This window comes from Manis pentadactyla, chromosome 6 (assembly GCF_030020395.1).
Source record: "Manis pentadactyla isolate mManPen7 chromosome 6, mManPen7.hap1, whole genome shotgun sequence".
NCBI lineage: Eukaryota > Metazoa > Chordata > Mammalia > Pholidota > Manidae > Manis > Manis pentadactyla.
The window spans coordinates 90,061,684-90,133,772 of NC_080024.1; the positions used below are offsets into that span (position 1 = coordinate 90,061,684).

Here is a 72,089-nt window from a genome sequence, read left to right on the forward strand (position 1 = left end):
CAGAAGGGCCACCCCAAAAGCAGAACAGACAGGAGACCATTCAACAGTAGAGGTAATAGAAAAAGACGTTGTTACTTCAGTTCTGAAAAGAGAGTTAACTTGGAGAGCCTTCAGTCACAGTATACGTCATAAAAATGACTTCAGACTTGACTTTAAATGTTGTCATTTCTGGAATAGTTCTGGGAACCATCATGTGAAAAATGTAGCCTCTCATTCCTACTCCTACTCAGGTCAGCAGCACTCAGTAACTTGACCCTCAGGCCTGGTGCCACCCTGCTCTGCACTAGAAGAACTTCCCCAAGGCAGGACACAAAATAGAAAACCCTAAAGGAGAGCGGTAGGAAACAAAATTGGCATTTTCAGGGAAAAGTTCCAACTGTGGTTTAATGAAGGCTTGTCCTTCTCAGTGACAGTTAGTCAGTTGCAGCAACAGGACGCTGATTTATGCCAAAGAATTGTATCAGAAAGTAGATTCTATCCAGTTTCATTGCTAGTACCAATATGTTCTACCAGTAATTTTAGGATTATCGTGGGGCAAGCCGGGAGGTTTCTGTGATTTGAATTGTTTTTTTCTTTCTTAAATTTGTCTTCCTCCATGTATCTGCAATTTATATGTCATTTATATAAATTATGCAACTTTCTGATTTCACTTTGATTAATTCCACTTTATTAATTAGCCATTTTTTGGCACATGCATATGTGTTTTAGAATTCTGAAGCCAATTATAAGATGAAATCCACTGTTAAGAATTTAAAACAAAAGAAACTGTGGAGAAAGCAAAAATAAAATGTTTGGAAAAAACATGATTGTGATAAAGTGTATTTTAGTAAATGTTTATTGCTCCATGATAATGACTTTACTGTTTCCTCTTCACGGGATTTCTGCTCTTATTCCAGTGTTTTTTAGTACAGAATAAACTTGTTTAAAGGGGAGAAAAAACTCTGAGAAACTCTAGTCATGGGGCAAATCCTTGTGGAGAAACAAAAAAGGAAAAAAGCCCTATAGGTCAGGATTAGAGTAGCTGATATCCTTCTCTCTGCTACACATTTCATTTACTTGCTAAAACCTCTCATTGTTCTATGATCTCCTATGCTACAGGTTTTTACTCTTTGCAATATAAAATGCTCCAAGATTTGAATCTTTATTATTCAAACAGTATCTGGCTCTTGTCAGCTGTTTTAGGCAAAATAGGTACTGGTTAGCTGTCCCTTTTTCTTGTCTTGTTTCTAAAATTAGTTATATGACTTTGTCATTTGGTATCCTGTTTATAGTTTGAGCTATATAAAAACCCAGTTATGAGTTATTTAAAATGAAAGGTGAATTCTTTCATATGTGCTATGTATAATCAGCATAAAAGAACTTTTTAACACATAGTTTTAAAGCTCTGAGACAGGCATCTCAAGTAGCTTTTAAATCAGTTATCCACACCTAAATGTAAGTGAGAATTGTACATTTTTCTGCTTGTCATCAACTGCCTCTTCTCCTTGGTCTTAACCATGTTTCACTAACCATGTCCGTCTGTTGTGTCTTATTAAGAATTTGTACACCCATCAGCTTCACACTTTTACAGGAGTACAGTACAAAAGCTTCACGGTGAATATGACTTCATGTTTTCTGAGATGAAGTTTTCCTCTCCGGGTAAGCACTGGTTTTATTTTTTACTATAGATGTAGACCCTTTAGAAGATGACTATGAGTATGAAATATGATTTCGGAATACACATTCCTTTGAGAAAAGTTTTAATGAGAATATTTAAAGCATTCTGCAATGTAGCCAACAATTTATTAGACTTCTCAGTGGCTCCTTGAATTTGAGTATACATATATATGATATTTGAGGGACAGGTACATATATATGATATTTGAGGGACAGGTTTTGCTTAAGTTAAATGAAAAATTTTTTTCTTCTTCCTTTCATCACCTGACCTACCAGTACAATCTGATCTTAAACGTATTTCTTTAGGCCAAGAGATATCAGCAATTTTTCATTTCTGTGTTTTATATTAACAATTGCTTACAATCTGCCTGGGGACTATGCTGCTTGCTTTTTGCTGTATTTACAGAGGCTTCTGATGATGATAGTGACAGTGGTGATAGACATTACTGAGAGAACAGTAGCCTGAAAAGCCTCCTCCCTCTTTGAGGTAGAGTAGGCAGAGGTCCCTTCTCTGTGGTCCCAAATGGCCTCTGCGTACTTTTTTTTTTAAATAATTATTTTTTATTGAAGGGTAGTTGACACACAGTATTACATTACTTTCAGATGTACAACACAGTGATTCAACATTTATATACATGATAATTCTAGGTACCAGCTATCACCATACCAAGTTGTTTCAATATTTTGACTATATTCCTTATGCTATACATTACATCCCAGTTACTTATTTATTTTACAATTGGAAGTGTGTGTGTGTATATATATATATATATATATATATATATATATATATATATATATATATATATATTTGTGTTTGTGAGGGCATCTCTCATATTTATTGATCAAATTGTTGTTAACAACAATAAAATTCTCTATAGGGGGGTCAATGCTCAATGCACAATCATTAATCCACCCCAAGCCTAATTTTCGTCAGTCTCCAATCTTCTGAACTCTGCGTACTTTCGAATGCTCTACTTGCCATTTTATAATTCTGTGCTTCTAGATCTATCTCCCTGAATAGAATGAACTCCTTGGGGGCAGAAAATATTTATTAATGTTTTTATTTCCAGTACCTGGCAGGATGCTTAGCCTACAGCATATTGTAGATACTATGTAAATGTTTATGAGGAAATTGAGAGAATTGACTCTCTCTCATTGGTTATTACTATTTTAAACTAAAGTTGTGCTTCTATGGACCGAGATAGTCAGCCAAAAACATATTTATATTGCTTTTAACAATTTCTCTGTTATTAATAGTTCTATTTGTTCATTTTCCAGAAAATATTGTATTTCAGTTTACCAAGGAGGCTTAATGTTTGAAATGTATTCATATGCAGATAATTTTGTTCAGTATAGTCAAATGCTGATAGGCCTTAACATAAAGGTACTTTGACCTGATTATTACATGGCTTCAAGCCACTTTGTTACCCATTCTCCATACATACAACTCACGTGTGTCTATTTTATTACTCTATGAAGATAAATGACATGGTAGTTGTTACCATTTTTTCTCTTTTTTAGAGAAACTCATTAATGGAAACAGATGGGTACAAGTTATTCATAATGCAAAATAACCCATCCAGTTATTTATAAATGCATATTTGAAATGTCTGAGCTGCAATTTTAATTTCCATTATGCCTTATGCATATGATATTTACTGTTAGTGATTTTAGCATTCTTAATAAAATAAAATAACAATCCTATGTAAGCTAGTTTCCCAATTCAATTCCCATTCAATTTTCTTATGTAACTTTTTTCATTAACTTCTATTTCCTCCCTCAAAGTAATATCATCTTACATTTCAATTACGTTTTGCCCTCTAAACTGCATGTTTAGCTAACTTAAATTCCCCTTGAGAGACAAGTAGAAATCTTTAAAAGGCCTGTCCTTTTACTTTACATTAATGGTATAAAAGCAAACCTCAGTGTCCCTTTTGTTCTCCAATAGCCTGAGAATAAATTTATGCAAATCTCATTGAACATCTGTTATTTATAAGTCACTGTTCTTAGTGCACTGTTCTTGTGATGCTTCGCATCAGATTGCATAAGACATGCTTTCAAGTCAATTGGAATAAATAAGACCTATTTGTATAAAAGTGCAAGAGCAAGGCAGGATTTTTGAAGGAGACGGTATTTGAGTTGGAACTTGAAGAACTGTTGAAAGGATCTGGTCCCTCTGACTGATACCTTTGGGTGGGTACATTTGGATTGCTGCTGCCCTTGCTGATTAACTCCCATTTTGGCTGCTTCCTATCTTTCTATTTTGCTAAAGTATTACTGACTTTGAAGTCCTTAAAGTGGTTTTACATCTATCTACTGTGATCCATCCATATGCTGATTGTATTAATTAGAATATTCTTCTTTTTCTAAAAATCTGTTACTAGTTTGTGCTTTCCTACAATGGTGGAAGCAAATTTAGAGTGGGGGGAGGTAAGTTTCAGGTGACAGTAACAGTGTGAGCTAAAGTACCGAATTCAAAAAGTATGAGGACTGTATGGGGAGCAAAGTGGTCCAGGTTGACTGGAGCAAATAAGGGGGGAAAGGTGAATGGTAATAGGAAGTATTAGTTAGGGCATGAAAGATGGGTTAAAACTGTATTTACAGAGGTTCTGTACACTAACTGGGCTAAAGAGTATTATGGGTTTAATTAATGCCATAAATATGTAAAAGCTAAGGGGAATTTTTAAATAGAGAAATGGCATTTTCAGAGTTTTGCTTTAGGAAAGTTAATTTGTATTGGAATTGGGAAATCCTGGAGCCATGGTGATTACCTTGACAAATATTACAGTAACCCAGGGGAAATGTAATCAGGATAATATGGGCTAATGTGGCAGAACTCAGTTTGGCTGGGGGGGAAAGGAAGGTGTGGAGGAAACAAGCTCCAGATGTAAGAGAGGTTACAGAACAAAAATGTCAAGTCCTGGCATTCTTTGACACGCAACATGATTTTTTTGTTTAGTGGCCAGTTTGCTGACACTGATTATGTGATCATTTTCAGTTTTTATTTACTTTTGTAATCTTACTTGTTAAGTTTTACTGTCTTTGGAACCTTTCTTTCATCCTACATCCATTATTTTTGACCCCTTTTTATTTGCAGTTTTAGTCTAATTGACTTTCCCCTTTTCCCATCTACACCCTAACGTGTCGTAGGACAGGGCTCATTAAGTAGCAGAGAACACACTCAAATTAACTCTTGTCAAGGGAGGACTGTGTAAGGCTCAGAGATGTCTCAGAAATTCATGGATAAGAAAAGCTTAGCTAGGCATCATAGGAACTAGAAAGCTAAAAGAAAATCTTTTTCTTAAAGAAGCAGTTTTGTTCTTTCTAATGACTTCTCTGTTTCTTGATACACATCTAACCCTCTTTTATCTCTTCTAGCTGGCTTCTGACTGCTTATTCCTTTTATAATGCCTCCTAAAATTCCCTGTTTTCACATGCTCTTTCAGTTCAGTTCCTCACAAGTAACTGGCAGCATCCCTCTTTGTTTCTCAGTCCTTTCCCTCAGTATTTCCCAAGAGAGGAAATTTAATTTATCCAACTCCCTCAGTCCAAGTCATAGTATCCTTTATGATCCAGCAATCTTTTGGCTACAAGTAATAAAAGCCTGACTCAAATTGGTATAAAAATGAAGAAATATATTATCTCCTATAACAGGAAGTCTGGATGAAGGGCAGCCTTTAATGTTGATTGATTAGAGGTTCAACATTGTCATCAGAAATTTCAAGTTCTGTGCATCCCTTCACTCTACCATACTTGGGATTGGCTTTATCCTTTGTAAAGTGGCTACAGCCATTCCAGGCATCACATCCAGAAAAAAACAACATTCAGAGAAAAAGTGGCCATTTCTTCCTGTGGTTTATTCTTAGAAGTGAAAGAAAAATTCCTAAAATATGGAGATGAGCAGATGCCCCTTCATGTTTTATTGGCCAGATTTGCAGGTAGAGATTTCTTTTGGTTAATAAACTCTATTGGTAAGAAAGAGAAGCCATCAGAATATACCATTGCTAAACCCATCACTGCTAAGCTGAATGAGATTATCAGACCCACATCTGGAGTTGGGATTTCACTCTGGTCATTTTGTTCTGGTAAATTAAGCCTGATATCTGGAGAGTAGAAATGAATGGCAGTATATTAATAGGAACCCAGAAAAGTCCTTCTGTTCAAAGGTATATGAATGTACACATTGGTTCTTCTTTTAAAATGAAAATTAGTCCTGGAAAATTACCTGAAGAAGTCAGAGTTCTATCAAGATCAGAGTTTACTGCAATTACCTCTGGAACAGGTACGTACCCTTTTCCAGGTTAGCTATGGCCTGGAGAGGGAGGTTTGTTATAAAATATATACATAATACAAAATAATGCTACTTTCTATTATGAGGGTCTAGTCTCCCTAAAGGGCATGGCAGACAGGTACCCTGAAATATATCTGGCATATACTGCTTTGGGTCCACTCTCTGAATCCTTATAGACACAGGTCTTCCACAGAGATTTTCAGTACCAACACACTTGCAATGAAATAGTGCTTCTTACTATTATCAGAAAAAACATTGAGTATTCAGTCATAAAACTTCCACAAACTTTGAAATATAATTTAGAGAAAGTACTTTGTTCACAATGAGCATACCATACAAGATTATAGTGCCAGTCACTGAACAACATATTAGAACAGATGGACCTAACAGACAGACATCTACAGAACACTCCATCCAAAAGCAGCAGGATACACATTCTTCTCAAGTGCCCATGGAACATTTTCAAGAATAGATCATATACTAGGCCACAAGAAGAGCCTCAGTAAATTCAAAAAGACTGACATTGTACCAAACAGCTTCTCAGACCTCAAAGGTATGAAACTAGAAGTAAATTACGCAAAGAAAATGAAAAAGCCCACAAACATGGAGGCTTCAAAACATGCTCCTAAATAGTCAATGGATCAATGACCAAATAAAAACAGAGATCAAGCAATATATGGAGACAAGTGACAACAATAATTCAACACCATAAAATCTGTGGTATGCAGCAAAGGCCGTGCTAAGAGGGAAGTATATTACAATACAGGCCTACCTCAGGAAAGAAGAACAATCCCATATGAACAGTCTAAACTCACAATTAACAAAACTAGACAAAGAAGAACAAATGAGGCCCAAAGTCAGTAGAAGGAAGGATGTAATAAAGATTAGAGCAGAAATAAATAATATCGAGAAAAATAAAACAAAAGAAAGAATCAATGAAAGCAGGAGCTGGTTCTTCAAGAAAATAAACAAAATAGATAAACTGCTAGCCAGACTTATCAAGAAAAAAATAGAGTCTACACACGTAAACAGAATCAAAAATGAGAAAGGAAATATCACTACAGAAATACAAATAATTATGAGAGAATACTATGAAAAATTATATGGTAACAAACTGGATAACCTAGAAGAAATGGACAACTTCCTAGAAAAATACAACCTTCCAAGGCTGACCCAATAAGAAACAAAAAATCTGAACAGACCAATCACTAGTAATGAGGTTGAACTGGTAATCAAAAAACTACCTAAGAACAAAATTCCTGAACCAGATGGCTTCACTGCTGAATTTTATCAAACATTTAGTGAAGATCTAATACCCATTCTCTTTTAAGTTTTCCAAAATGTAGAAGAGGAGGGAATACTCCCAAATTCATTCTACGAGGCCAGCATCACCCTAATACCAAAACCAGGCAAAGACACCACAAAAAAGAAAATTACAGACCAGTATCCTTGATGAACACAGATGCAAAAATACTCAACAAAATATTAGCAAACAGAATTCAAAAATACATCAAAAAGATCATCCATCATGATCAAGTGGGATTTATTCCGGGGATGCAAAGATGGTACAACATTCGAAAATCTGTCAACATCATTCACCACATCAACAAAAAAGACAAAAAAAACATGATTATCTCCATGGATGCTGAAAAAGCATTCAACAAAATTCAACATCCATTCATGATAAAAACTCTCAACAAAATGGGTATAGAGGGCAAGTGCCTCAAAATAATAAAGACCATATATGACAGACCCATAGCCACCATCATACTTAAGAGTGAGAAGCTGAAAGATTTTCCTTTAAGATCTGGAACAAACAAGGATGTCCACTCTCCTTACTTTTATTCAACATAGTTCTGGAGGTAGTAGCCACAGCAATGAGACAACACAAAGAAATAAAAGGCATCTAGATTGGCAAGGAAAACATTAAACTGTCCCTGTTTGCAGATGACATGATATTGTACATAAAAAACCCTAAAGAATCCACCCCAAAACTACTAGAACCAGTATCTGAATTCAGCAAAGTTGCAGGATACAAAATTAATATACAGAAATCTGTTGCATTCCTACACACTAACGAGGAACTGGCAGAAATTGAAGTCAGGAAAATAATTCTATTCACAATTTCATCAAAAAGAATAGAATACCTAGGAATAAAGCTAACCAAGGAAGTGAAAGACCTATACTCTGAAAAGTACAAGACACTCATAAGATAAATTAAAGAAGATACCAATAAATAGAAACACATCCCTTGCTCATGGATGGGAAGAACTAATATTGTCAAAATGGCCATCCTGCCTAAAGCAATCTGCAGATTCAAGGAAATCCCTATCAAAATACCAATGGAATTCCTCAACAAACTAAAGCAAATCGTTCTATAATTCATTTGGAACCACAAAAGACCCTGAAGAGCCAAAGCAATCCTGATAAGGAAGAATAAAGTGGGAGGGATTATGCTCCCTGACCTCAAGCTCTACTACAAAGCCACAGTAATCAATACAACTTGGTAGTGGCACAAGGACAGACCCATAGACCAATGGAACAGACTAGAGAGCCTGATATAAGCCCAAGCATATATGGTCAATTAATATATGGCAAAGGAGCCATATATATATACAATGAGGAAATGACAGTGCATCAACAACTAGTGTTGGAAAAACTGGACAGCTACATGCAAGAAAATGAAGCTGGACTATTGTCTAGCCCCATGCCAAAAAGTAAACTCAAAATGGATCCAAGACCTGAATGTAAGTCATGAAACCATAAAACTCTTAAAAGAAAACATAGGCAAAAATCTCCTGAATGTAAACATGAGCAACAACTTTTTCCTGAACACATCTCTTCGGGTAAGGGAAACAAAGTAAAAAAAATGAACAAATGGGACTGCATCAAGCTAAAAAGCTTCTGTACAGGAAAGGACACCATCAGCAGCACAAAAAGGCATCCTACTTTATGGGAGAATATATTTGTAAATAACATATCCGACGGGTTAACATCCAAAATATATAAAGAACTCAAGCGTCTCAACCCCCAACAAGCAAACAACCCAATAAAAAATGGGCAGAGGATGTGAACAGACATTTATCCAAAGAAGTAATTCAGATGGCCAACAGGCACATGAAAAGATGCTTCTTAGCATCACTAATTATCAGGGAAATGCAAATTAAAACCACAATGGGATATCACCTCACACCAGTTAGGATGGCCAACATAGAAAAAACTAGGAACAAAAATGCTGGCGAAGATGTGGAGAAAGGGGAACCCTCCTACACTGCTGGTGGAGATGTAACCTACTTCAACCATTGTGGAAAGCAGTATGGAGGTTCCTCAAAATGCTCAAAATAGACTTACCATTTGACCCAGGAATTCCACGTCTAGGAATTTACCCTAAGAATGCAGCACTCCAGTTTGAAAAAGACAGATTCACCCCTATGTTATCACTGCACTATTTACAATAGCCAAGAAATGGAAGTGTGTCCTTCCTTTTCTAAGTGTCCATCAGTAGATGAATGGATAAAGAAGATGTGGTACATATACACAATGGAATATTATTCAGCCATAAGAAGAAAACAAATCCTACAATTTGCAACAACATGGATGGAGCTAGAGGGTATTATGCTCAGTAAAATAAGCCAAGTGGAGAAAGACAAATACCAAATAATTTCACTCATCTGTGGAGTATAAGAACAAAGGAAAAGCTGAAGGAACAAAACAGCAGCAGAATCACAGAACCCGAGAATGCACTAACAGTTACCAAAGGTAAAGAGACTGGGGAGGATGGGAGGGTAGGGAGGGATAAGGGTGGGGAAGAAGAAAGGGGGTATTATGATTAGTATGTATAATGTGGGGGGTGGGGGAAAGGGGAGAGCTGTGCAACACAGAGAAGACAAGTAGTGATTCTACAACGTCATACTATGCTGATGGATAGTGACTGTAATGGGGTTTCTGGGGGGGAATTGGGGTAGGGGAGAGCCTAGTAAACAATGTTCTTCATGTAATTGTAGATTAATGACAACAAAATTAAAATATAAATTAAAAATTTAAAAAGTTAGATTTAGTTGTGGATAGAAATTACAGCTATTCAGAATATATAATATTGTACTAGATATTTGTGCCTTCAGGGGGCATCTTTTAAAATACTCATTGAAGGCTCTTGTTAGTAATTTTAATAGAGAAGTATTTTTTTTAATGATGAGATAGACCCAGGTTATGGTTGTGAGCTGGGTAAATAAGAAGGGAAATGTATAAAATGAAGTTTGGAAGAGAGTAAGAACTGCAGTTAACTCCTTTATTATCACTCACATACATGGTCCTTTTCTCTCCACTTCCACATGGGTCTCATTTTGACTGGAATAGAACTCAACTGGCAAGAGTCTGGAAAGGTGTGCTCATACAGAAGACATGACAGTCCACAGAAAAATAGTTGCTATTCATAATCTGAACAGATATTCCAGCTTTATGGAATTGCAATGTTTTATCAAAATGATTATAAATAAAATGTCTTTTCATTTTGACCTTCATATAATATTAGAAATCTTTTCCCACACATACACAAAAAAATTTATGACAAACTGAGTTGGAAAACTTCTTAGTAAACTAGCAGTGCAGATGTTAATCACTTGGTGGTGTTCAGGCTATGGTGATTTTCCTAGCTGTAATGACTTTATGGTCCTTATACTTTAATTTTGGTTTGCCTTTGAATGCATCATTCTTTGGCCCCGTAGCATCACCTATGATCTTGGCTGTCCCTTTTTCACTAACCATAAACTACAGTTCCAAATCTTGTTCCACAATGTCAGTTCCTAAGTGTTTCTCTGCTTTTTATCTGTGTGTTGTAAAGATGCCCACATTTGATAAAGCTCCTTTCATTCATGGCACAAGCCACAACCTAATTATAAAATTTTAAGTGCTGTGAATTAAGTCTTTGTCATTCATCTTCATGATGGAATTTTCTTCAGAAAACATAAACCCAGAAACTCTGTGCATGTGAGTGATAAAATTATGTTAGGAGAGGGAGAAGCCAACATGGCGGCATGAGAAGGACAGTGGGAATCTCCTCCCAAAAACATATATATTTTTGAAAATACAACAAATACAACTAATCCTAAAAGAAAGACCAGAAGACACAGGACAACAGCCAGACTACATCCACACGTGCTAGAGCCCAGCACCTGGTGAAAGGGGTAAGATACAACCCCCGGCCCGGCGGGACCCGAGAACACCTCCCCCCAGCTCCTGGCGGGAGGGAGAGGGAGCCCAGGACTGATAAACACCCAGCCCCAGCCACCCGCACCAGAGCGCAGACACAGTGCATGTGTGGAGGGCTGGAAACTAGGGAAATAGTGCAGCAAGACTTCTGAGCGGGTTCCGAAGCTGATGCCCCTATGACAAAGAAAAGCGAGTGCTTTTTGAAAGTCTTAAAGGGGCAGGGACTTAACAGCTAGACGGAAACAACACAGGACACAGCCCAGTGGCTGGAAATTACAGGGAAAACCAGGCGCACTAACCCCCTGGGCAACAGCTATGAGACCCCTCATGGAGGTAAACAGCCAAGCAGCCCCCTCCCGTCCATTACCCCTCCAGGCACTGCAAAAGCAGAGAAAAAGCCTAAGGCAAACCACGCCCACAGAAAGGGAGATCCCTCCACTCCAGCCTGGCAAGACACAAAGACACAGCCTACATGCAATTACCCAACACAAGCCAATAGGGGTCGCAGTTGTCCCAGTAAAGAAAGGCCAGTAGCAAGTGAAAAGTTTGGCCCTCCCAGCTGACAGTCAATAGCACCTGTAAACATGAAAAGACAAAAAAATATGATCCAGACAAGACTAACCCAGACAGCTTGGGCAAATACTACATCTTCCCCTGAGAAGGAACCTGGGGAGATAGATTTAACCAGTCTTCCTGAAAAAGAATTCAAAACAAAAGTCATAACCATGCTGATGGACTTGCAGAGAAATATGCAAGAACTAAGGAAGGAGAAAACAGAAATAAAACAAGCTCTGGAAGGACTTCAAAACAGAATGGACGAGACGCAAGAGACCATTAAGGGACTAGAAAACAGAGAACAGGAACACAGAGAAGCTGATGCAGAGAGAGATAAAAGGATCTCCAGGAATGAAAGAATTTTAAGAGAGCTGAGTGACCAATCGAAATGGAACAATATCCGCATTATAGGGGTACCAGACGAAGAAAAGAGAGAAAAAGGGATAGAAAGTGTCTTTGAAGAAATAATTGCTGAAAACTTCCCCAAACTAGGGGAAGAAATGGCCTCTCAGACCACAGAGGTACACAGAACTCTCATGACAAGGGATCCAAGGAGGGCAACACCAAGACACATAATAACTAAAATGGCAAAGATCAAAGACAAGGACAAAGTATTAAAGGCAGCCAGAGAGAAAAGAAAGGTTACCTACAAAGGAAAACCCATTAGGCTATCAGACTTCTCAACAGAAACCCTACAGGCCAGAAGAGAATGGCATGATATACTTAATGCAAAGAACAGAAGGGCCTCGAACCAAGACTACTGTATCCAGCATGAATATCATTTAAATATAAAAGAGGGATTAAACAATTCCCAGACAAGCAAAAGTTGAGGGAATTTGCCTCCCACAAATCACCTCTACAGGGAATCCTACAGGGACTGCTCTAGATGGGGGCACTCCTAAAAAGAGCACAGAACAAAACACCCAACATATGAAGAAGGGAGGAGGAGGAATAAGTAGGGAGAGAAATAAAGAATCATCAGACCGCATTTATAATAGCTCAACAAGCGAGTTAAATTAGACAGCAAGATAGTAAAGAAGCTAACCCTGAACCTTTGGTAACCACAAACTTAAAGCGTGCAATGGCAATAAGTTCATACCTTTCAATAATCACCCTAAATGTAAATGGACTGAATGCACCAATCAAAAGACACAGAGTAATAGAATGGATAAAAAAGCAAGGTCCATCCATATGCTGCTGACAAGAGGCTCACCTCAAACCCAAAGACATGCACAGACTTAAAGTGAAGAGATGGAAAAAGATATTTCATGCAAACAACAGAGAGAAGAAAGCAGGTGTTGCAATTCTGGTATCAGACAAAACAGACTTCAAAATTAAGAAAGTAACAAAAGACAAAGAAAGACATTACATAATGATAAAGGGCTCAGTCCAAGAAGAGGATATAACCATTATAAATATATATGTACCCAATACAGGAGCACCAACATACCTGAAACAAATACTAACTGAACTAAAGGAGGAAATAGAATGCAATGCATTCATTTGGGGAGACTTCAACACACCACTCACTCCAAAGGAAAGATCCACCAAACAGAAAATAAGTAAGGACACAGAGGCACTGAACAACACGCTAGAACAAATGGACCTAATAGACATCTACAGAACTCTACATCCAAAAGCAACAGGATACACATTCTTCTCAAGTGCAACTGGAACATTCTCCAGAATAGACCACATACTAGGCCACAAAAAGAGCCTCAGTAAATTCCAAAAGATTGAAATCCTACCAACCAACTTTTCAGACCACAAAGGCATAAAACTAGAAATAAACTGTACAAAGAAACCAAAAGGCTCACAAACACATGGAGGCTTAACAACACACTCCTAAATAATCAATGGATCAATGACCAAATCAAAATGGAGATCCATCAATATATGGAAACGAACGACAACAACAACACTAAGCCCCAACTTCTGTGGGACACAGCAAAAGCAGTCTTAAGAGGAAAGTATGTAGCAATCCAAGCATATTTAAAAAAGGAAGAACAATCCCAAATGAATGGTCTAATGTCAAAATTATCGAAATTGGAAGAAGAAGAACAAATGAGGCCTAAGGTCAGCAGAAGGAGGGACATAATAAAGATCAGAGAAGAAATAAATAGAATTGAGAAGAATAAAACAATAGCAAAAATCAATGAAACCAAGAGCTGGTTCTTTGAGAAAATAAACAAAATAGATAAACCTCTAGCCAGACTTATTAAGAGGAAAAGAGAGTCAACACAAATCAACAGTATCAGAAAGAAGAAAGGAAAAATAACAACGGACCCCACAGAAATACAAAGAATTATTAGAGAATACTATGAAAACCAATATGCTAACAAGCTGGGAAACCTAGGAGAAATGGACAACATCCTAGGAATATACAACCTTGAAAGACTGACCCAGAAAGAAACAGAAAAATCTAAACAGACGGTTTACCAGCAACGAAATTGAAGCGGTAATCAAAAAAATACCAAAGAACAAAACCTCCGGGAAAGATGGATATACCTCAGAATTTTATCAGACATAAAGGGAAGACATAACACCCATTCTCCTTAAAGTTTTCCAAAAAATAGAAGAGGAGGGGATACTCCCAAACTCATTCTATGAAGCTAACATCACCCTAATACCAAAACCAGGCAAAGACCCCACCAAAAAAGAAAACTACATTCCAATATCCTTGATGAACGTAGATGCAAAAATACACAACAAAATATTAGCAAACCGAATTCAAAAATACATAAAAAGGATCATACAAAATGACCAAGTGAGATTCATCCCAGGGATGCAAGGAAGGTACAACATTCGAAAGTCCATCAACATCATCTACCACATCAACAAAAAGAAAGACAAAAACCACATGATCATCTCCATAGATGCTGAAAAATCATTTGACAAAGTTCAACATCCATTCATGATAAAAACTCTCAGCAAAATGGGAATAGAGGGCAAGTATCTCAACATAATAAAGGCCATCTATGATAAACCCACAGCCCATATTATATTGAACAGCAAGAAGATGAAAGCTTTTCCTCTGAGATCGGTAACTAGACACTGATGCCCACTCTCCCAATGTTATTTAACATAGCACTGGAGGTCCGAGGCACGGCAATCAGACAAAACAAAAAATACAAGGAATCCAGATTGGTAAAGAAGAAGTTAAACTGTCACTATTTGCAGATGACATGATACTGTACATAAATATCTCTAAAGACTCCACCCCAAAACTACTAGAACTGGTATCGGAATACAGCAAAGTAGCAGGATACAAAATCAACACACAGAAATCTGTGGCTTTCCTATACACTAACAATGAACCAACAGAAAGAGAAAACAGGAAAACAACTCCATTCACAATTGCATCAAAAAAAAACAAAAAACCTAGGAATAAACCTAACCAAAGCAGTGAAAGACTTATACTCTGAAAACTACAAGTCACTCTTAAGAGAAATTAAAGGGGACACTAACAAATGGATACTCATCCCATGCTCTTGGCTAGGAAGAATTAATATCATCAAAATGGCCATCCTGCCCAAAGCAATATACAGATTTGATGCAATCCCTATGAAACTACCAGCAACATTCTTCAATGAACTGGAACAAATAATTCAAAAATTCATATGGAAACACCAAAGACCCCGAATAACCAAAGCAATCTTGAGAAAGAAGAATAAAGTAGGGGGGATCTGACTCCCCAACTTCAAGCTCTACTATAAAGCCATAGTAATCAAGACAATTTGGTACTGGCACAAGAACAGAGCCACAGACCAATGGAACAGACTAGAGAATCCAGACATTAACCCAGACATATATCATCAATTAATATTTGATAAAGGAGCCATGGACATACAATGGGGAAATGGCAGTCTCTTCAACAGATTGTGCTGGCCAAACTGGACAGCTACATATAGGAGAATGAAACTGGACCATTGTCAAACTCGATATACAAAAGTAAATTCAAAACGGATAAAGACCTGAATGTAAGTCATGAAACCATTAAACTCTTGGAAGAAAACATATTCAGAAACCTCTTAGACATAAACATGAGTGACCTCTTCTTGAACATATCTCCCTGGGCAAGGAAAACCACAGCAAAAATGATCAAGAGGGACTATATTAAGCTGAAAAGCTTCTGAACAGCAGAAGATGCCATCAATAGAACAAAAAGGAACCCTACAGTATGGGAGAATGTATTTGAAAATGACAGATCCGATAAAGGCTTGATGTCCAGAATATATAAAGAGCTCACATGCCTCAAAAAACAAAAAACAAATAACCCAATCAAAAAATGTGCAGAGGAAATGAAAAGACAGTTCTCCAAAAAAGAAATACAGATGGCCGACAGACACATGAAAAGATGCTCCACATCGCTAATTATCAGAGAAATGCAAATTAAAACTACAATGAGGTATCACCTCACACCAGTAAGGATGGCTGCCATCCAAAAGACAGAGAACAACAAGTGTTGGCAATGATGTGGAGAAAGGGGAACCCTCCTACACTGCTGGTGGGAATGTAAGTTAGTTCAACCCTTGTGGAGAGCAGTATGGAGGTACATCAAAATGCTCAAAACAGACCTACCATTTGACCCAGGAATTGCACTCCTAGGAATTTACCCTAAGAATGCAGCAATCAAGCATGAGAAAGATAAGTGCACCCCTATGTTTATCGCAGCACTATTTACAATAGCCAAGAATTGGAAGCAACCTAAATGTCCATCGATAGATGAATGGATAAAGAAGAGGTGGTACATATACACAATGGAATACTACTTGGCCATAAGAAAAGGGCAAATCCTACCATTTGCAGTAACATGGATGGAGCTGGAGGGTATTATGCTCAGTGAAACAAGCCAAGTGGAGAAAGAGAAATACCAAATGATTTCACTCATCTGTGGATTATAAGAACAAGGAAAAACTGAAGGAATAAAACAGAAGCAGAACCACAGAACTCAAGAATGGACTAACAGGTACCAAAGGGAAAGGGACTGGGGAGGTTGGGTGGGTAGAGAGGGATAAGGGGGGGGAATAAGAAGGGGGTATTAAGATTAGCATTCATGGGGGGTGGGAGAAAGGGGAGGGCTGTGCAACACAGAGAAAACAAGTAGCGGTTCTACAACATTTTGCTATGCTTATGGCCAGTGACCGTAAAGGGGCTTATAGGGGGGCCCTGGTATAGGGGAGAGCCTAGTAAACATAATATTCATCATGTAAGTGTAGATTAATGATAACAACAAAAAAAAGCAGTTCCTGTGTGTTGACCTCCAATGTGTTCTACACAATGGTATAAATTGCATATAAAAGTGTAGGCAAAGGGTCTGTTTGTGTTTATACAGAGGATCAAAGCCTAATTTGGCTACCCCAAAAATGAACTAAGATACGATATGAAAAAGAACTTCCAACATCAGCACTCTCTGGAAGACTCATGCCAGAAGATGATCATCAAAAAACCCCAACAAAGATTCACGCACTGCTACAGCTGTAGATGCACTCATCCCACCAGTTCCTGGACTTGCCATGGGAATGAGGAAGGAGATATCTAAGCTGGCCTGTGCATACAGTAAAACAACAAATTTGACTGGATCTATACTGTTGGAAGTCAACCAAGAATTAGGAGAAGTGCAAATTGTAGCACTCCAAAGTCTTACAACTACAGACTATTTACTGTTAAAAGAACATAAGGGATGTGAACATTCCCCAGGAGTGGGTTGTTTTAATTTGTCTGATTTCTCTCAGACTGTCAAGTTCAGTTGGACAATATCCACCATATCATAGATAAGTTTTCACAAATGCCTAACGTGCCTAACTGGTTTTCTTGGTTTCAGTGGAGATGGCTGGTAATTACAGGTATGCTTTGGTTATGTAACTATACTCCTATTATGTAAATGTGTGTGCGCAATTTAAGTAGTAGCTTAAAACCTATACATGCTGAAGTTACTCTACAAGAAGATATGTCAAAGAAATAATCAATCTTCCCATGTTTTCTTTCGCCTGCTACTTCTATAGCTTTTCTTCTTCCTACCTAATTACAAGCCCTAAATAGAATTTGTGCCTCATATCGAATTTACCAAGTATCATAATTCTTCCAAGTGGTAAAGATACCTCAAGACAAATGATGGGCATAGAAGCCACAGGACATAAATATGCAAAGAAGGAAAAAGCTAACCTTTTCAAACAATAAGGCTTCTCTCTCACTTACCAACTTTACATTTCCCTGTATGGCCCCGGAAGATGACTGGTTAGCCAGAGACGGGTAAGATTTCTCAAGGGAGGAACAACCTAAGACAGGCACAGTTGCAGGGGGGCCATCAGGTGAGAAATTGGGGATCAACAGAGGTGAGGCTTAGAACCTCACCCCCCCTGTTCTGAGAGAAATCTTCTGCATAGGTGGATGTTTTATTGCCCTTGTCTAGCTTGGATTAACACTTAGTCTACAGGCACACACCTGATCATCTGCGTCTGCTCTATTACAACACTAAACTATGTTTTCTACCTTTATCTTGTATCTACCTACCACTTCAGTATTTTATTAAAAACAATAATAACAAAGAGTGAAATGTGGTATCCACATATAAATCAAGTATAAAAATCAAATGAATATTCATATTTGAACTGACTCTTTATAGTTCATAATGCATGAGCAAAACCAAAAGTTTCTGTGATGACTGCCCTTGTACTGTTCACCATGTAACTTGTTCACTGTGCAAGAATTTGTTCTCCATGTGAGAACTTGTTCGTTATGCTTCAGAAGATGGGAGACTGACGAAAATTAGGCTTGGGGTGGATTAATGATTGTGCATTGAGCATTGACTCCCCTATACAGAATTTTATTGTTGTTAACAACCGTTTGATCAATAAATATGAGAGATGCCCTCACCAAAAAAAAAAGTACACACTTCCAATTGTAAAATTAATAAGTAACCAGGATGTAATGTATAGCATAAGGAATATAGTCAAAATATTGTAACAACTTGGTATGGTGATAGCTGGTACCTAGAATTATTATGTATATAAATCTTGAATCACTGTGTTGTACACCTGCAACTAATGTAATACTGTGTGTCAACTACCCTTCAATAAAAAATAATTATCTACAAAAGAAAAAACCATGTTAGCATTGATTGCTGTCAGTACAAAAGCACTGACAGATCTGTTCTTTCCAATTTGCTTGGTTAATGGACATCCTTATTTGTAGATAAGCTTAGTAGTCCACACATTTTTGACTAGTTCTACTTAAACTGTGGGTAATACTAGTACATGGTAATTTAAATTAAAAACAGGGCAAGCTCGGAATTTCCCCCAAGGCTTTTGCTTTAGCTCCTCTTGGAGTTACACAGCCCTACAAGTGTGTTACACTCTGATAGAACATTCTTTGATTGTGCTTATGATGTTGAGTAAACCTTAGAGTGATGATTTTTTTAGTGCACAATCAAAATTATACAGAAATCAATTTTTTATTGTTAACATTATTGTTATATTTGGCCAGTTAAACAGTGATTAGATTTATAGCAGGACTTAATAAATTCCTAGAAAGTAAAGTGGGTTTATGATTTAATTTTTTCTCCTTCTTCTCAAAGAGGAAGGATAAAGAGAACAGAAAAGATTGATTAGAAGGGCAAGCAGAGACTGTTGAGAAACTGCTAATTATGCAACAAAATAGAAAATTCTTGCTCTGAAATCTACAGAAAACAACACCTTTAAGAGGATACAAGACTTAAAATTTTAATGTCTTTTAAGTCATAGAGCTCTGTTCTACCTTTGGTGAATATGAAGCTTTGAGTAAGGATGCAGATACTTACTAAACCCTGTAGATCTGACTACTGTTACTTTAGACACTGGCCTTATCAAAATTTAGGGATTAGTGCAAAAGGTACCCAACTCTATCTTAGAGTGCTTTAAGTTCCTGTGTGTCAGCAGTTTGTGGTAACAGTGTATTTTGTATTCCAAAGAATAATGACTAGAAACTCATGCCAATCTCTTTCCTGTTTAACCACACCACATCTGTAACACAACATCAGCCATTTAAACCATCTGGAGACATCAACAAAGACACACACAAACTGAAAGTAAAGGAATGGAAAAAGATATTTCATGCAGTTAATAAGGACAATAAAAGCAGGAGTTGCAGTACTTGTATCAGACAAAATAGATTTCCAAACAAAGAAAGTAACAAGAGACAAAGAAAGACATTACATAATGATGAAGGAGTCAGTCCAACAAGAGGATATAACTATTAAAAGTATCTATGCACTTAACACAGGAACACCTACATATGTGAAACAAACACTAACAGAATTAAAGGGGGAAAAAGAATGAAATGCATTCATTTTAGGAGACTTCAACATACCACTGACTCCAAAGGACAGATCAACCAGACAGAAAATAAGTAAGGAGACAGAGACACCGAACAACATGTTAGAATGGATGGATCTAATGGACATCTACAGAACACTCCATCCAAAAGCAACAGGGTACACATTCTTCTCAAGTGCCCATGGGACATTTTCAAGAATAGGTCATATACTAGGCCACAAAAAGAGCCTCAGTAAATTCAAACAGACAGACATTATACCAACCAGCTTCTCAGACCACAAAGGTATGAAACTAGAAATAAATTACACAAAGAAAATGAATAAGCCCACAAACACATAGACGCTTCATATCACGCTCCTAAATAATCAATGGATCAATGGCCAAATAAAAACAGGTCAAGCAATATGGAGAGACAAATGACAACAATAATTCAACATCGCAAAAATCTGTGGGACGCAGCAAAGGCTGTGCTAAGAGGGAAGTATACTGCAATACAGACACACCTCAGAAAAGAAGAATAATCCCACATGAAGAGTCTAAACTCACAATTAACAAAACTAGAAAAAGAAGAACAAATGAGACCCAAAGTCTGTAGAAGGAGGGACATAATAAAGATTAGAGCAAAAATAAATAAAATCGAGAAGAATAAAACAATAGAAATAATCAATGAAAGCAGGAGCTGGTTCTTCAAGAAAATAAAACAGAACAGATAAACCCCTATCCATATTTATCAAGGAAAAAAGAGAGCCTACACACACAAACAGAATCAGAAATGAGGAAGGAAAAATCACTGTGGATAGCACAGAAATACAAAGAATTATGAGAGAATACTATGAAAAATGATATGGTAACAAACTGGATAACCTAGAAAAAATGGACAACTTCCTAGAAAAATATAACCCTCCAAGGCTGACCGAGGAAAGAACAGAAAATATGAATAGACCAATTACCAGCAACAAAATTGAATTGGTTATCAAAAAACTACTTAAGTACAAAAGTCCTGGACCAGATGGTTTCACTGCTGAATTTTATCAAACATTTAGTGAAGACCTAATACCCATCCTCCTTAAGGTTTTCCAAAAAGCAGAAGAGAGAATACTCTCAAACTCATTCTACAAGGCCAGTATCACTCTAATACCAAAAACAAGCAAAGACACCACAAGAAAAGAAAATTACAGACCACTATCCCTGATGAACATAGATGCAAAAGTACTCCACAAAATATTACCAAACTAAATTCAAAAATACATCAGAAAGATCATCCATCATGAACAAGTAGGATTTATTCCAGGGATGCAAGTATGGTACAACATTCAAAAATCCATCAACATCATCCACCATATCAACAAAAAGAAGGACAAAAAACACATGATAGGTTCGGCCCCAACATGGCGGTCCCGGCCGGGTGGTGACCGCGGTTTGGCCGTCGGGAGGCCTCCCTGGCGGTTGTCGGCGGGTCCTCCTCTGGGTGGAATGCGAGATCGCCGGGGCGAGCGCTGAGGAGGCCGTGACGCGGCGGGGCCGGCGGCGGGGTCCCCAGGAGCCGAGGCGGCGGCGGCCGTGCCTTCCGTTGGTCCCAGGGCTTTAGTGCGGACCCCGCCCGGCCGGGCCAGGCCGGCGGGCGGCGGCTGCGGCCTCTGCGGCCGCGGGGTGGGCGCCGCCCTGCCTCTGCCGCGGCCATGGCTCAGTGCGTGCAGTCCGTGCAGGAACTCATCCCGGACGCCTTCGTGCCCTGCGTGGCCGCGCTGTGCAGCGACGAGGCGGAGCGGCTCACGCGCCTCAACCACCTGAGCTTCGCGGAGCTGCTGAGGCCCTTCTGCCGCCTCACCTCCGAGGTTCATATGAGAGATCCCAATAATCAGCTTCACATAATTAAAAATTTGAAGATCGCAGTAAGCAATATTGTCACCCAAGCACCTCAGCCTGGAGCCATTTGGAAGCTTTTGAATGATGTCGTTTCTGGCAGTCAGCCTGCAGAAGGATTAGTAGCTAATGTGATTACCGCAGGAGATTATGACCTCAACATCAGTGATCGGTCCATTAAAGCTAGTGTTCCTTGGTACAGTAATTGGAAAGACACACTGATGGAATTGAAAGAATCCTCATTATATACAGCTACTACTCCATGGTTTGAGTCCTATAGAGAGACCTTTCTTCAGTCGATGCCAGCATCAGACCATGAATTTCTGAACCACTACTTAGCATGTATGTTGGTAGCATCGTCTTGTGAAGCTGAACCTGTGGAACAATTTTCAAAGTTGTCACAAGAACAGCATCGAATTCAGCACAATAGTGACTATTCCTACCCCAAGTGGTTTATACCAAATACTCTAAAGTATTATGTACTTTTACATGATTTAAGTGCAGGAGATGAACAGAGAGCTGAATCAATTTATGAAGAAATGAAACAGAAATATGGAACTCAGGGTTGCTATTTACTTAAAATTAATTCTCGAGCATCTAATCGAGCATCAGATGAACAGATACCAGATCCTTGGAGTCAGTATCTCCAGAAAAATAGTATTCAAAACCAGGAATCATATGAAGATGGCCCTTGTACAGTAACTTCAAATAAGAATTCTGATAATAGCTTGCTTTCTTTGGATGGATTAGATAACGAAGTCAAAGATGGCTTACCAAATAACTTTAGAGCTCACCCACTTCAGTTGGACCCATCCAGTGACCTTTCTAACAGCACCGATGGCCCAGATCATGTAAAATCTGCTTCATCATTATATGAGACAAAGAAAGCAAATACTGGAATTATTCATGGTGCATGTTTAACCCTTACTGATCATGATAGAATTCGACAGTTTATACAAGAGTTCACATTTCGGGGCCTTTTGCCACATATAGAGAAAACAATTCGGCAATTAAATGACCAGCTAATATCAAGGAAAGGTTTGAGTCGATCTCTATTTTCTGCAACTAAAAAATGGTTTAGTGGCAGTAAAGTACCAGAAAAGAGCATTAATGAGCTGAAAAATACATCTGGATTGCTGTACCCCCCAGAGGCGCCGGAACTTCAGACTCGGAAGATGGCTGACTTATGTTTCCTGGTGCAGCATTATGATTTGGCCTACAGTTGCTATCACACTGCAAAGAAGGATTTTCTGAACGACCAAGCAATGCTTTATGCAGCTGGTGCCTTGGAAATGGCAGCAGTGTCAGCTTTTCTTCAGCCGGGAGCACCTAGGCCATACCCTGCACATTACATGGATACAGCAGTCCAGACTTACCGGGATATCTGCAAGAATATGATCCTGGCTGAAAGGTGTGTGTTGCTGAGTGCTGAAATCTTAAAAAGCCAAAGCAAGTACTCGGAGGCTGCAGCGCTCCTGATTCGGTTGACCAGCGAGGATTCTGACCTTCGAAGTGCACTTCTTCTGGAACAGGCAGCACATTGCTTTATAAACATGAAGAGCCCCATGGTTAGAAAATACGCATTTCATATGATACTGGCAGGCCATCGGTTTAGTAAAGCAGGACAGAAAAAGCATGCTTTACGCTGCTATTGTCAAGCCATGCAAGTCTATAAAGGAAAAGGCTGGTCTCTTGCAGAGGATCACATTAACTTCACCATTGGGCGCCAGTCTTACACTCTTCGGCAGATGGACAATGCTGTCTCTGCTTTTAGGCATATTTTAATCAATGAAAGTAAACAGTCTGCTGCCCAGCAAGGGGCCTTCCTCAGAGAATATCTTTATGTTTACAAGAATGTAAGTCAGCTGTCACCAGAGGGGCCTTTGCCACAGCTCCCTTTACCGCACATTGACAGCTCAGCAACGCGGGTGTTCTTTGGCCATGACAGACGGCCAGCAGATGGTGAAAAACAAGCAGCTACTCATGTAAGTCTCGATCAGGAATATGACTCTGAATCCTCTCAGCAGTGGCGAGAGCTCGAGGAACAAGTTGTTGCTGTGGTTAACAGAGGAGTAATTCCACCCAATTTCCACCCCACCCAGTATTGCTTGAACAGTTACTCAGATAACTCAAGATTTCCACTTGCAGTTGTAGAAGAACCAGTGACAGTGGAGGTGGCCTTTAGAAACCCGTTGAAGGTTCCGCTTTTGTTGACTGACTTGTCATTGCTATGGAAATTTCAACCTCAAGATTTCAGTGGAAAGGAGAATGAAGAAGTTAAAGAACCAGTAACAGGTGAACCTGAAATGATTGGAACTGAAGTTATTTCAGAGTTCTTAATTAATAGTGAAGAATCTAAAGTGGCAAGACTAAAGCTCTTTCCCCATCACATAGGGGAGCTGCATATTCTGGGAGTGGTTTATAATCTTGGTACTATTCAGGGCTCCATGGCAGTAGATGGCATTGGTGCTCTTCCTGGATGTCACACAGGAAAACATTCCTTGAGTATGTCAGTCCGAGGGAGACAGGACTTAGAAATTCAAGGTCCTCGACTTAACAACACAAAAGAAGAGAAAACATCTATTAAATATGGTCCTGATCGACGTTTAGATCCCATAATCACTGAGGAAATGCCACTCTTGGAGGGCTCCTCTGTGGAGAAATCCGAAAAGCATATGTGGAATTTGTCAATGTCAGCAAATGCCCTCTTACCGAATTGAAGGTTGTTTCTAAACGTCCAGAATTCTTTACTTTTGGTGGTAACACAGCTGTTCTAACACCGCTCAGTCCCTCAGCCTCTGAAAACTGCAGTGCCTATAAGACTGTGGTGACAGATTCCACCTGTGTGTGTGCAGCCCTCCTCTCCTCAGCTTCCTCTGTTGACTTTGGCATTGGCACAGGGAGTCCGCCCGAGGTGGCTCCTGTCCCCCTTCCTGACGCCATTCTTATGCCTGGAGCTTCAGTTCAGCTACCAATGTGGTTACACGGCCCAGACGAAGAAGGGGTCCATGAAATTAACTTTTTGTTTTACTATGAAAGTCTTAAAAAGCAGCCTAAGATACGTCACAGAATATTAAGACACACTGCAGTTGTTTGTACCAGCCGATCTTTGAATGTACGAGCCAGTGTCTGCAGAAGTAATTCTTTTGAAGATGAGGAGGGCAGAGGAGGCAGTATGCTTGTCTTCGTGGATGTGGAGAATACCAATACTAGTGAAGCAGGTGTTAAGGAATTCCATATAGTCCAAGTATCAAGTAGTAGCAAACACTGGAAGTTACAGAAATCTGTAAATCTCTCTGAAAACAAAGATGCCAAACTTGCCAGTAGGGAGAAAGGAAAGTTTTGCTTCAAGGCAACACGATGTAAGGAAAAAGAAGTTGCTGCGCAGTCCTCAGAAAAACACACCTTTGCAGATGTCACCTTGGGAAACGAGCAGATAGTAAGTTCAGCAAGCCCTTGTGCAGACTTCTTTTATCGAAGTTTGTCTTCTGAATGTAAGAAGCCACCAGCCCAGCCGTGTGTGCATACAGAAAAGCAGTCAGTAGGGGAAGCTGTGAGATGGATTCAGAAGTGCAATGAGGTGGATTTGAGTATTGTCATCCTGTGGAAGGCTTACGTCGTGGAGGACAGTAAGCAGCTTATTTTGGAAGGCCAGCATCATGTTACCCTTCGCACCATAGGAAAAGAAGCCTTTTCATGTCCTCAGAAACAGGAGCCGCCAGAAATGGAACTGTTAAAATTTTTCAAGTCAGAAAACACTACAGTTTCTTCAAGGCCATCAGTAGAGCAGCTTTCTAATCTCATTAAAATGAATTTTCACTATCCAGAATCATTTAACCATCCATTTCATCAGAAAAGCCTTTGTTTAGTACCAGTGACCCTTTTACTTTCCAACTGCTCCAAGGCCAGTGTTGATGTGATCGTGGATCTTCGGCATAAAACAACAAGTCCAGAAGCATTGGAAATCCATGGATCATTTACGTGGCTTGGACAAACCCAGTATAAACTTCAGCTTAAAAGCCAGGAGATTCACAGTTTGCAGCTGAAAGCATGCTTTGTCCACACAGGTGTTTATAACCTTGGAACACCAAGGGTGTTTGCCAAGTTATCGGACCAATTTTCAGTGTTTGAAACAAGTCAGTAGAACTCCATGCCTGCCCTGATCATCATCAATGACGTGTGACATCTTGTAGAATTGTTGGAGTGCCCAGGAGCCAGCTTGTTCACGGAGTGGGCCTTGCAGCAGTGTTTGAAAGGCCTGCCTTGTTGCAGATACTGGTGTCAGATCAATGCACAGTCCTTGGACTTGTCAGTTTGTTGAGGACAGAGCATGTTGGACTGAGAATACTTACATTCTTTTTTTGTATTTCTTTAAACCCTGGTAATAATTTGTGTGCTCATAATACAGAATTTCAACATATCCTTGCACCTTATGAAGCCCCATCTTAAAAACCAATGTCTGAGTCTGCTGTTACAACTTATCGATGATATATGAATATCAGGAGATGATTTTGAGGAAGGAAAGGCCTTGTTGGCAATGCTCCTGTTAATAAATTCCAGCTTTACTGTGAAGTTTCTCTAGAGTGTTAAATACAAATTTTCCTGTTTTGCTTCATACAATTCTCTAATACCAGGTTTGAACTTTGGTTATAGAGTCTTCATACTTCAGTATCTTGTGGTTCCTATGGCTTATACATAACTTTGTAAAACAACATTTTTTTCTGATTCTTTGAATGTGGTTTCAAAAGGAGTTTGACTTTTTTTTTCCTCATTCATCTCTGCAGAGTGCACTATTTCACAATATGAGATTTTTGTCATTTAAATTATATTCTTTATTATGGAACTTTAACAATTGAGTTGATCTGTTTAAAATATAAATCTACTCAAGTGAATTAAGAATAAGCTTTTCAAAAATGTATTATATTTATAACAATTGTACTGTAAATAGAATAAAGACATGCTATTCACTGTATAGATTTATTAAATGCCATTTTTAATTAAAAAAAACACATGATAATCTCCATAGATGCTGAAAAAGCATTTGACAAAATTCAACATCCATTCATGATAAAAACTCTCAACAAAATGGGTGTAGAGGGCAAGTACCTCAACACAATAAAGGCCACATATGAAAAACTCACAGCAAACATCATACTTAACATTTAGAAACTGAAAGCTTTTCCTCTGAGATCGGGAACAAGACAAGGATTCCCACTCTCCCCATTTTTATTCAACAAAGTTCTGGAGGTCCTAGACATGGCAATCAGACAACACAAAGCAATAAAAGGCATCCAGATTGGCAAGGAGGAAGTTAAACTGTCACTATTTGCAGATGACATAATATTGTACGTAGAAAACCCTAAAGAATCCACTCCAAAACTATTAGATCTAATATCTGAATTCAGCAAAGTTGCAGGATACAAAATTAATACAGAGAAATCTGTTGCATTCCCATACACTAACAATGAACTTAGCAGAAAGAGAAATCAGGACAACATTGCACTCACAATTGCCTCAAAAAGAATAAAATCCCTAGGAATAAACCTAAGCAAGGAAGTGAAAGACCTGCACTCTGAAAACTACAAGACACTCATGAGAGTAATTAAAGAAGATACCAATAAATGGAAACACATCCCATGCTCATGGGTAAGAAGAATTAATATTGAAAAAATGGCCATGCTGCCTAAAGCAACCTACAGATTCAATGCAATCCCTATCAAAATACCAACAGCATTCTTCAACAAACAAGAGCAAATAGTTCTAAAATTCATATGGAACCACAAAAGACCATGAGTAGCCAAAGCAATCCTGAGAAGGAAGAATAAAGTGGGGGTTGATAACACTCCCTGACTTCAAGCTCTACTACAAAGCCACAGAAATCAAGACAATTTGGTACTGGCACAAGAACAGACCCATAGACCGATGGAACAGACTACAGAGCCCAGATATAAACCTAAGCATATATGGTCAATTAATATACAATAAAGGAGTAATGGACATACAATGGGGAAATAACGGCCTCCTCAACAAGTGGTGTTGGCAAAACTGGACAGCTACATGTAAGAGAATGAAACTGGATTATTGTCAAACCCCACACACAAAATTGAACTCAAAATAGATCAAAGAGCTGAATGTTAAGTCATGAAACCATAAAGCTCTTAGAAGAAAACATAGGTAAAAATCTCTTGAATATGAACATGGGCAACTTTTTCCTGAACACATCTCCTCGGGCAAGGGAAACAAAATAAAAACTGAACAGATGGGACTACACCATGCTAAAAAGCTTCTGTACAGCAAAGGACACTATCAGCAGAACAAAAAGGCATCCTACAGTATGGGAAAAAATATTTGTAAATGAAATATCCCACAAGGGCTTAACATCCAAAATACATAAAGACCTCACACGCCTCAACACTCAAAAACCAAATAACCTTATTAAAAAATGGGTGGAGGATATTAACAGATACTTCTCCAAAGAAGAAATTCAGATGGCCAACAGGCACATGAAAAGATGCACCACATCACTAATTATCAGGGAAATGAAAATTAAAACCACAATGAGATATCGCCTCACACCAGTTAGGATGGCCAGCACAGAAACGACTAGGAACAACAAATGCTGGCGAGGATGCAAAGAAAGGGGGAACCTCCTACACTGCTGGTGGGAATGTTCAACCACTGTGGAAAGCAATATGGAAGTTCCTCAAAAAAATGAAAATAGGAATACCATTGGACCCAGTAATTCCACCTCAGGGAAATTACCCTTAGAAGACAACTTCTCAGATTCAGAAAGACATAAGCACCCCTATGTTTACTGCAGCACTATTTATGATAGCTAAGATATGGAAGCAACCTACGTGTCCATCAGTAGTTGAATGGATAAAGAAGATGTGGTACATATACACAATAGAATACTATTCAGCCATTAGAAAGATGTAAATCCTACCATTTGCAACATCATGGCTGGAGCTAGAGAGTATTATGCTCAAGTGAAATAAGTCAGGAAGAGAAAGACAAATACCAAATTATTTCCCTCATTTGTGGAGTATAACAAAGCAAAAACTGAATGAACAAAACAGCAGCAGACTCACAGACTCCAAGAAGGGACTAGTGGTACTAAAGGGGAGGGGTTGGGGAGATTTGGTGGGGAGTGATGAGGAATGGGATTGAAGGGCATTATGATTGGCACACATGGTGTGTGTGGGGAGGTCACGGGGAAGAGTGTAGCTCAAAGACAAATAGGGACTCTGTGGCATCTTACTACACTGATGGACAGTGACTGCAATGGGGTATGGCGGGGTACTTGATAATAAGGGTGAATGTAATAACCACATTGTTTTTCTTGTGAAACCTTCATAACAGTGTATATGAATGATACCTTAATTTAAAAAACGTCTCAGGAAAAAGGGAACCTATACCTGTAATTAATATTCACAATATTTGTACTATCTCAGAAAGATGAGAGAATCAGCATGTCCATCTTAAGGGTGAAGACTAAAAACTCAAAAAGAACAAAGTTCCTAAGATATGAGAGTGGTGAGGGTTGGTTTTGCCCAGCCTTTTTACAACTACAAATTGTGAGTATGAAATGTCAGAAACTACAAGTCCTATGACTTCTCTCTCCAGTGGACCCCTATTTGCTCTCCAATAAAGAGTCTCAGGAGAAATGTCTTGGGGCAGATGACCTGTAACCATCTTCACCTGTTCTAGGAATAAAAAGGAAAACGTAGCCTACTATCTCTGAGTCTGTTAACCCCTGATGGAGCAAATCAGACAAAAGGGGTTAAGTAAACTACCACTGTGCACAAGTAATTTTTATTATCAAGCAGGACAGAATCTTCTTTCCTTCTAACATACTGATTTCCTCAAATAAGAAAAGAGTGACCTAGATTTAATCAAACACAGAGTATTAAAGTGAAGCTAGATTAGTACAAAATATTATATAAGATCACAAAAAAACCAAAAATATGATATTCAAATAAGTACAAAAAATCCAAATGAGGAAAATAAACTTTCACAGGATGTTACCGCCAAAAGGAAACATTTAAAACTCTTTGAAGTTTAGTAAGATAAAATTTAAGAATTGATATCAGCAAAAACAGTCCTTTGGTGGCCCAGTCCCTTGAATTTCCTGACCCATATTTCTTTCCTGCTGAAACAATCAGTGGGATACCTTCTTTCTGGTACAGCTCAGCAGCCTCAAACACATCTAGCTATAGAGTCAAACAAACACAAAAATCATTAACACAAATTTTGTTATAGTTGGCAACTGCTTAAATACTTTATATATATACTGACTATCTGTCCTGATGGAAAATGAATTGTTTTGGGAGCTGGTTTTCCAAGAAACTTATTAAAAAGCTTGATATTTGCAAAAGTTCCTCTTGTCATTACAGCATCATTACCTCTTCGGGCTCCGTAAGAGTTGAATTCATGAGGGGTAAGGCTACAGGAAAATTATGTAAGTAATTTAATTTCAGGTGGAAAATAATCACGTACTACTGAATTGTAAAACTTACTCAAAACATTTTTTATTATGGATAATTTCAAGTATGTACAAAAGTAGGGCAAACAGAACAGTGAATCATCAAGCAGGTGCCTCTCATCACATTGTAATAATCAAATCATGGACTCTGTTTCTTCCATAATTATCCCCTATTACATTATTTTGAGGAAAACACATTTTAGTTGTATCTATTTCAGTATGTTCCTCTAAAAGTTTTGGACTCGTAAAATACTATCCTGATACCAAAAAAAGCCCCCACAGTTTCTTAATATCAGAGAGCCAGTCAATATTCAAATGTCCCTGATTTTCCCCATGATTCATTTGTTGTTGGTTTGTTCAAATCAGGCAGGGTCCAAATATGCTTCATATATTCATTCAGTCAATCTCTTAATTTTCACATCTGCTTTCCCTTCTTGCCCCTCTTGTACTTTTTCTGAAGGAAACAGGTCACTGGTTGTAGTTTCCTGCATTTATACTGTGCTAACTGCATTCCCACGGTGTCATTCCCAATCCTCTGTCACTTTATTTCCTGTAAACAAGATGTCAGATCCAATGGCTTGATAATATTTGGGTTTTTAACGTTAATTTGTGTAACAGGCCTCATAGGTCAAACATCCATTGGAGGCACATGATACCCAGTTGTCTCTTTCTGGAATGTTACCAGGGACTATCATCACTGTCCAGATTAAATCTTTCATTAGGGATTACACAACAGTGATACTCATCACTCCTCCTCCAACTTTTAGCTGGAAAACTTCTATAAAGACAAATGTCCTTCATCAATGATTAGGTTATACTGAAATTCATTCCACATGGTAAAGACTGTTTACAAATCTATGACTGTTAAGTAATCAGATGGTTCCCTACCAACTTCCAGAGGTAAGTTGGTCTGTTTTTTTCTTTCAGTATTATTATAAACTCAGAGACTAAAATGCATGATTTAATCCATCCCAGTTAGTATTTTTTACTGATGCTCAGCATGTCCCATCTTTAAGCAGTGGCAGGTTCAAATTGGTTCCTGAGACCTTTTCACAGAAGCCCTGTAGTTTCTGGCAGCTATTTCTCACTGGGAAAAATATAGATATTTTCCAGACCCAAATTTGGAATCAATCATCTCTCCAAGAAGCACTGGTTGTTTGTACGGGTTTCCCCTCCTATCTGGAAGAGAATGTTTCAACATAACCATTCATAAACCAAAACAGCATCCAGTGCAGGGCATCTCCTGATTTCTGGAGGGTCACATCCCTCCACTTTTGCCATAGACCTACACTAGCACTTCCCTTTTTGCTAATGGAAAGAAGTCCGAAGAGGATTTTCACTTCCACGAAAAAAGCTGTTACCACACCAATGTAGGTCTTTTGTGAAAACAAAGTGGTGTGACTTGAGCTTCTGGAAAGCTGAGATACCTGTACAGTGCTATGGCATTCAGACACCATAATCTGGGTGTTAACGGGCTGGACTGGTCACCAGGACAAGAAACAGCTAAGCATCTCAACAACAGCTAAGTGTCTGTTCGGCCTTTTATGTAAAGGCAATAAATATTCTAAATTTGTACACTTAAATGTTTTTATAATGGAGGTGGGGGTGGGGGATGGTTCATATGTCTATTTAAAAAAATTCTGATTTATGAGAAGTACTGGATTAAATATTCTAAGATCTGAAATTACAATAAATATAAAAACTGTATCTTGGAAAGTGGTGGCTCCTTTTTTTTGAGGGTTGGCAGCAATGTCACAATTACGACCAAGATGGAAATCACAACCAACAAATATCTGGGAAAAAGAAAATTTACCTTATTTCTCAACACTGTATATAAAAGCTAAGTGGGTAACAAACTGATTCATCTTCGTGAAGTTTTACCAAAGGCAGCTGCTATTAGTAATTTCTACCAAAGTACTTTAATTCACACCAAACTACAGTTAACTGGAAAGTAAGTTCAAACACAAAATTCACGACAGCACTGCTGAAACTACAGTAAGAGTTTTCAGGTTTACTACATGACAAACCAAGCCACATGACATGGTCTGTGTATGAGATTTCACTGCAAAGTCTTGTCATTCAAGCAGCACAAACACCAAGGTTGATCGGGCAGCATGTCCCACCTTCAGCAAACCTGTCTGTGGTGTCAGGATGGCTCTGTGACACCAGAGAGCATTACCATGCACAGAGAAATGAAATAATGTGTTTCTAGTTTCAGATTGTTATCTCCTCTATAAACGATCTTTACATTCATTGATTTATGTAAAATTTTAGACTCAAAAAGCAGGAATTCACTGTCTTTCCATTTGACACAGATCAAGCCTAGCTTCATGCACATGCGTCTTATAGTCCACAAAAGACACATTTAAATTTCTAACTAGGGGAGGGTGGTTAGGGTAATTTGACAGGTCAAACCATGATGACTTTTCAACAAAGAAAAATTGAAAAGGGAAGTCTTGCTTCCAATCAGTTGTTTATTTTGGCTACCCCTCTATTAGGGGTGCAATTTAAAACAGCCATTTCAGTTTCTAAAAACATAAGCAAAATCAGGTACAACAGGTACTCCAGTTACTGCGTAAGTCACCATGGCAAGCAGACACCTGTGACAGCAGGTACTTCCTGGAGGAACGAACGTGACCAGAAGCCTCTCAATCAGTAAGAAAGGAGACAAAATAAAAGCATCTGAACACCAGGCACACATACCGTCTACTGGCCAAGTATTTAACAGCAGCACTACTCCTCGCAATGCTTCCAGCGGGCGATAAATGGTCTGTGGTGACACAGTCTCCCAGATGCAGTAGGACGTGGGCATTTTCAATAGACAGCAGTGAAACTGGCTCTTTGGTCTAAAAGGTAAAAAGTTAAAGGCATTTAACTCTTCATGAGTTTTTTTAGTTATAACAACATTAAAAAGATGAAACAGTGATAAAACAGTACTTAACAAGCTTATCAAAAAATGAAGGACATCTGATAGAAGTAAACTTCAAGTCCCATGGAAACAAGAGTGAATATGGTGCTTCTAAGGAATCCCACTGCTTATTTCCCATCTGTGAATATGGTTTTGGTTGGTGAATTAAAAGAAAGATAAAATGGGAGTCATAAAAAGAGGCTTATATAAATGATCAAGGGAATAAAGTATTTACGTTAAAATGAAAAAAATAGGTCTTACTGATTTAGAAATAAAGCTGACAGCACATTCTATAAAATCATGACATTTTGGATGGAATCAATAAAGATTTGCTCATCAAATTCCAACACACCAGATTTTTAGGAGCACTACCCTGTGAGTTAAGTTTCAATAGAAACTGAATGTCAAAATTTGTAGACTCCAAAAATCTAAAAAACTTAAAAATATCTACACAAGTTGCTAAAGAGAGATTGTGTGTGGGTATTGCTGTTGATCTTCAGAATATCGTCATGGACAAAAACCGCTACTTCTTTCAATGCACGTCCCACATCACAGTGTGATATTTTCAAACTACACTTATAACCCTTGCCACCTGCACCACCACCCCAGCAGTCCAGCCATCATCGCCTTTCCCTCTGGATTCTGCTGTCACTGGTCTTCCTGCTTCTACCCAACCTTCACCCCAAAGAAAGTCTCAATACAAAGAGCAACCCTTTTGAGTATGACACTCCTCTGTTCGAAACCTTCCCATGGCTCCCACTCCCCGTGTCACTTCACTCAGAGTACAAGACTACATTTTAACATTGGTCTAAAGTTCCCTATGTACTGGGACCTCCATTTCTGACATCGTTTCCTACCACTATCCTTATTTCCCATGCTCTAGCCACACTGCCCTCCTTGAGGCCTTTACCCTGATTTCTCCACCGGGCAGCCCTCTTCTTTGTCCAGATATATGGCTAACTTATTCACATCTTTCAAAGTTTTGCTCAAATGTCATATTTTCAACCACTCTATATAAAATTACAATCTACTCCCCAAATTTTGCACAATTGGTTCTTTTTACCCTGATCATACATATTTTTTCATTACCACTTACCACTTTTTAGCATAATATGTAATCTACCTAGTTATTCTGCTAATGGTTCACTGCCTTCCTCTCCCCATGAGAATGTTGGGTTTTGTTAACTGATGAAATCCGCATACCTAGAAGAGTGCCTGGCACACAGCAGAGATTCAGTAAATATTTGTTAAGTGAATAAACACTTTTTGTGCCCTCATATTTATATTTTCCATTATTAAAAAAAAGTGTGACTATATGTATTTACTTGTAGGTGTAAAAGACATCCCTGGGACAATGCTTAAAAAACTGACAAGCACTGGTTGCCTCTGAGGAGGTGAAGCAGGAGGCCAGGCATGGGTGAGACAGACTCATTGCACCATCTTTCTTTTGAAATCTGAACCATCTGAGTGGGCTAACAGAGCAGTTTATATGAAGTGTGCCCATATTCAAGATGCCAAATGTAAATGCTTGCTACATATTTCTAATAGGTAAAAAAATAAATCAATTCTGTTACTCTAAACTATTCTCTCAGATACTAGAGATTTCCAGATACAAAATGACTATCACTCATTAAAACGTATGTGTTCAAAATAATGTAATCTAAAATTTTATTCTATTCAGAAAGCAGGATGTGTGAAATAAAGAAAACATCGACACTTCACTGAACTGCTGAAGAAATGAGACTCTTACCTCTATTTCCTCTTTTCATGTTTTAAACATGGACAATATAACATGCTCTTCCTCTATCTGATGAACTTCTTCTCGAGGAGGCCAAATATTATGTAGGTAAATGTTCTTGCCAGTAGTGTCAGTACCTGTTTAAAATATTTTAGTATGAGATTCAAGACATTCACATCGCCAAAGGAATTATCATACAAACTAAGTAAATTACTCAACAGCAGACTGCTTTAGGCATAAGCAGCTGAAGGAAGCAACTATGCCCATTTTACTTTCTTCATAATAAACACAGAAATGAATGACGATGCATTACACCAAGAGGTCCTGAAATGATCAAAGAATGGCTGATCTAAGAAACATTTCAAAAATACAACAGCCTCTGGGAAAAAAGTGTGCGCAGGGACATATGTATGCAGATAAAGGAAGAGATACCTAAAGGCTCGGTCTGGAAATCTATATTCACTGTACCTGCTATGGCATAAGCCACCCAAGGGTGGAGAGGCAAGATAGTTGGCATGGACACAATCACAAAGACGACCTTCAAAATTTTTGTTTCCAGATAAAACTCCACAGGTAACCAAATCACCCTGAAGAAAAACACACACAAACAATATATATTCTAGAGATGGTACAAATTTGGATAATTATATATACATAAACAATCTCAAATATTGTACTTCTGAGGACAAGATAACCAAAACATATTCTACCAATTATTACAGAACTATCAAAACTGTAAATAAACTAATTCCTGGTGTTATTCTTTGAGAATCATTTTAAGATTGACAGGTTACTATTCCCACAGAATATATATAGGTCTACAGAAATACAAATGTCAATATACATTTTCTGTAATTTATTAATAAAACAGAGTTCGTTATCTTATTGAGTGACACATTTTACCTGTTTGACTGCATTTAAAATGGCTTCTGATAAGGGTGCTGTGTTTCCCACACATGCTGAACATCCATAGCCAACTATTTCAAATCTGCATTTCAAAACAGAAATATGACTGGACAGAACGTCACAGCATTTGTGAAGACACGACAAGCCTTATCTCTTATTTCCACCTTTGTAATAAGATCACTGAAGAGAATATTCATGACAGATGGATCAACCTTCATCGGCATGTCTACTCCGGTTTCTGAGCAACCAAGCCTGACTCTCCCTCTCGGGCATGCAGCCTGCACTGGATGCCAACCATTGAAGTCCTGATGCTTAGGACAAGCCCTAGTCAGGATTGGTAACTAACTCTGCAGAGAGCCAATCACACTACACAAGAAAACTCCTCAGCTACTACTTGCTAGGAACATAACATGAGCACTCAAAAAACTGATGCTGTACTTCTGCCTGAGGGTTTAAACTACAAAGCCTCAAGACAGCCTGGCTTTAACAAGCTGACCAAAGCTCACCAAAGAGGCGCTGGAGTTGGGTCCTCTGACAGGAACAAATCTTCCCATTCTTAACCAAAAAAAGTCCCTGACAAAAATCCCAAGATGATATAACTAAAAAACTGTAGGTAAAATCCTCAAAATTACCTCCAGCTGCCCTTCTAAAAGCAAAAAGAAAATCTAAAATGTATCTCTCTTGCAAAGGAATTGACTACTTATGTAGGGTATGTTCCAAAATAGACACTGAATATAGCTAGCCACAATTTATTTTTCTGAGTATGTAAGAAATGTAAACGTATTTTCCCCACAGTTCAGGGACAACTTCACCTGTGCTTATTTAATAGACCCCAGCACATCACAAGCCCCAATCAAGACAATTTACTCAGTTAATAAAACAACCTGTAAGAGTTCACTCTTCCTGTCTTCCCAACTCATGGAAATTACACTCTACATGGTACCATGGCATATATGGCCGGCCACTGCTACTTGGTTTTACTTGTGCATTTTGTCTTTCCATCCTTAATCTCGAATCCACATTTCCTACTTCTGCAGCCAGCACACTGCTGCTGTGTTCACTGACTATAACCAGTCTTACCTGTGAGTGACAGGGCCTCAAAGATGTGTGACAATGGCGAGGTAACAAGTAAGCTAGAGCACAATTTTTCTAACTTCTTGACTATGAAGGGTTCTAGGAAGCAGCTTCCATCACTGCTGAGTACCAGTGTCAGTGTAAAGAGGTGTAACTATCACTTACTTACCCGAGTTTACTAAGGAATGCAATACTCCACTGGAACTGAGGTAATGTGTAACCATCCCACTGCCTGGAGATAAACTCATTCTGATGTAAGGTTTAACATGCAGACCAGCTTGAACAGCTTTTTTAGCCAAAAGACCTGCACAGTGAACAATGATTCATTACGGTGATGTCTCTCCCTCCTTCCTCACATTAAAGGGGGAAGCGAGAAAGTATTTATTTAACAAGCCAATCTCCATCTCTTGTCAGGGTAAAAGTCCACACTCATGAATTTACTGTCATTATTTTGTCCACTCTATGCTCTTGATTTTTTTCATTTGAAACAAACCACAAGTTGCAGCAGATACACTAGCTTTACATTGTAAATTGTTCATGTGCACCCTGATGTGGCATGCGCATAAATGGACCAAAGGACGATATGTAGTAATATAATGCACACAGTAACCAACGCATAGTGAGCCTTTTAAAATTCCAGTCATAATAAATAATAATTCAGCATGTATTACACATGACTTTTAACAATGAGTGGTTCTATGTGCATACAACTGATTTCATTTACAATCCTTACCAATCATCTTTTACTCTCAATGGACTATGGCACACTACTATGGAAACTTCACATAGATTATCAAGGGATTCGATCATTATACTTCTAAATTACCAGAAGCAGCAGATACAACCTAAAACTAATAGACATGCAAGTTATGATTTTTTAAAAATTTACCTCCCATGTAATAAAAACAAAATTAGTAACATAAATCAAACCTAGTCTCCTTGAGACCTAATGTTGAAGACCTAAAAATCTCATGAAGTTTCTCAGACACAGACACTGATACTCACGTGTGATATAGAAAAACCACATAACAGAAAAGTAAAAACTAATTTAGGAAAAGACTATGTATGGCCATAAAACACAACCTACCTGCAGAGAGCATGACAGATGGATTGCAGTTATTGATGCAACTGGTAACTGCAGCGACGACGATAGGGACAGCTGATAGACAGCTGATAGACACCTATTCATAGCAAATAGTGAAGGCATCATTCTGCTTTTCGGCAGCAATTTGGAAGCCTTTAAATCCAACCTATGTAAATTTGCACATAAATATAAACTATGCATTCTGGATACAAATAGGAAAAAAGACTGGCAGAAAATACAGCAGATCCTTGACATATGATGATTTGACACTGGAAGTTCTGATTATTTGTGAGTGTTGCTAAAGATTCATGACCTTTAGTAGTTAAGATTCAGCTAAAATATGAATTTGAGTAGTCACAATAAGAATTACTAGGTACAGCCAACTACCCAGAATGCAGGTATACCTTGGCTTTATTGTTCTCTGCTCACTGCTGTTCAGGTAATACTCAAGAGATGTACAAATTTTCTTTGTTAACAATGGCCCTGAAGATCTGCTTCAAAATGAGCCTGTGAACCTATGTGTATAAAATAGATGAAGCAAGACTGCCAATGAGTTGTTAATTGTTGAAGTGAAGTACATGGAAATTCAACACACCATTTTGTTCCTGTCTAAGTCTGACATTTTCTCTCTCTCTCTCTCTCTCTCTCTCTCTCTCTCTCTCTCTCTCTCTCTCTCTCTCTCTCTCACACACACACACACACACACACACACAAAGAAATTTTAAGAAAGGAAGGCTCTGAAAGCCAGCTACTAGTTCTCAGAATAGAGAAAGTGGCAAGATTGAAGCCATGATTCTCAGAAATTCTGTATAAACCCCCAAGTCAAAGAGGTCACTTGTTACCAGATTTTGAGAATAATTAGTTACACAGTAGGGTTTTTCTCCTATTCTGGGAAGTCACAAAAGTCTAGAACAGTGCTATTCAACAGAATTTTTCTGTGATGATGTGAATATTTAGTATCTATGCTGTCCAACACAAAAGTGTTAACCACAAGTAACTATCCAGCACCTGAAATGAGGCCACTGTGACTAAGAAACCCAAATTTTAATTAATTTAAATTTTAACTTAAAGAGAGACAGTCAACCTCTGCTCCTCACAGTGGACCTGGGTAAACGACTGATCTATACTTTGGTCAGAAGGAAAAATGGGGCTGATGGTGTGTGCTGTAACAAAAAAACACAGCAGATTGACTTTATGGGTCATCTGGCTAGTTCTATATTACTTATTCAACACAAAGTGCACTGACAAGGATATCAATAGAGTGATCTACCTTTTCATTTAAGCAAGCTTGGAAATCACTTTTCATTTCTGTCACAGCAACTCTATCCTGAGGTCTTTTTGGACCACTGACAGATGGAACTATTGAATTCAGATTAATCTGGATCACCTAGATCATGGAGAAAAGGGAAAGGATTTAGAACTTTAAGTAAAGATTCTAACTTAAGGACTAATTTCTGAAGCACACTGAGTTACGTATTCATTCTGACATTCAACCCCAGAAATACAGATTTTTTTAACAACCCCATTTATGAAACATGACAAAAACTGCTAGAAGACTAGCAGAACAATGCACACACTGTCCAACATCAATTGAATAGTCTGTAAAAAATTTTCTGTTCCCCAAATGTTTTTTTTCCCAGGAAGATGATAAACACTGTCTTCACAGATGTCTCTTGTACAGTGGATGCCTGTGGTGACTATCAACTTTGGCCTCTGAGCTCTAAATTCTCCCTTATTTGCCTGTTCTGTGACAGTGGAGTTGGGCTCGTGAGCATTTACCCTTTCACGGCCAGTCGGTAGATGGTGCTGGAGGGACACAACAGAGAAAGGGTTTTTCATTTGCTGGTTCCCCAGTGTCTAGCTGGCCAGGCAGGCTCCTGCAGGTCACACTTTTATTCCTTGGTTCAAAAAATTATTTTTTCAAAAGCCCCACCTTCCACCTAAGTTTCTATTAATTTCTCTGGTATTTCTATCACTTCCTGTCATCCACTTATCCAGCGTATGTGCAAATTAAGTTTCCCTTCATTGAGACCTTCATGATTCCTCTACAACCCCGCTTGTTCTGAATGACCTTGACCACAAACCTGCTTTTCTTATGCCTTCATTTCTTGTCTCCAGGTGATCGTAGTCTTTGTGTTTAAAAGTGGGATTCATGAGTTTCTCTTGAATCAATTTCTTGATGGGTTATAGCTTTATTTCTTAATATGGTCAGGTTTTTAATAAGCAAATGTATTCCATTTTATTTTACCACTACCACGTTTCTACTTACTTTTTCTTACTCTTTCCTAGAATTCTTTCTTCCCTTCTTTGTTTTTTAATGTGGACAAAGCACTAGAGTCAATAAACAGTGGTGAAGTGGACCAGAAAATCCTCACAGAAGTTAGAAGACCCGACCAAAGCAAATTTACACGAATTCAATCCCGACGGGTGCTATACTAGCCTTCAATATGCCGGTAATGTATTCACCTATTTGCCTAACATGTTTCCTGAATATCTACTGTGTGCCAGTCAGTGTTCTAGGAGCTGAAGATGCAATGCAAAAAATAAAAATAAATAAAAATAAATAGTGCTGACACAAGTTCCTGTCCTAATGGAGCCTATGTGTACCTTCCATTTGGAAAGACAGACAAACCAGTACACAAATTAAAATTTCAAGGAGGGATAAATGCTATCAAGAACAATACAGCTGGGTGAGAAAATGGATTCCCACCCCCCACAAAAAATATAGCTAACAGTTAACCACACCTATGATAACATCCTGTTGTTTATTTAGATCCTTGACACACTACTAGAAAATGAATGTTATTAAAATTAAGACTCCTGAAAGTGAATACTACCTACTTCAATATAAACACAAATCCTCAACAGATTAGAAACGTTTGCTTAGATTGTAAAATATATTTAACATTTAAGACTGCATAACTGGATATCCCTTTAATAATTGTGGATTTTCACAAAATATAGACATTAACCAGATGCAGACATCATCAAAACTGGTATTTTGGGAGGATATTATAGTGATCATGAAGTAGAAAAAAATTAGAGTGCTAAATTAAGAGTCAATTTTGTACTTTAAATACTAAAAATTTAGACCCCATAAAAAGTTGAAAAATTCACTGTAATAGAAATCTATGTAAAATTAATTAATAAAATGAGACTCACATACCCATTAGCTTGTTAAATATTAATAATGGCTAAAATTTATTGAGCACTTACTATGTGCCTGAGGCTATTCTAATGAATTTGTGTTTGATCTTTAAAGAATCCTGAGTTAGATAGGATCTTCCTATCTTAGAGATGGGGAAACTGAGGCAGAAAGGCTAAATAAAGTGCCCAAGGTTACAAAACTAAGAAATTTTAGGGCTGGGATTCAAACCCAGGTGGTTAGGCTCCAGAATTTACACTCTTCACTACTACTTGGGTTATTCTGTATATACTTGGGAGTACTCAGGCATTCCTGAATTATTCTGTTTATTGCTAAACAATTTCACAGCTTTAAGGTATGCTTCCATTGACTTGAGTTTGTCTTTGTCAAAACCTAAAAAGAAGATTAATAACAAAAATCAAGTAAGGAATTGTGAAATCTTTGGGGGTAGGATTCTGCATTCCAATGATGAGCAAGAAACAAATATTCCAGATTACATAATACTCAGAATAGATTTCTTTCCAAATTAATATTTGATATTATTCTCAAGAGTAAAGTTTACCCTTCATGAAAACGCTACTTGCTAAAAACACCTACCAGCCCTTACTTAAAAGTTAATCACTGATGATAAATACTGAGCAACTTCTATAAGACTCGCAAAAAATATTATTTGCAAAAGAAAAACCAGTAATAAAACCGAACATAATAAATTACTATCCACCATGAAGGAAGAAATCCATCACTTTCCGTAAACAATAAACAATATTAATAGTTAAAATGAAAGAATAAAGTGAAAGTTAAGAACAGTTTTACAGAGAAAAAGCAGAAATTAAAGAATTTAGATGTTGATATTAAAAGTTTCCAATTGAACATTGAGGTGGTTGTCTGTAAGCCTGATGAGAAGTAAAGTGACTTATGCAGATTGTCTTTCTGCAGGATTGTCACAGAACTCATCCTCCAAGTTATAAGTTCTTCTCACAATGTTACAGTAACATTCCTCCAGCAAGGGGTGGGGTCTGTGTTCCCCCTGCACCAAAGCAGTGTGATTTCCAGAAGGCTGGCTGTCTCTGTGTCCTCAGACCACTGGATTCCTAAAGCCACCACATGAGAAAGCCCAGACCCATGTAGAAGCCACCCATCAAAATCCAGCTTGAAGAAATCTCAGGATTTTATGAGGACTATTCCTTCTCCAAGAATCCAAATGAATTGTTATTCATTTTGCCATGTGACTTATAATAATCTTCTCCCAAAATGAAAAATACTAGAATATATTCCCCAAATATATGTATGATTAGAGATTAGGAGTTCAGCAATGATCTCTTTAAAAGAGGAAGAGGGGCAATTTAAAAACAAAACAAAACAAAATGAAAAAAACAGACAATAGGCTGATAGACACTGAGAAGTCACTGGTGGTTACCATGGGGGAGGAATTGGGGTTGGTGGGTGAAACAGAGAGTCACAAAATCTCAATCATAATATAAATTAGTCACAGACATGAAAGTACAGCATATAGTCAACAGTTCTTGGGTGAGCATTTAATGATGTATGTAAGTGTTGAATCACTGTGTTGTATACCTGAAACCAATATAAGATTGTATAGCAACTATGCTTCAATAAAAAAACAAAATAGTTTTTACTTAAAAAAAAGAGGAAGTGGATCAAAATAAGAAAAGAGATCCTGCTTTTTAAAAACAAGGGGCCTTATGTAGTATCAACACATTGTGGGTTTTCAGGTACTTCTTATAATACATAAACTACTCAACATAAGAGTGGTAAAAACTCCTAGCTTACCAGGCTACAGAAGATTCGGAACTTGTAACCCTGTGCTGCTTTTCACCAAATCACGTGCTTCTTACTGTCAGAGCACTGGGTCCCAAACTCTTTGTCTGGTGACCACCTATTCCTGCTAAAAGAACAGATGAGAATATTCTCAAGCTTGACTCCCATTAAACTGCAACCTATGATCCCTAAGCAGAATGGAGGTCTCCATCATTATGGGGAAAAACAAAGCTGAAGGTAGGCAGTATAGATAATCCCTTTACGTTGCCGTAAATGGGCCCCAGGGAACCAGGAACAGACCAGAATCTGGGAAGTTTAATATGCATTTTATGCATTCTTTTAAAATAAGACAATTTCATGAATAACTAAATAACATGTACAAGAATAGTGACTTACTACAGAATATTTCAGAGACACACACTGGAAATGTAACAAGTTTATCCTAAATGATCTTGCTTCTTACCTGTATGTTCTAAATGTTTTAAAGTCACATTGTCAACAGGGAAAAAGCTGAGGATAGCACCATATTCTGGACACATATTTGCTATTGTAGTTTGATCCACTATAGATAATTGTGAAACTCCACTTCCAAAAAACTCAACAAACTTTCCAGCCACTTCTACTTGCCTGAGGTGCTAATAAAGGGACACACATAAATACACAAAATCAGCAATAAGATAAGCATGGTTTCTTTGAAAACTACAAAATCTAATTTTTTACTCTTACTAGTGACGGTGAAGGAAAGAGGTCCACTTGTTCTTATGAAACAGGAACTCCTTCCGGTTTTGCAGGTGTTTTAAGATAAACTGTCAATAGAAGAGTGGTCCCATGTCACTGTTAGGACAGAAAAGGGCCTGAAAACTCAAAATGGCTAAGATTTACATTTTAATGTCTCTGAAATAGGGGTATACCTTAGACTCAATGGTGAGTCTGTTAGCTGGCAGTCTTTCTTAGCAGTATTTTAAATAAGGTTGTGTCTATCCATTAATGGCATCGTAAATTGGATGAAATAGTAATATACAGATGAACTGTATTTAAATAAAAAATTACATGTTGGCTATAAAAATTCTTCAAATTCCAACTATAGCATCACTAATTTCTACAGCACATTAAATTTTACACCACAAATATTTACAGCATCATTAATTTTAGGTAAATTCCATTTTGATAACATTTGAGATGTGGCTTCAAAATTCCTTCTAAAATCATTTTTCTTAGTTTTTACCAAGAACCAAACAGCTACTCACCTGTTCTAAATTATGAAATGGTCTTGGATTGGTACAGTGAAGCAACTAGGGAGGGGACTAAGAATGAAACAGCCTTCAACCTGGGGACAATACTAAGTCCAAACATCTCAGAGGTGGTAGGGGTCACTTAATCCAAACTGCTTAAGATATAGAAACTCAAGCCTAGGAGAAAGATGTTTGTTTAAATTCATGAAGATGAGAGCAATACAGATTAGATATACCAAACCAACTTCTACTTTCACCAAATTAATGAGGTACCACAATATACACTGTGAAAACCAAGATAAAATCAGTCCTATGAAGACCATGAATAGAACTTCAAAGAAGAAAACGAATTCAATAAATGTAAACATATGTAACAGATTGAAATTTTCTATGAACTAAAACATCAAAAATAGATCATAATATTGCTAAGAAAAAATACAGCCAGAGGGCTCTAAAGGCAAGATTAATTATCAGTATGTCTAAAAGAAAGAATTGATTCCTCTAAAAATATAATGGCATATTCCTTTTCCTTTGGGATAACCCTACAATTCTCAATTTAACTTTGTGATCTTTTGGTACCATACATGGAATCAATCATTTTCCCTAAGATGTCAAAATCTTTCTTAGCGGTGGAGCCAAGATGGCGGCGTGAGTAGAGGAGCAGAAATCTCCTCCCAAACCACATATATTTTGAAAATACAACAAAGACAACTCTTCCTGAAAGAGAGACCAGAAGACACAGGAAAACAACCAGACTACATCCACACCTGCGAGAACCCAGCACCTCACGAAGGGGGTAAGATACAAGCCACAGCCAAGTGGGACCTGAGCGCCCCTCACACCAGCTCCCCAGCGGGAGGAGAGGAGTCAGAGAGGGAGGGAGAAGGAGCCCAGGACTGCTAATCAGCCAGCCCTTGCCATCCGCACTGGACCGCAGACAGTGCATGCGTGGGGTGCTGGATACTAGGGAAAAAGGACAGTAAGATCTGTGAGTAGGTCCCGGTAGCCGGTGCCCCAGAGAAAAAGAAAAGCGAGTGGTTTTTGGAAGTGTTAAAGGGACAGGGACCACACAGCCAGACGGAAGCGTCCTGGGACACAGACCAGCAGCAGGGAACTCCGGGCACCCTAAACCCCTGGATAGCAGGTCAGGTCAGACAGAGGTCCCTCACAGAGATAAACAGCCTCCCGGCCGTTTCCCCTCCAACGCGGCTCCGCCATATCAGAGCAGCTTCCCGAGGCAGGCCATGCCCACAGCAACAGCAGAGATAAACTCCATAGCGGCCGGGCAAGAATCAGAAGCTGCGTCTGCATGCAGCTGCCCAGAACAAGCCACTAGAGGTCACTGTTCTCCCAGGAGAGGAAGGCCACAAACCAACAAGAAGGGAAGTTCTTCCAGCCGTCACTCGTGCCAGCTCTGCAAACTGTCTCTATCAAAATGAAAAGGTAAAATTTGAGGCAGACAAAGATTACAGAGTCAACACATGAGAAGGAGACAGACCTAACCAGTCTTCCTGAGAAAGAATTCAAAATAAAAATCATAAACATGCTGACAGAGATGCAGAGAAATATACAAGAGCTAAGGGATGAAGTCCGGAGGGAGATTACAGATGTCCGGAAGGAGATTACAGAAGTGAAACAAACTCTGGAAGGATTTATAAGCAGAATGGGTAAGATGCAAGAGGCCATTGATGGAATAGAAAGCAGAGAACAGGAACGCATAGAACCTGACACAGAGAGATAAAGAATCTCCAGGAATGAAACAATATTAAGAGAACTGTGTGACCAACCAAAAGGAACAATATCCGCATTATAGGGGTACCAGAAGAATAAGAGAGAGAAATAGGGATAGAAAGTGTCTTTGAAGAAATAATTGCTGAGAACTTCCCCAAACTGGGGGAGGAAATAATCGAACAGACCATGGAAATACACAGAACTCCCAACAGAAAGGACCCAAGGAGGACAACACCAAGACACATAATAATTAAAATGGCAAAGAACAAGGACAAGGACAGAGTTTTGAAGGCAGCTAGAGAGAAGAAAAAGATCACCTATAAAGGAAAACTCATGAGGCTATCATCAGACTTCTCAACAGAAACCGTACAGGCCAGAAGAGAATGGCATGATATATTTAATGCAATGAAACAGAAGGGCCTTGAACCAAGGATACTGTATCCAGCACGATTATCATTTAAATATGAAGGAGGGATTAAACAATTCCCAGACAGGCAAAAGTTGAGGGAATTTGCCACCCACAAACCAATTCTACAGGGTATTCTAGAGGGACTAGTCTAGACGGGAGCACTCCTAAGACTAAACAGATGTCACCAGAGAAAATAAAATCACAGCAAAGAAAACAGACCAACCAAATACTAACTAAAGGCAAAAATAAAATCAACAACCCACTAAAAGCAGTTAAAGGAAACACGGAAGAGCACAGAATAAAACAACCAACATATAAAGAAATGAGGAGGAGGAATAAGAAGGGAGAGAAGAAAGGAATCTCCAGACAGTGTATATAACAGCTCAATAAGCGAGCTAAGTTAGGCAGTAAGATATTAAAGAAGCTAACCTTGAACCTTTGGTATACATGAATCTAAAGCCTGCAATGGCAATAAGTACAGATCTTTCAATAGTCACCCTAAATGTAAATGGACTGAATGCACCAATCAAAAGACACAGAGTAATAGAATGGATAAAAAAGCAAGACCCATCTATATGCTGCTTACAAGAAACTCACCTCAAACCCAAAGATATGCACAGACTAAAAGTCAAGGGATGGAAAAAGATATTTCATGCAAACAATAGGGAGAAGAAAGCAGGGATTGCAGTACTAGTATCAGACAAAATAGACTTCAAAACAAAGAAAGTAACAAGAGATAAAGAAGTACATTACGTAATGATAAAGGGCTCAGTCCAACAAGAGGATATAACAATTCTAAATATATATACACCCAACACAGGAGCACCAGCATATGTGAAACAAATACTAACAGAACTAAAGAAGGAAATAGAATGCAATGCATTCATTTTAGGAGACTTCAACACGCCATTCACCCCATAGGATAGATCCACTGGACAGAAAATAAGTAAGGACACAGAGGCACTGAACAACACACTAGAACAGATGGACCTAATAGACATCTATAGAACTCTACATCCAAAAGCAACAGGATACACATTCTTCTCAACTGCACATGGAACATTCTCCAGAAGAGACCACATAGTAGGTCACAAAAAGAGCCTCAGCAAATTCCAAATGATTGAAATTCTACCAACCAACTTTTCAGACCACATAGGTATAAAACTAGAAATAAATTCTACAAAGAAACCAAAAAGGCTCACAAACACATGGAGGCCTAACAACATGTAACTAAATAATCAATGGTTCAACAAACAAATTAAAATAGACATCAAGGAATATATGGAAACAAATGACAACAACAACACAAAGCCCCAGCTTCTGTGGGACACAGTGAACGCAGTCTTAAGAGGAAAGTATACAGCAATCCAGGCACATTTAAAGAAGGAAGAACAATCCGAAATAAATAGTCTAACATCAGAATTATTGAAACTGGAAAAAGAAGAACAAATGAGGCCTACAGTCAGCAGAAGGAGGGACATAATAAAGATCAGAGAAGAAATAAACAAAATTGAGAAGAATAAAACAATAGAAAAAGTCAATGAAACCAAGAGCTGGTTCTTTGAGAAAATAAACAAAATAGATAAACCTCTAGCCAAACTTATTAAGAGAAAAAGAGAATCAACACACATCAACAGAATCAGAAATGAGAATGGAAAAATCACGACAGACTCCACAGAAGTACAAAGAATTATTAAAGACTACTATGAAAAGCTATATGCTAACAAGCTGCAAAACCTAGAAGAAATGGACAACTTCCTAGAAAAATACAACCTTCCAAGACTGACCATGGAAGAAACACAAAAGTTAAACAAACCAATTACGAGCAAAAAAATTGAAATTTTACTCAAAAAACTACCCAAACACAAAACCCCCGGCCCGATGGATTTACCTCGGAATTTTATCAAACATACAGAGAAGACATAATACCCATTCTCCTTAAAGTTTTCCAAAAAATAGAAGAGGGAATACTCCCCAACTCATTCTATGAAGCCAACATCACCCTAATACCAAAACCTGTCAAAGACCCCACCAAAAAAGAAAATTACAGACCAATATCCCTGATGAATGTAGATGCAAAAATACTCAATAAAATATTAGCAAACTGAATTCAAAAATATATCAAAAGGATCATACACCATGTCCAAGTGGGATTCATCCCAGGGATGCAAGGATGGTACAACATTCAAAAATCCATCAACATCATCCACCACATAAACCAAAAGAAAGACAAAAACCACATGATCATCTCCATAGATGCTGAAAAAGCATTTGACAAAATTCAACATCCATTCATGAAAAAAGCCTCTCAGCAAAATGGGTGTAGAGGGCAAGTACCTCAACATAATGAAGGCCATATATGGTAAACCCACAGCCAACATCATACTGAACAGCAAGAAGCTGAAAGGTTTTCCTCTGAGATCGGGAACAAGACAGGGATGCCCCCCCTCCTCACTGTTATTTAACTTAGTACTGGAGGTCCTAGCCATGGCAATTAGACAAAACAAAGAAATACAAGGAATCCAGATTGGTAAAGAGGAAGTTAAACTGTCACTATTTGCAGATGACATGATATTGTACATAAAAAACCCTAAAGACTCCACTCCAAAACTACTAGAACTGATATCGGAATACAGCAAAGTTGCAGGATACAAAATTAACACACAGAAATCTGTGGCTTTCCTATACACTAATAATGAACAAATTGAAAGAGAAATCAGGAAAACAACTCCATTCACAACTGCATCAAAAAGAATCAAATAAATAGGAATAATCCTAACCAAGGAAGTGAAAGACCTATACCCTGAAAACTACAAGACACTCTTAAGACAAATTAAAGGGGACACTAAGAAATGGAAACTCATCCCATGCTCTTGGCTAGGAATAATTAATATTGTCAAAATGGCCATCCTGCCCAAAGCAGTATACAGATTTGATGCAATCCCTATCAAATTAATAGCAACATTCTTCAATGAACTGGAACAAATAGTTCAAAAATTCATATGGAAACACCAAATTCCCCAAATAGCCAAAGCAATCCTCACAAAGCAGAACAAAGTGTTGGGGGGATCTCACTCCCCAGCTTCAAGCTCTCCTGCAAAGCCATAGTAATCAAGACAATTTGGTACTGGCACAAGAACAGAGCAACAGACCAGTGGAACAGATTAGAGAATCCAGACATTAACCCAAACATATATGGTCAATTAATATTTGATAAAGGAGCGATGGATATACAATTGGGAAATGACAGTCTCTTCAACAGAGGGTTTTGGCAAATCTGGACAGCTACATGTTAGAGAATGCAACTGGACCATTTTCTAACCCCATACACAAAAGTAAATTCGAAATGGATCAAAGACTTGAATGTAACTCATGAAACCATAAAACTCTTAGAAAAAATCAGAGGCAAAAATCTCTTAGACATAAACATGAGTGACCTCTTCTTGAACATATCTCCCCAGGCAAGGAAAACAAAAGCAGAAATGAACAAGTGAACTATATCAAGCTGAAAAGCTTCTGTACAGCAAAAGACACCATCAATACAACAAAAAGGTACCCTACATTATGGGAGAATATATTTGTAAATGACAGATCCCATAAAGGCTTGACATCCGAAATATTTAAAGAGCTCATGTACCTCAACAAAAAAATGTGAATAATCCAATTAAAAAATGGGCAGAGGAGCTGAACAGACAGTTCTCCAAAGAAGAAATTCAGATGACCAACAGACACATGAAAAGATACTCCACATCAGTAGTCATCAGAGAAATGCAAATTAAAAGCACAATGAGATATCACCTCACACCAGTAAGGATGGCTACCATCCAAAAGACAAACAACAACAAATGTTGGTGAGGTTGTGGAGAAAGGGGGACCCTCCTACTCTGCTGGTGGGAATGTAAATTAGTTCAACCATTGTGGAAAGCAGTATGGAGTTTCCTCAAAATGCTCAAAATAGACTTACCATTTGACCCAGGAATTAAACTCCTAGGAATTTACCATAAGAATGCAGCACTCCAGTTTGAAAGACAGATGCACCACTATGTTAATCGCAACACTATTTACAATAACCAAGAATTGGAAGCAACCTAAGCGTCCATCAGTAGATGAATGGATAAAGAAGATGTGGTACATATACACAATGGAATATTATTCAGCCGTAAGAAGAAAACAAATCCTACCATTTGCAACAACATGGATGGAGCTAGAGGGTATTATGCTCAGTGAAATAAGCCAGGTGGAAAGAGACAAGTACCAAATTATTTCACTCATCTGTGGAGTATAAGAAAAAAGGAAAGACTGAAGGAACAAAACAGCAGCAGAATCACAGAACCCACGAATGCACTAACAGTTACCAAAGGAAAGGGACTGGGGAGGATGGGTGGATGGGGAGCGATAACCGGGGGAAGAAGAAAGGGGTAGTATGATTAGCATGCATAATGTGGGGGGTGGGAGAAAGGGAAGGTCTGTGCAACACAGAGAAGACAAGTAGTGATTCTACAACATTTTGCTATGCTGATGGACAGTGACTGTAATGGGGTTTGTGGGGGGGACTTGGTGTAGGGGAGAGCCTAGTAAACATAATATTCTTCATGTAATTGTAGATTAATGATAACAAAAAAAGAAAGAAATGGGGGAATACTTCCCGATAGGATAACACTAACTGTAAATCAATGATTAATGCATCCTTTACATATCCTTAATATTGATCTTTTAAAGGGTGTGAGATGATCAGCTATGGAAGTACACTTTTCTGATAATATATCTTTCTCTTAAGAAAAACAGCAGTTCCTGTGTGGTGATCTCCAATAGGTTCTTCACAATGGTATAAAGGTCATATCAAAGTGTGGGCAAAGGGTTTGTTTGTGTTTATACAGAGGATCAAGGCCTAATTTGGCTACCCAGAAAATGAATTAAGGTACTGTATGAAGAAGATCTTCCAACATCAACATCCTCTGGAAGAGTCATTTCAGAAGATGATCATCAAAAAACTTCAACAAAGACCCTGGCACTGTTGCAGTTGTAGCTGCATTCATCCCACCAGTTCCTGGACTTGCCATTGGAATGAAGAAGGAGATATCTAAGCTGGCCTGTGCATACAGTAAAACAACAAATTTGACTGGATCTATACTGTCGGAACTCAACCAAGAATTAGGAGAAGGGCAAGTTGCAGTGCTCCAAAATCGTGCATCTATAGACTATCTACTGTTAAAAGAACATATGGGATGTGAACAGTTCCCAGGAATGTGTTGTTTTAATTTGTCTGATTTTTCTCAAACTATTCAAATTCAGTTAGACATTATCCATCATATCATTGATAAGTTTTCACAAATGCTTAGGGTACCTAACTGGTTTTCTTGGTTTCACTGGATATGGCTAGTAATTGTAGGTCTGCTTTGTGACGTATCTGTATTCCTATTCTGTTAATGTGTGTATGCAATTTAATTAGTAGTTTGTTAAAACCTATACATGCTTATGTTACTCTACAAGAAGATATGTTAAAGAAATAATCAATTTTCCCATATTTTCTTCTGTCTGCTACTTCTGTAGCTTTTCTTCTTCCTAATTACAACTCTTTAGTAGAATTCGTGCCTCATATCGAAAATTACTGAGTATCATAATTCTTCCAAGTGGTAAAGATACCTCAAGACAAATGCTGGGCATGGAAGCCACATGGCATAAATCTGCAAAGAAGTAGAAAGCTATCCTTTTCAAAGAATATTGCTTCTCCCTCACTTACGAACTTTACATTTCCCTGTATGGCCCTGGAAGATGACTGGTTAGCCAGAGACAGGTAAGATTCCTCAAGGGAGGAACAACCTAAGACATGCACAGTTGCAGGGGGGCCATCAGGATAGAAATTGGGGATCAACAGAGATGAGGCTTAGAACCTCAAACCCCCTCATTTTGATAGAAATCTTCTGCATCCGTGGATGTTTTGTTGTCCTTGTCTAGCTTGGATTAATACTTAGTCTATAGGCACAGATCTGATCATCTACATTTGCCCTCTTACAGCACTAAATTATGTTTTCTACCTTTATCTTGCATCTACCTACCACTTCAGCATTTTATTAAAAAACAATAATAATAATAAGGGAGAAATGTGGGATTCACATATAAATCAAGTATAAAAATCAAACGAATAATCATATCTGACTTGATTGTTTATAGTTCATGATGCATGATCAAAACTGAAAGTTTCTGTGATATGACTGCCCTTGCACTGTTCACCATGTAAGAACTTATTTACTGTGTAAGAAATTGTTCACCATGTAAGAACTTGTTTGTTATGCTTCAGAAGAATGGAGACTGTTGAGAATTAGGCTTGGGGTTGATTAATGATTGTGCATTGAGTCCCCTATACAGAATTTTATTGTTGTTAACAACCATTTGATCAATAAATATGAGAGATGCCCTCTCAAAAAAATATCTTTTTTAATTATGGAAGAAGGATCAATACTAAATGCCAAAAGGGAGCCAATACCGTTTTCTTCTCCTGCAGAGTATCCTGAAAGCTTTCAGACCAATGATTAAACCAAAAATACCGAGACTCTAGGAACCAAACTGGAATTACATGTGGAACATTTGCCAGGTTCGGGCACTTAACAAAATGGGACTCAAATCATTAGAATAAAGTTAGTGTAAAGCTGAAATTTAGGATGGAGTGTTACAAATTCATGTTTACTATTAAAATCTGGAGCACATGTACTGGATGCAGGAAGCCAGTATTAAAAATTCAGAGAAATTCAGCAGCCCAGTTTCAAAAAGACAGTTGCACCCCTATGTTTATTGCAGCACTAGTTACAATAGCCAAGAAATGGAAGCAACCCAAGTGTCCATCAGTAGATGAATGGATAAAGAAGATGTGGTACATATACACAATGGAATATTATTCAGCCATAAGAAGAAAACAAATCCTACCATTTGCAACAACATGGATGGAGCTAGAGGGTATTATGCTCAGTGAAATAAGGCAGGTGGAAAGAGACAAGTACCAAATTATTTCACTCATATGTAGAGTATGAGAACAAAGGAAAACTGAAGGAACAAAACAGCAGCAGAATCACAGAACCCAAGAATGGACTAACAGTTACCAAAAGGAAAGAGACTGGGGAGAATGGGTGGGAAGGGAGGGATAAGGGTGGGGAAAAACAAAGGGGTATTACAATTAGCTCACATAATGTGGGAGGGGTCCCAAGGGGAAGTCAGTTTAGTACAGAGAAGTCAAGTAGTGATTCTATTTCAGCTTACTAGGCTGATGGTCAGTGACTGTAATGGGGTATGTGGTGGGGCTACTTGATGACCTGGGGAGTCTAGTAACCATAATGTTGCTCATATAATTGTAGATTAGTTATTGTGAATAGTGCTGTGATAAACATAGGGGTGCACATATCTTTTTTATACTGGTCTGCTGCATTCTTTTATTTATTTATTTATTTATTTATTCATTCATTCATTCATTCATTCAGTCATTCATTATCTATCTATCTACCTATCTGTCTATCTATCTTTCTGTCATTAATATATAATTAGATGAGTAACATTATGTTTGCTAGACTCCCCCCATCATGAAGATGCCTCCAGGTACCCCATTGCAGTCACTGTCCATGAGCATAGTAAGATACTGTAGAATCCCTACTTGTCTTCTCTGTGTTGTATAGCCATCCCTGTGATCCCCACTCCCACATTATACGTGCTAATAGTAATGCACGCTTTCTTTCCCTCTCCCCTTATCTCTCCATTACCAGCTATCCACCCCAGTCCCTTTCCCTTTGGTAACTGTTAGTCCATTCTTGGGTTATGTGAATCTGGTGCTATTTTGCTTATTCAATCTGTGTTCTGTGTGCACGCCCATTGGCTGCCTCCCTTCGATTGATGGCACTGACTGCCATTTATTGCGCAGAGTCACTCGCAGGCCCGCCCCAGACAGGCGTCCCTCGCGGCCAATGAGTGAGCGCCGACGCAGAGCAGCCCGCCTTTGGGGGCGCCCACAGAACACGTGTTTCAGGCGGCTGCGCAGTAGCTGCAGGCTTTCCCGCCTCCGTGTTCAGTACTCATTAGCTTCGCGAGCGCCGCCAGGAGAGGGGTTTCTAACGGCTCCCTCCGGTCTTCTGTCCTCCGGCCCTGTCCGCAGGGGCGACCTGGCGCCCTCAGACAGCCGACTCCTTCGCACCGCGTGCCCGGCGGAGACCAGATGTTGGACCCGCGCTGTCCTCGGCTGTGCCTTCCTCCCGGCACGAATGTGCTGGCAGCACTGACCTCGCTCCCCAGCCTCGGATCACCTCTTCGTGCTTGCTGGGCCCCTGGCGCCGCCCTCGCCCCTTCTCTTCTCTCCAGTGGTGGGCGAAAGGCGGCGATCGACCTGGACTTGAAGCCGCTGCCCCGGTCGGACGTGAGCCATTACAGCTCTGCCACCTCCAGCCTAGCGCCGTGGGGCGGCGCGACCAGGAACCCCGATGCCGCCGTGGGCCTGCCTTCTGCCTCGGTGGCCACTGAGGGGCAGTCGCGCAAGAGCATCTCTTCCGGCCGCAGCGCGTGGTGCAACCTGTCCCATGCCGACCGCATCGCCGAGTCCATCGAGATTGAGAGCTTGGCCGAGAAGCGGCTCACGCTGCCGCACATCTACGGTGGGTGGTCAAGAGCAGGCCCTAGTTGAAGGATGAAGGCGAAGCGACGGCTCTGCGGGCTGGAAGGTACGTGACCTCGGTGGGCGGCCGGACCCGGACGGGGCGCGGGGACCCCTGTCTCCACCTGAGGTCGCGGTGGAGCCGGTGAGGGGCGTCCATGCAAGTTGCTTGGCGGATACTGCATCGCCCGTGTGACCGGGAAGCGACCGACACGGGTGGTGGGCCTGCCGGGCCTGTCCGGGGGTCGGGAGATGGCGCAGTCCACCAGAGGGGCTGTCCGGGGACGGAGGGAGGTGGAGCAAGTGCGCTGAGAAGGCTGTCCGCACCGCCGCCGAAGTCTTCCAGGCAGGGGAGAGGGGCTGGCTGGACCGCTGCTCCTCTGTCTGGGACCGGGCGGTGAAGGCGGCTGCTCTCTGTCTGGCCTGGTGCCGCGCCGCCGACCTGCTACCGCCGCCTGGGCCGGGGCCACAGGTGGAGGGCACAGGTGAGGCCACGCAGATGTGGAGGCCCGTGGGCGGTTTGCCTTGCGTGGATTTTCTAGGCGGGGGCCTCGAGGGCGAGGGCCGGGGGAGCTGAAGTTCAAGTGGGACCCGCAGCGGGGCGGCGGGGTAGAGGCTGCCCGGAAGGCAACGCCTTTAGAATTGAAAATTTTTTCATGAGGTACCTCTCGTATTTTCTATTTGGGAATGAAGTTTCTTTACTTTGGTTTTGGAATTGACAGTGCATTTTCTTGTATTTAAAAATTACTGTCTTTCAGTCATTGAGGTTTGTGGTCTGCAGCTGAGTAGTTTGCAATTACCGGCAGAGATTCTGAGACAGGGACCATGGGTATAGTCAGAGTAGCGTGGGGGCCTCTGAAAAAGACCCCTACCAAAACTCCGTATTAAACAGTTGAGCGCAGTCAGAGTCACATTAATTCTCTAAAGTAAAATGTCAGACTAGTAGGAGTATAAGCATTGTTCAGTTCAGGAGTATAAGCATTGTTCAGTTCAGTGAAGCTGAGTTAAAACTAAAAAGCCAGGAGAAACTTGGCCTGGAATGTGTGAACATCCCCCGGATAAGAAAATAGCTCAGCATGGCCCATGTCTTCATTGTGTCAATTAAATGAGGCTATTGTAAACTTTACTTTAGCCTGCTAAAAGGCCCAGTTTAACTTTAGCTTTGCCTGGATGCTGCTTTTCCTCCTCGAGCCCCTAATGACGTAATATATAACCTGGGCAATTAATACGGCAAGTAAGCCCAGCCACAGACTACATAGTAAAAGGCACGAAGGATCCCATCTTAAAGATGAGATTGCATTTTAGCACTCAGGAAGTTGAGAAGTAAGATTCTTTTTATTATTATTATTAAGGTATTACTGATATACCCCCATTTGAGGGTTTCACATGAAAAACCAATGTGGTTACTACATTCACCCATATTATCAAGTTGCCCCCCCATACCCTATTGCAGTCACTGTCCATCAGTGTAGTAATTTGCCACAGATTCACTTTTTGCCAAGAAGTAAGATATTTTCTTTCATTTATTTATTTATTTTATTAAGGTATTATTGATATATATTCTCATAAAGGTTTCACATGAAAAAACCATGTGGTTACTACATTCACCCCTTTATCGTGTTCTGCCCATGCCCCATTGCGGTCACTGCCCATCAGTGGAGTAAGATGCCACAGAGTCAACTGTTTGCCTTCTCTGTGCTGCACTGTCTTCCATTTGATCCCCCCACACACCATGTGTGCCAATCATAATACCCCTGAATCCCCTTCTCCCTTCCTCCCCTACCCCTCCTCTTTGGTAACTGCTAGTCCCTTCTTGGAGTCTGTGAGTCTGTTGCTGTTTTGTTCCTTCAGTTTTGCTTCCTTGTTACCTTCCACAAATGAGGGAAATCATTTGGTACTTGTCTTTCTCAGCCTGCCTTATTTCACCAAGCATATCCTGAAGCTCCATCCATGTGGTTGCAAATGGTAGGATTTGTTTTCTTCTTATGGCTGAGTAGTATTCCATTGTGTATATGTACCACATCTTCTTTATCCATTCATCTACTGATGGACACTTAGGTTGCTTCCATATCTTAGCTATCTTAAGAAGTGCTGCAATAACCATAGGGGTGCATATGTGTTTTTGAATCTGAGAAATTATAGTCTTTGGGTAAATTCCTAGGAGTGGAATTCCCAGGTCAAATGGTATTTCTAGTTTTAGTTTTCTGAGAAACCTCCATATTTCTTTCCACAATGGTTGAATTAGCTGACATTCCCACCAGCAGTGTAGGAGGGTTCCACTTTTCCATGTCCTTGCAAGCATTTGTTGCTTAGTCTTTTCGATACTGGCCATCCTAACTGGTGTGAGGTGATATCTCACTGTGTTTTTTTTCTTTGGTATCATTAATCTACAATTACATGAGGAACATTATGTTTACTAGACTTCTCCCATCACCCATCTCCCCCCCACATACCCCCATTACAGTCACTGTCCATCAGCGTAGTAAGATGCTGTAGAATCACTACTTGTCTTCTCTGTGTTGTACAGCTCTCCCCGTGACCCCCTACATTATGTCTGCTGATCATAATGCCCCCTTCCTTTTCTTCCCCCTCTTATCCCTCCCTTTCCACCCATTCTCCCCAGTCCCTTTTCCTTTGGTAACTGTTAGTCCATTCATGGGTTCTGTGAGTCTGCTGTTGTTTTGCTCCTTCAGTTTTTTTTTTTTATTCTTATACTCCACAGATGAGTGAAATCATTTGGTACTTGTTTTTCTCCGCCTGGCTTATTTCACTGAGCATAATACCCTCTAGCTCCATCCATGTTGTTGCAAATGGTAGGATTTGCTTTCTTCTTATGGTGAATAATATTCCATTGTGTATATGTGCCACATCTTCTTTATCCATTCATCTACTGATGGACACTTATGTAGCTTCCATTTCTTGGCTATTGTAAATAGTGCTGGAGTAAACATGGGGGATAGGTCTTTTTCAAACTGGGCTCCTGCATTCTCAGGGTAAATTTCTAGGAGTAGAAATTCTGGGTTAAATGGTATTTCTCTTATGGGACTTTTGAGAAACCTCCATACTACTTTCCACAATTGTTCAGCCAGTTTACGTTTCCACAAGCAGTGTAAGAGGGTTCCCCTTTCTCCACATCCTCGTTGTTTGCTTATGGATGTTGGCCATCTTAACTGGTGTGAGGTGATATCTCATTGTGGTTATAATTTGCATATCTCTGGTGATTAGCTGCGTGGAGTATGTTTTCATGTGCCTGTTGGCCATCTGAGTTTCTTCTTTGGAGAAGTGTCTGTTCAGCTCCTCTGCCCATCTTTTAATTGGCTTATTTGCTTTCTGTTTGTTGAGGGTCATGAGCTCTTTATATAATTTGGATGTCAACCCCTTATCAGATATGTCATTTATAAGTATATTCTCTCATAGTGTAGAATATCTTTTTGTTCTTCTGAAGGTGTCCTTTGCTGTACAGAAGCTTTATGGTTTGATATAGTCCCACTTGTTCATTTCTGCTTTTGTTTCCCTTGCCCGGGGAGATATTGTTCATGAAGATGTTGCTTGTGTTTATGTCCAAGAGATTTTTGCCTATGTTTTATTCTAAGGGTTTTATGGTTTCATAACTCACATTCCAGTCTTTGATCCATTTCGAATTTACTTTTGTGTATGGGGTTAGACAATGATCTAGTTTCATTCCCTTACATGTAGCTGTCCAGTTTTGCCAACACCAGCTATTGAAGAGGCTGTCATTTCCCCATTGTGTATTCATGACTTCTTTATTGTATATTAATTGAGAATATATGTTTGGGTTAATATCTGGCCTCTCAATTCCATTCCACTGGTCTTTGAGTCTGTTCTTGTGCCAGTACCAAATTGTCTTGATTACTGTGGCTTTGTAGTAGAGCTTGAAGTTGGGAAGCAAGATCCCTGCTGTTTTATTCTTTCTTCTCAGTATTGCTTTGGCTATTCGGGGTCTTTGGTGGTTCCGTATGAATCTTAGAACTGTTAGTTCCAGTTTGTTGAAGAATGGTGATGGTGTTTTGATAGATAGCATTGAATCTGTACTTTGCTTTAGGCAGTATGGACATTTTGACAATATTAATTCTTCCTATTCATAAGCACTGTGCTTTTTTCCATTTATTGGTATCTTTTCTTTTAAATTGAATGATGTATTTTATTTCTCCCAGCATGCCAAAATATGTCAACATGAAATTCATATAAAATTATTCTTGAGATCCTTTGCACTGTTTTATTGCACAAAGTCTTCCACATCTAGCATGTATTATGCCCTGTGGCACACCTCCCTTCAGACTTACACGCATCTCAAGTACTAGTAGCCATCTGTAGTTGGTAGATACCATACTAGACAGCTCACGTCTAGAGAGAATGTGACAGTTCTGGCCCATTTCTTTGCAGTCACATGGCCTGCCTGTTTTTCAGTGTTATTTCTGATCCGTGTGCATCAGCCATTCATAGGGCATAAAATGCAAGAACTCAAGAAGTTTTTCCAAATTCAGCTTTATACAACTAAGACTATAGATACCAAAGAAAACTTGTATGTATGTATGTCACATAATTTACATATTTTCTGGCATAGTGTTGTGTATGCCACTGAAAATAAACAACTGCTAAGCACTTTATCATCAATGGAAGATAATAACACAGAAGTAGACGTTCTGCAAACTATTTGAGCTTCCCTCCTACATTTTGCCAGCATACTTTCCTATATTTATTTATTTATTTATTTTTACTGCTTTATTTTATTTTGGTATCATTAATCTACAATTACAGAAAGAACATTGTGTTTACTAGGTTCCCCCCTTCACCAAGTACCTCCCACATACCCCATCACAGTCACTGTCCATCTGCGTAGTAAGAAGCTGTAAAATCACTACTTGTCTTCTCTGCATTGCACAGCCCTCCCCGTGCCCCAAACGCACTATACATGCTAATCGTAATGCCCTCTTTCTTTTTCCCCGCCCTTATCCCTCCCTTCCCACCCATCGTCCCCAGTCCCTTTCCCTTTGGTAATTATTAGTCCATTCTTGGGTTCTGTGATACTGCTGCTGTTTTGTTCCTTCAGTTTTCCTTTGTTCTTATTCTCCACATATGAGTGATATCACTTGGTACTTTTCCTTCTCTGCCTGGCTTATTTCACTGAGCATAATACCGTCTATCTCCATCCATGTTGTTGCAAATGGTAGGATCTGTTTTTTTCTTATGGCTGTATAATATTCCATTGTGTATATGTACCACCTTTTCTTTATCCATTCATCTACTGATGGACATTTAGGTTGCTTCCATATATAGGCTATTGTAAACATGCCGCAATAAACATAGGGGTGCATCTGTCTTTTTCAAACTGGGCTGCTGCATTCTTAGGGTAAATTCCTAGAAGTAGAATTCCTGGGTCAAATGGTATTCCTATTTTGAGCATTCTGAGGAACCTCCATACTGCTTTCCACAATGGTTGAACTAGTTTACATACCCACCAGCAGTGTAGGAGGGTTCCCCTTTCTCCACAACCTCGCCAACATTTGTTGTTGTTTGTCTTTTCAATGATGGCGATCCTTACTGGTGTGAGGTGATATCTCATTGTGGTTTTAATTTGCATTTCTCTGATGATTAGCGATGTGGAGCATCTTTTCATGTGCCTGTTAGCCTTCAGGATTTCTTCTTTAGAGAACTGTCTATTCAGCTCCTCTGCCCATTTTTTAATTGGATTATTTGCTTTTTGTTTGTTGAGGCATGTGAGCTCTTTATATATTTTGGACGTCAATCCTTTATCGGATCTTTCATTTATGAATATGTTGTCCCATACTGTAGGATACCTTTTTGTTCTATTGATGGTGTCCTTTGCTGTACAGAAGCTTTTTAGCTTGATATAGTCCCACTTGTTCATTTGTTCCTTTGTTTCCCTTGCCCGGGGAGAGATGTTCATGAAGAAGTCACTCATGTTTATGTCCATGAGATTTTTGCCTATGTTTTTTTCTACATGGTTTCATAACTTACATTCAGGTCTTTGATCCATTTGGAGTTTACTTTTGTGTATGGGGTTAGACAGTGATCCAGTTTCATTCTCTTACATGTAGCTGTCCAGTTTTGCCAGCTCCATCTGTTGAAGAGACTGTCATTTCCCCATTGTATGTCCATGGCTCCGTTATCATATATTAATTGACCATATACGTTTGGGTTAATGTCTGGAGTCTCTATGCTCTTCCACTGGTCTGTGGCTCTGTTCTTGTACCAGTACCAAATTGTATTGATTACTGTGACTTTGTAGTAGAGCTTGGAGTTGGGGAGCGAGATCCCCCCCACTTTATTCTTCATTCTCAGGATTGCTTTGGCTATTCGGGGTCTTTGACGGTTCCATATGAATTTTTTAACTATTTGTTCCAGTTCATTGAAGAATGCTGTTGGTAATTTGATAGGGATTGCATTGGATCTGTATACTGCTTTGGGCAGGATGGCCATTTTGATGATATTAATTCTTCCTAGCCATTTATTGGTATCTTTAATTTCTCTAATGAGTGTCTTGCAATTTCATGGTATATGTCTTTCAATTCCTTGGTTAGATTTATTCCTAGGTATTTTATTCTTTTTGATGCAATTGTGAATGGAATTGATTTCTTGATTTCTTTCTCCTAATTCATCATTATTGTATATGAATGCAAGATTTCTATGTGTTAATTTTGTCTCCTTCAACATTGCTGAATTCAGATATTAGATCTCATAGTTTTGTTGTGGATTCTTCTTGTTTTATTATGTACCATATCGCATCATCTGCAAACAGTCAGAGTTTAAATTCTTTGTTACCAATCTGGATGCCTTTTATTTCTTTGTGTTGTCTGATTGCCGTGGCTAGGACCTCCAGAACTACGTGGACTAAAAGGAGGGAGATTGGGCATCCTTCTCTTATTCCCAATCTTAAAGGAAATGCTCTCAGCTTCTCTCTGTTAAGTATGATGTTGGCTGTCGGTTTGTCATATACGGACTTGATTATGTTGAGGTACTTGCCCTCTATACCCATTTTGTTGGGAATTTTTATCACAAATGGATGTTGAATTTTGTTGAATAGTTTTTCAGCATCTATGGAGATGATCATGTGGTTTTTACCCTTTTTGTTGATGTGGTGGATGATGATGATTGGTTTTAAAATGTTGTACCATCCTTGCATTCCTGGAATAAATCCTGCTTTATCATTATGGATGATCTTTCTGATGTATTTTTGTATTTGGTTTGGAGTATTTTGTTGAGTAGTTTGCATCTATACTCATCAGGGATGTTGGACTGTGATTCTCCTTCTTTGTGGTGTCTTTGCCTGGTTTTGGCATTAAAGTGATGCTGGCCTCATAGAATGAGTGTAAGTCCCTCCTCTTCTACGTTTTGGAAAACTTTAAGGGGGATGGGTATTAGGTCTTCACTAAATGTTTGATAAAATTCAGCATTGAAGCCATGTGGTCCAGGGATTTTGTTCTTAGGTAGTTTGTTGATTACAAATTAAATTTCGTTGCTGGTAATTGGTCTGTTCAGATTTTCTGTTTCTCCCTGGGTCAGCCTTGCTAGGTTGTATTTTTATAGAAAGTTGTCCATTTCTTCTAGGGTATGCAGTTTGTCAGCATATCATTTTTCATAGTATTCTCTAATAATTTTTTTTCCTGTGGCATCTGTAGTGATTTTTCATTTCTCATTTCTGATTTTGTTTATGCATGTAGACTCTCTTTTTCTTGATAAGTCTGGCTAGGGGTTTATTTATTTTATTTTCTCAATGAACCAGCTCCTGCTTTCATTGATTTCTGTTGTTTTATTTTTCTCAGTTTTATTTTTTTCTGCTCAAATCTTTATTATGTCCCTCCTCCTTCTGACTTTGGGCCTCAGGTTTTCTTCTTTTCTAGTTTCATTAATTGTGAGTTTAGACTGTTCATATGGGATTGTTGTTGTCTCCTGAGGTAGGCCTGTATTGCAATATTCTTCCCTCTTAGCATGGCCTTTGCTGCATCCCACAGATATTGCAGTGTTGAATTATTGTTGTCATTAGTTTCCATAAATTGCGTGTTCTCGGTTTTTACTTGGTCATTGATCCATTGGTTTTTTAGGAGCATGTTGTTAAGCCTCCATGTGTTTGTGGGATTTTTCATTTTCTTTGCATAATATACTTCTTGTTTCATACCTTTGTGGTCTGAGGAGCTGGTTGGTACAATTTCCATCTTTTTGAATTTACTGAGGCTTTTTTTGTGGCCTAGTATATGATCTATTCTTGAAAATGTTCCATGTGCACTTGAGAAGAATGTGTATCCTGCCATTTTGGGTGTAGAGTTCTGTAGATGTCTGTTAGGTCCATCTGTTCTAGGGTGTCGTTCAGGGCTTCTGTGTCCTTCCTTATTTTCTGTCTGGTTGATCTGTCCTTTGAGTGGTGTGTTGAAGTCTCCTAAAATGAACGCATTGCATTCTATTTCCCCCTTTAATTCTGTTAGTTCTTGTTTCACATATGTTGGTGCTCCCTCCTGTGTTGGATGCATGGATATTTATAATGGTTATATCCACTCTTTGGACTGACCCCTTTATCATTATGTCCTGTCCTTCCTTGTCTCTTGTTACTTTCTTTGTTTTGAAGTCTATTTTGTCTGATACAGGTACTGCAACACCTGTGTTTTTCTCCCTATTGTTTGCATGAAATATCTTTTTCCATCCCTTCACTTTGGGTCTTTGTATGTCTTTGGGTTTGAAGTGAGTCTCTTGTAGGCAGCATATAGATGGGTCTTGCTTTTTTAGCCACTGTGCAATTCTGTCTTTCGGTTGTTGCATTCAGTCCATTTAGATTTAGGGTAATTATTGATAGATATATACTTACTGCCATTGCAGGCTTTGGATATGTGGTTACCAAAGGTTTAAGGGCAGGAGGGCCTGCCACATGTCCTTAGGGGGCGAGCCATGCGGCCAGCCGCCTGGGCTTGCTGGTCTGTGCAAAATTCCAAGCAGGCAGTTCGATAAGTTAGAAAACACATGAGGGTGGCGGGGAGGGTGGGGCACGCGGGGCCCACGAGCCACCTCCCTTTGGCCAATCAGCAGCTGCAGCGGGCACCTGTGGGGGTGCACTTTCTCCCCTGCACCGGGAGGGGAGGAAAACAAAAGCAGCGTCTCCTCAGCTGCAGTCGGACTCCTCGCGAGGCATGGCATGGACCGGGTGCTCTTGCTGCAGGGCCGCTGAAGGCATTCCGATGGGAATTGCCATGCTGACAATTTGGCCGCTGCCGCCGCCGCTGCCATACCCTTCAAAGCCTGCACCCCCCCACCATTAATGGGCCATTCTGCGAGCACTTGAGGGCCCTAAGCCATGGGTAGGTTGCAGCCCCTCAATATGGCCCACGGGGCTCCCTTTCCCACTCCGAGCGGCTGTGGCGGCTGCGCTGCTGAGTCCGCGCAGTGCCCGAGAGCCCTGACAGGACTTGGGGTGTTGCTGCAGGCGGCCGACTCCAAAGTTGAGCAGCCTGGCGGCGCAGGTGGTGTCCGCTCATGACGCTCCAGCTACACCTTCTCCAGGCGCTGGTTTAAGGTAGACGGGGCGTGGGCGCGGGGACCCCTGAGGTGCAGGTAGGTGGGCTGTGTGTTTAGTGGGATGTGGGCCCCAGGCAGCAGGTTCTGTGACTGCTGCTGTTTTGTTCCTTCAGTTTTTCTTTGCTGTTATACTTCACAAATGAGGGAAATCATTAGGTACTTGTCTGTCACTGCCTGGCTTATTTCACTGAGCATAATACCCTCTATCTCCATCCATGTTGTTGCAATTGATAGGATTTGTTTATTTCTTATGGCTGAGTAGTATTCCATTGTGTAAATGTACTACCTCTCCTTTATCCATTCATCTACTGATGGACATTTAGGTTGCTTCCATATCTCGGCTCCTGTAAATAGTGCTGCAGTACACATAGCGGTGCATGTCTTTTTGAATGTGAGAGGTTGTTTCCTTGGGCGGATCCCTGGGAGTGGAATTCCCAGGTCAAATGGTATTTCTATTTTGAGTTTTTTGAGGAACCTCCATACTGCTTTCCACAGTAGTTGAACTACTTTACATTCCCCCCAGCAGTGTAAGAGGTTTCCCTTTTCTCCACATCCTCTCCAGCATTTGTTGTTCCTAGTCTTTCTGATGTTGATCATCCTAATTGGTATGAGATGATATATCATTGTGGTTTTAATTTGATTTTCCCTGATAATTAGTGAGGTGTAGCATCTTTTCATGTGCCTGTTGACCATCTGAATTTCTTCTTTGGAGATGTGTCTTTCGGGTACTTAGCCCAAATTTTAATTGTATTATTTGCTTTTTGTTTGTTGAGATGCATGAGCTCTTCATATGTTTTGGATTTCAACCCCTTATCGGATATGTCATTTATGAGTATATTCTCCCATAGTGTAGGATGTCTTTTTTTTCTTCTGATGGTATCCTTTGCTGTACAGAAGCTTCTTAGTTTGATATAGTCATACTTGTTCATTTTTGCTTTTGTTTCCCTTGCCTGGGGAGATATGTTCATGAAGAAATTGCTCATGTTTATGTCTAAGAGATTTTAACCTGTGCTTTTTCCCAAGAGTTTTATGGATTCATGACTTACATTCAGGTCTTTTTAAAATCCATTTTGAGTTTATTATTGTATATGGGGTTATACAATAATCCAGTTTCATTCTCTTACATCTAGTTGTCCAGTTTTGCCAACACCAGCTGTTGAAGAGGCGGTCATTTCCCCATTGTGTATTCATGGCTCCTTTATCGTATATTAACTGACCATATATGCTTGGGTTAATATCTGGAATCTCAATTCTGTACCCCTGGTCTGTGGGTCTGTTCTTGTGGCAGTACTATATTGTCTTGATTACTGTGGCTTTGTAGGAGAGCTTGAAGTTGGGAAGGGAAGTCCCCCCTGCTTTTTTCTTTCTTCTCAGTATTGCTTTGGCTAGTTTGGGTCTTTGTGGTTCCATATGAATTGTTGAACTATTTGTTCCAGTTCATTGAGGAATGCTGTTGGTATTTTGAATGCAATTGCATTGAATCTGTAGATTGTTTTAGGCAGGATGGTCATTTTAACAATACTAATTCTTCCTACCCAAGAGTATGGGATGAGTTTCTATTTATTAGTGTCCTCTTTAATTTCTCTGAAGACTGTCTTATAGTTTTCAGGGCACCGGTCATTCACTTCCTTGGTTAGATTTATTCGTAGGTATTTTATTATTTTTCATGCAATTGTGAACAGAATTGTTTTCCTGATTTCTCTTTCTGCTAGTTCATCGTTAGTGCATAGGAAAGCAACAGATTTCTGTGTATTAATTTTGTCTCCTGCAACTTTGTTGAATTCACATATTAGTTCTAGTAGTTTTGGAGTGGATACTTTAGGGTTTTTTATGTACAATATCATGTCATCTGTAAACAGGGAGAGTTTAACTTCTTCCTTGCCAATCTGGATGCCTTTTATTTCTTTGTGTTGTCTGATTGCCATGGCTTGGACCTCCAGAACTATGCGGAATAAAAGTGGGGAGAGTGGGCTTCCTTGTCTTGTTCCCAATCTTAGAGGAAATGCTTTCAGCTTCTCACTGTGAAGTATGTTGTTGGCTGTGGGATTGTCCTAAATGGCCTTCATTATGTTGAGGTACTAGCCCTCTTTACCCATTTTGTTGAGAGTTTTTATCATGAATGAATGTTGAATTTTGTCGAATGTTTTTTAAGCATCTATGGACATGATCATGCGGTTTTTGTCCTCCTTTTTGTTGATGTGGTGAATGATGTTGATGGATTTTCTAATACTGTACCATCCTTGCATCCCTGGAATAAATCCTACTTGTTCACGACGGATGATCTTTTTGATGTGTTTTTCAATTCGGTTTGCTAATCTTTTGTTTTGTATTTCTGCATCTGTGTTCATCACGGATGTTGGTCTGTAATTTTCTTTTTTTGTGTTGTCTTCGCCTGCTTTTTGGTATTAGGGTGATGCTGGCCTCATAGAATGAGTTTGGAAGTATCCTTTCCTCTTCTACTTTGTTAAAAAGTTTCAGGAGGACGGGTATTAGATTTTCACTAAATGTTTGACTAAAGTCAGCGGTGAAGCCATGTGGTTCAGGTCTTTGTTCTTAGGTAATTTTTGGATTACTAGTTCAATTTGGTTGCTAGTAATTGGTCTGTTCAGATTTTCTATTCTTTCTGGGTTAGCTTTGGAAGGTTGCATTTTTCTAGAAAGTTGTCCATTACTTCTGGGTTATCCAGTTTGTTACCATATAATTTTCCATAGTATTATCTAATAATTTTTTGTATTTCTGTGGTTTCCGTAGTGATTTTTCCTTTCTCTTTTCTGATTCTGTTTATGTGTGCAAGCTCTCCTTTTCTCTTGTTTGGTCTGGCTAGGGGTTTATCTACCTTGTTTATTTTGAAATAAACAGAACTTTCTCCTGCTTTCATTGATTCTTTGTACTGTTTCATTCTTCTTGATTTTATTGATTTCTGCTCTAATCTTTATTATGTTCCTCCTTCTGCTGATTGTAGGCCTCATTTGTTCTTTTTCTAGCTGTGATAATTGTGAGCTTAGACTGTTCATATGGGATTGTTGTTCTTTCCTGAGGTAGGCCTTTATTGCAGTGTACTTCTCTCTTAGCACCTCCTTTTCAGTGTCCCACAGATTTTTGCATTGTTGAATTATTGTTGTCATTTGTCTCGATATATTGCTTGATCTATGTTTTTATTTGGTCATTGATCTGTTGGTTATTTAGGAACATGTTATTAAGCCTCCATGTGATGGTAGGATTTTTCATTTTATCTGCATAATTCATTTCTAGTTTCATACCCTTGTGGTGTGATAAGCTGCATCATTTTTGGGGGCTCGTCCGGGATAAGTTTGGAGGTGAGTATCAGCATCCAAGCCTGCTTTTTCTTTCACTGTCCTTATAGAAGGAAGCCGTCTGTGGCACACAACATCGGGCGCTCATCAACCACTTAAATGGGACTAGCCCGGCTGCCAATCTCAAAGTCTCTAGTGACAGGTTCCCGGCATCTCCCTCAGGGGATCCCCCATCTCCCTTGGGTGCCGGGAAAGTCACCTGAGTGGAGGCCAGGATTCCCCTTCAGAGGCATGTCCCTTGATGTGAGGGACTGAGGAAGGCTGTGGGCAACTGTGAGAGTCTAGGCTGCGGCTACACTTTAGCGGCTTCTCAAAGGCCCGTGTGTCTGGAATCAGACCCTGACAGCCCGACTGGGTGTCCATGAGGAGTGTCTCTCTTTCTGTCTCTCTTTGACTTCTAGCCTGATTCTTCAGGCCGCCCAGGCCTCTGAGTGAGGCAGGGGGCGTCCCTAATCTCTTCTAACATCATCAACATCACGGAACTTAATGCTCACCACCGCAAGGTAGGAGATGTACGCTTTCCTCTCATTCCTGACAAAATGCTGTACTTTTTATCTCATAAAAATGTGTCTCGTTCATTGAAGAATGCTGTTGGTATTTTGATGGGGATTGCATTGAATCTGTAGATTGCTGTAGGCACGATGGCCATTTTGACAATATTAATTCTTCCTAGCCAAGAGCATGGGATGAGTTTCCATTTGTTAGTGTCCTCTTTAATTTCTCTAAAGAGTGTCTTGTAGTTTCTCAGCATATAGTAGGTCTTTCACTTCCTTGGTTAGGTTTATTCCTAGGTATTTTATTCTTGTTGATGCATTTGTGAATAGAATTGTTTTCCTGATTTCAGCATCTGTCGTCTCATATACATAGAATGCAAAGAAAGCAAGAAAACAAAAACAATTTTTTAGGATCTTAGAACTCTTAGAATTTACTCTGAACAACTTCCATACCTATCACACCCAGCAGTCTGGTATCCTCATACTGTACTTCTTGTAATTAAAAGTTTTGTATCTTCTGATCAGTACTTATTTCTTATAGTTGAATATCACGTTATTCCAATTTCCTCTCCTCTCCCCCTGTCTTTGGTAACACCAATTTGATCTCTTTTTCTATGAGTTTGTCTTTTTTCTGTGTTTTTTTTAAGATTCCAAACATAAGTGAGATTATATAGTATTTGTCTTTCTCTGTGCACCTCATCTCACTTAGCATAAGTCCATTAGGTCCATGCATGTTGTAGCATAGCAGGATTTCCTCATTTTTATGGCATAATAGTAGTGTGTGTGTGTGTGTGTGTGTGTTCGTGTGTGTATACAACGTCTTTGTCCATTATCCATCTATGCAAGCTTAGGTCATTACCATGCCTTGGCTGTTGTAAATAGTGCTGCTATGAACATTGGGGGGCACATTGTCTTTTTGGGATATTGTTTTCATTTCCTTGAGCCCCTGATCACTGTATCCTTTTCAGGATGTCGTTTATGCTCTTGTCCCCTTAACCACCACTGGACAGGAGAGTGCCAAAAGGAGGGCTAAATGTATTTTTCCTGTAATGGAATTTCAGCTATTTCCTGTAGTTATGAAATAGCAGCCCTATCTCGTCCTAATGACCAGAGTCAATTACACCTGCCAGGAGAGTGACTCCTTTCCTTGTCTGCTATTTCCCTGGCACAAGAACTGTGAAGCGACCAGTTGGCAATCATAGCTTAAAGCTGAATGGGACTCCTGCTGTGTACTCCGGTAGGAGTATTCCCCCTTTCTGAACAAACACTTCAAGACTTGCAGAGTTGTGGAGACAAGCAGCACAAATTCCCAAGTGAGTTACTACAACTGAAGGCAAAAAATATCCATGCATACTTCTATCCTTGGTTTCAAGCTGATATATTCTACCTTTTGGGTACATAGCATCATAAAATGGTCATTGGATTAGGGCATTTGCATTCCACTGCATCCTTGAGATGCTGACCTCTCAGGGTATCATCTCCAAGCGTGTGACTTAGATACATCTTCAAAAAGCTATTTAATTGCTTTATGGGCCAGCAGCTTCTGGATGGTATGGTAGTGATAGAACCAGGGAGTCTTGTGGCTATGTGTCCATGATCTGTTAAGTGTGATGTGGAATCTCATGTCGGAATACTGAGTCTCTGAAGGTCTTCAGGTAGTGGCACTGATTGTACACACAAAGCCCCTGATGAGACCAGAGCCCTGGTTGACACTTGGCAGCACAGACTGGTGAGACACTGGAACACAATGCCCAGTTAATCCACACCCAGACTTCTGACCTAGAGAAACTATGAGATAACAAATATGTCTTATTTTAAGCCACTAAATTTGTGGTAATTTGTAATGCAGCTTAGAAAACTGATATAGGCCCTGTGGACCAAAAAAAGCTTATCCAAATCTGGAACATCGTTTATGCTAGTTAAATGAATTGTTGCCCTTTTAGGGTAGAAGGGATCCATTGTAATCAATTGCTGACAAGTAGCTGGTTGATCTCTTCAAGAAATGGTGGCATATTGAGGGCTTAGTAGATCTCTGTTGTTTGCAGATTTAACATTTGGCAGTTCTAGTTACTGTAACAGCCTTGGTAAGTGGGATTTCATGCTGCTGGACGCATGCTCAGTTCCCGTTTCCAACACCATGACTATTCTGTTGATACATCCACTGCACCAGCCCGTGGATAAACAATGACAGGCTGGCTGATATCCACTGGCTTGTTATTCTATCTACTTGGTCATTTAGTACATGATATGTGCTCTCTGGTGAGTATCAACATGTGATACAAATTTCTTCATGCTCTGTGACCATTCTCCTGTGTCTATATAAATTCCTTTTCTCCAAAACTCCTTGATCCCACCACCCTTCTACTCTTTCTCCTTCCAGGACCTTGATCAACCATTCAAGCAATTTGCTACTGTCCAAAAGTCCACATATTTTCTAACCTAGGGCCTCTTCCCTTTCCACGTGAAGTGAATGACCAGGTACACCCATTGGGAGAATCCCCCTCACTATAGGCTTTCAGGGCAGCACCCATGTGGGGATGTAGGTCAGAGCAGTCTGCTGTTAGCATGCACTCTTATACTGAGCCCTGAACCAAATGTGTCCTCTTTCTTGCTGATTAGCTAACCAAAGGGTCATTGCCATGGCCCTCCGTGTGAGCTGAGAGAGAAGCACTGATGCAGCAGTGGTCGGTTCCTGGGACAGTGGGCTGCTTGCCCAAGGTGCTTGATCATGTTCTCTGGCTCTGGCAGCTCCAGCTCAGAGATGTGGCACTTCCACCTTGCTATGGATCTTGGGGGTGCTCAGGGCAGGATGGGCATTTCTGTCCACTTAGCTGTGTGGTGTTCTAGGGTTGGAATCAGGCCCAGTAGAAAGCCAGGAATAATTTCTCAAATGTTGAAATGTTGTAAAATTTTCCACTGAGGAGCATTGGCCTTTCTTCAGAACTCATGAGTTCAGTGTTGTGATTCTCCTATTGTGATTTGCCATAAACTTCTAACCAGTTTCAGCTAGGCCCTGCAAAGGAACACATTCGGTTGGCGTTTGGGCCTTATGGATGTCCACTATAGGATTCCCACTCCCTGGATCTTTTGATCCCTTCTTCTACCATCATCCATGGCACTTTCTATTCCACTTTGTGTGAGCCATCACTTTCTTTAAAATTCAGAGTGCCATTAGATTCATATTAGCTCCTCCTCTTGGAGTCCTTAACAGAATGTTACAACCTATCACAGGATAATGTTCCCTTGTCAGTAAATTCTCTCCTTTCCAACTCTATGTTCTGCCCACTTTATTCATCACTTCAGGATCCAGTTTCCATACGTATTCTCCTGGGCTTCACAGGCACATATTGGCTACATTGTGCAGCAACTCAGGCCCAACACATCTCCGGCTGGAAGGTGCTATGCCTAAATCCTCATTGTGGTTTTGGTAACCAGAAGGGAAGTTGAGAGTAGAAACCGAGGGAAAGGGCACATCCACCCTTACTGAAGTGTCTGCATTCCTTCAAGTAAGGGAAGAGCATTAGCTTTCAATGGGGAAGAGTGGGCCACTTCTGCAGGCTCAGACAGGGAAATTTGGGGATTCAAGATTTTGAATCATATTGAGCCAGGGTCCCACTCCTTCCCAACCAGGCCCCAAACCTTGGCAGAGACAACGTGGAGTTAAAAACTCAGCCATCTCTAGAGATAGTCTTCTTGCATTATCAAATCCTGACTCAGATCCTCTTCTTTTTCA

At 39.4% G+C, this 72,089-nt stretch overlaps 2 pseudogenes; one reads left to right on the forward strand and one right to left on the reverse strand.

The window, feature by feature from the left end:
• Positions 1-21,405: 21,405 nt before the first annotated feature.
• On the forward strand, positions 21,406-26,860 carry LOC130684122 (trafficking protein particle complex subunit 8-like; annotated as a pseudogene).
• Positions 26,861-29,912: 3,052 nt separating this feature from the next.
• On the reverse strand, positions 29,913-54,780 carry LOC130684200 (iron-responsive element-binding protein 2-like; annotated as a pseudogene).
• Between the last annotated feature and the right edge of the window lie 17,309 nt (positions 54,781-72,089).